The sequence below is a fragment of the Cupressus sempervirens genome, chromosome 10 (genome assembly GCF_028749045.1).
Source record: "Cupressus sempervirens isolate cs-2001-9-10 chromosome 10, ASM2874904v1, whole genome shotgun sequence".
Lineage (NCBI taxonomy): Eukaryota > Viridiplantae > Streptophyta > Pinopsida > Cupressales > Cupressaceae > Cupressus > Cupressus sempervirens.
The window spans coordinates 528,922,492-528,994,580 of NC_143127.1; the positions used below are offsets into that span (position 1 = coordinate 528,922,492).

Consider the following 72,089-nt stretch of genomic DNA (forward strand, 5'->3'; position numbering starts at 1 on the left):
TTTCTCAATAGGATATGTCAATCACCATACCATAACATAGCCCTTTCGGGGCCAACATTCAAGAACTTCCATTCTTCTACAAATGCCCTTTCGAGGCCAATATATCAAGGGTATTCATTCCTTCCCTTCTTCAAGAATTCAAATTTTCATACAAGGTATGGGATGACAAGTAGGGGCCCATACACCCTACCCTTTTTCTCTCCTCTCACCATGAGAGGAGACTCTACACTATTGAGGTCCAACTAAGTCCCTTCCCCCAAACATGGCCACTTCTTCTCTATCCAAGGGTGAGTGATGCCAAAACAATCCCCATGAAATCCCCTCAAAACACAAATCATCAAAGCAAGCATGAGAATGACATCAAAAGAAAAACAAGTTAAGATCCCTCTCAATCAACCCCCAAACATACAAGCAAGCAATACAAAGACAACACAATGCCTTATGCATGATTCAAGCAAGATTCAAGCATGAACACATGAAGAAACAATTTCAAGGAGTGAAGAACTCCTACCTTCACAAAAGAGTTATGGCAAAATGGTGGTTTGAGAAGAGCTTTTCTCTTTTCTTCCTTCAATCTTTAAACTTTCTCCAAAACTAGAGATTGGGTAACAACCCCAAAACTACTCCAAAATGCCTCTAAGTATGATCCTTAACTCAACTAGACTTCAAGTAAACTCAAGATGGAGTTTGAGTCACCAATTCATCAGGGAGACAATCAATTTTTGCAATCAACCAAAAATAGGGTTTTTGAGTGACCCTAAAAGTCAACCACAGAGACTAAGGGGTTGGAAAGTGCTCCCCACTCACATCCTTACCCCTAGGGTACTTAAATTTAATGTTTTAAAGCCTTAAAGACTTAATAGGAACAAATTAAAGCTAAGAGAATTTTAAGACCAATTAACAACCTTCCAAAGAAGACAATGCAAGATAGCACAAAATTAACAAGTGGTTTAGTTCCATCTTTCCATTGAGTTTTTTCTGGCTAAATTTTCTGCACACTCATTGCACACATCAGTAGATCAAAAAATCACATGCATTATGTAAATTACGTATCAAAAAAATCATATAAATTAAAGCATCCATTTTCTAATAATCAATTGTTTATCTAATTCTACTCATATTTCTAACCACAAAGTGTTAGTTTTGCATTCATTTACTTCATCATTATACATGTTCATAAAGCATTAAATGATGAAATCAAATAACTGAAGTAAAGCATCACACATCGTAAAATAGCATAATAATGTTCAGTGCATCAAATAATGTTCTGACATATCGAGTCATGAGTATCAAAATAATAATGTATCATTGATGCTAGGATGGGTCGGGGCGAGGCCTCACAGTTACATGCAATTATCATCGATATTTGGTCATTATGTTATAATTGCAATAAAAGACAATTATCCACGCAATTCATTTGTCAACACATGTAAATATAGTTTTATATTTAGAATTTAATAATTAACTTAATTAGAATTAGTTTAGTTAAGGTTAATTATTATTAACCGTTTATTGGGGGGATATTAATATAAGCAATTAGTTGATAAGCATCAATTAATTTAATTTAAAATTAGTTTAATTAAATTTAATTGATGATGTATTCGATTAAATAAAAATTGTAGATTCATTAATATGGTTAGTTAATATTAATTAATATGAATTAATTAAGATTAATTAATATGAGAAGTGGCTTAATTGAATCCTTAAAATTATTAAATTATTAATAAATGTTATTTCTTTGGTATATTCTGAGAAAGTTGATCCAACGTATGATGAGGATAGTTTTATTTGATAGGTAGTTAATTATACTTTAATTATTTTTGGAGAAATTGAATTAAATATTAAGGGGGTTGTATTCAATTATTAGTAACATTGATTTTAGTAAAATAGTGCAAATGATTTTATTAAAAGACAATAGGAACTAGTTCAATGATTGAAATAAGAAAACAAGTATCTTTTGATTATTTTAGAAATTTATTTTAAATAATGGAGGAATAATTCTATGTCTTGATCGAGGGAACAAGTGAGTTGACCACAGAATCTTAGACACTTAAAATACATTTGGGAAATGAAATTGAAACCCCGCATTTATCTCAACTAGGTGATTTTGATTAACCAACACATGTGCTTGCATTTTGTGGTTCTCTATGCTATATGTGATTGGGGTTTGGGTGGTCCTAGATGGTTGACCAATTATAGGACATCTACTAGAGGCTCGAGGGTTATGAGATGTGATGGCATGTTGATGTTATTTGGTCTCGATCTTTTCTAAAACCAACCATGGTAATGTGATGGCATGTTGATTGATATTGTCTTCAGTCTTCATTGTGTAAGCTATGTTATATGTAACCTTTTTATGAGTTATTGATCAGTTGTATTTGGATTACTTCTAGTCACCTTGATGGGATTGAATTGTTTATTTGATCTTGATGACATCATGTTGTGACATGTTTTGACTCAACCATTTTGGAGTCTTCGATCAGTATTATTTTGAGATACTTTTGGTTGCTTGTTTTTTTTTTTTTATTAGAGTTCAAGAATCGGGTGCAGCACGGCCCCCCCTATAAACTGCAGTGTGCCGGATAAACTTTTTAACGTGACTGGCAGAGCTGGTGTGACACGCCCACCGGTACCACAGGAATGGGGGAGACTAGAACCCGTGACCAACCCCCTGCAACAGGGAAGATTTAGCCAACCGAGCTAGGGCCCCCACCCTCTTTTGGTTGCTTGTTGAGAACCAATGGATATTGTGATTATCATTGACATTTTCAGTTGCCAATAAAGATCTGTTGTGATCATGATTATCTATGGATGCTTTTCAGTTGCTCATGGAGATTTGATGTTTATGTTGTGGATTATTCTTTGGTATTTTTCCAGTTGCTTGTATAGGACTGTGGTGATTTTGTGATTTATGACTCCATGAGCCTAGGGTAGGTTATCTCTTGTAGTGTCGAGAAGTGGCTTGCAATGGGGGCCGAGGTCCTAAGTGGCTGCCAGGGTAACTCATTGTAAGTTATTTTAATAAGTGAAAACATTTACACTAAATGGGGTTTAAATGAACCTAATAAGATAATTGTATGTTCTTGCCCATGCCTCAAGTGTTAGTATAGACTAGGATGGGAGTAGAGAGAACACTTGGTTGCAACCTTGCATTCTATAGTATGCCTTGTCTGTATGAAAGGATAATAGTGGCCGCATAGGGATCACTAGGGGGCCAGGGTCTATTGGGAGACTACTAGGGTAACTCTAGTGTGATTCGTGTGATGACACTTTCTCGCTTGCATAGTAGGTTTCCTACATGTCTTTGTGTGCCTCTGGGATTAGATGACGATTTGTGTTGGAACTTTTGAGTTAGTATACTTTTAGGATTCCTAGACTTAGAGAGTATTTATGCTATGTGATTTGATAACCTGTTTGGGACTTGAGATTATCTCCTCAGTGCGGTGGGAGTGGACCATATAGGTTCCACGTGGTTGGGTGGTAGTGCTTCTTCACTCTTACCATATGAGATCCGTCTAAGACACCGTGGCTGATGCACTCTTTGATTATGATGGTGGACGCATATCCTTATATTGATGTTTAGCATATGATAGATGATTTTATTTACTTGTCTTAAGCCTTATCTTGCATGTTAGATTCTTTCTACATATGATGTAGTACGATTTAGGAGTGACATTCCTACCATGTTAATACCGACGATCTCTTTGGTGATTTGGAATGTTACACACGAAGGGATGGTTAGGACTCACGATGGTCTAATGATGCTATTTACGGTTGGGAGGAACTGTGCACTTAGTCAATTATGTTTGATGATATATGGATAACTTTTATGATGGATGTTTATATCTTCTATGATGATGTATCATGTATGACATGTGGTTTCATTTACTTTATTGCATTATGTATCAGAATAGGATGATGATGTACTTTATTTTCACACATGTATATTCTTTTAAGCCTTTCATACCCTATGACATGTACAATGGATGATTGAGCTTTCTATGATGTAATTTATTAAAGGACGTTTGGAACCAAAGTATATTGTTTTAAAGAACATTGGACTTTTCATTATTATTTTATGTGGCTGTAGTATTAGATGGAATCATTAATAGTTTATTTAGATGTGATTCAACATTAAGGGATCCTTGAAGAATGTAACCAATTATGTATGTCATGTTTACTTCCACTTGAATTGTTGCTATTGCTTCCGCTATCATGTGAATGATGTAGATGGATTTAACTTTCATGTTTTAAAAAAAAATGCTACCAAACTTAGTGAAACTTTAGGTTAATTCTTTGGATCCCTTGGCGGGGCGTTACAATAGCAATTTCTTTTTTTGCTCATCAAGAATGTTTCATCTATGAATTTGGCAATTTTAGCCTCCATAGCCCTTACTTCTCTCTTTTTGTGATAGGTGTTTGCATGTAAGCGATTCTTGGGAGCTGTGGTGTTAAGATTTCATCAACTTTAACAACCAATTCTTTCTAGCATCTTGCTAGGGACCCATCTCAAGGCCTTGGTTGCTTTCGTAAGTGAAATGCTACATAGTGTTCGAATGGTTGCATCTTCTTTATTTTTTGCATCATCATCTTCTCTCACTTCATCATTAACTTGGTAGGTCTCTAGTTGGTTGTCATCATTCGTGGTTCTTATGTTAAAAAAATGGATTCCTTTTGTCATGCCCAAAAACTAAGGATAAACACACTAACATTTTTTTTTTGTTTTTTTTATAAAGATAACATTCAACTAAGTTAACACATAAAAATGGAAATCATCCCTTAGTACATTGCAGAAGGGTGAAGGGTGATAACATGGCATAGTAGTTTTGAGTTGCAAGGTCTAGGTTAGAATTGGATTGTATCTTGTACTTAAGGGATCACATTTTAAATTCACTCCAATGTGACTATACTTCAAACTTTGGTATTTTGAGATATTATGGCTATATATGAACTAGAAAATTGAGGAATCATGTAAAGGATACTTATATTTAGATACCCTAAGATTATTGAGATAAATTACAATTATATGATACTTGACCCATAAATATTCAAAGTGTCCAATCTTGAGAAAATATATCTATGCCATGAGTTATGGCTCAAGCTCCAATAGGCACAAACATTTAACAACCATAAAATTCATATTTAAATAAGTACATATGAGGAGGGGTCTTACAATTCTCCCAACCCAAGTAAACATAAATGCAACACAAAGAAAATCTCATAGATGCAACTTTCAATTTAAATAAAAAAGTTCATCAAACATCTAGAACAAACAAACATTAAAAAAGAAATTGCAAAAGCCTCTAATGCACATCCTAATTTGACCGACTATATGTGCCACATAAAATCATCACAAAACAAATATCATGAGACTTTAAACAAAACATAAGAAACACATAGTTTTCAATCATATGGTTTAATTTCATCATTTGCTATGTTTAGATTGAGCCACAAGAATGTGTTTAGCAATAAAGTAAGAATATATCGGTTTACATAAATTGTTAAGTTAGTATACTTATTGAAATGAATAAGTATTTAAATGTCAAATCACTTTGTGCATATAAATGTCATGCAATATTATCATGTTTGAATAATCTTAAATCATAAATGATTTGATTGGTGACATAAATTTATATTATTAGATTAAATATTAAAATCAATTTCATTTCTAAAATATTAATATGACCTCTATTTAAGTCTAATAATAATATTTACTTTTCTTTTAATTCATAATGCAACTAGAGATTATAATTATAGTTAAATTATTTATAATTTCTCTTGTAATAATAAATATTCTCAACTAGATGATTACATAGTGAACTCCACCATAACTTCTCTTAGAATATAACAAAATCACAAATATTTATTTATTAACTTCCCACTTTCATTAATAAATATAAAATTAGTCATATGCAACTAATAGTTTAACTAAACTTAAGAAATCATTAATTCTAACAACCACTTTACAAATAAATAAGTAATATTTATTTAATTTTTAAAATTAATAGATAATATTTTTTTCTATTTTTTCTTTAAAAAAATCAGAATTAATAAATAATATTTGAAAACATACTTAATATAAGTCCAAAACAATAATTATATTTTTATTTAAAAAAATTAAACATGCAATTAGTATTTTCACATGCCTTTGATCTGTCAAATTATGCAAGCATGATATACTTAGTTTTATATCTTTAGTATATTTGTTTTCACATGCATGTATAAGTTTAATTACAACATAATTTCCTCTCAATTAATCTTTTTTTTTCCAATATATTGTGTAAGTAAATTATTTTAGATATAAGAATAATGTCATCTTTATTTAGAAAATTCATGATAATCACATGGTTCTAATGACAATTTAAAGTTGAAACCCTATCTGTTTAATTTGTTATTTTCTTTCAATTTTTTATAATTGAATTTTTCCTATATTAGAAAGGGTTATAAAAGAATAAAGTCATAATAATTTTTTAAATTTTTTTACAGTTTTCTTCAGTCAAGTTTTCCTTTTCAAAATCTACAACATAATTCTTTATTCAAAAATCAATGCAATAAATTAATAAGCATTATCAAGCACCTAGAAAGACAAATCTTTCGATAAAATTATAGAATGGGTTTTCAAAACTTGTCTCAAAATAAAAGCTAAAATCTGAGACAAACTATGAATGCATGCAAATCCAAAACCCTCTAAAACTTTCAACAATTTTTCTAGTCCAACTCCAAATTTTTCTTTGCGATATTTGTGTGAAATAATGAACCAAAATCTTCTAATATAGAGCCCTAAATCTCTTTAGGGTTTCTGTCTCTAAAAGCCCTAAAATACATACATACATACATACATACACAAACATACATACATACATACATACATATATCAACCATACATATTGAACTCACTTATTTTATTAAATAGTTCTTTTATTTTATTTTCTCACTTTATTACTTAATGCAAGCATGTTAAAATAAATTATTTATTATTTTAATCAATGAATATAATTAGAGTTCTTCATTTAAATGCAACTGCAATTTTAATCAATATTAATTAAATATTTGCACTAAAATAATATTTAATACTTAATATTTAAATGTATTTTATTTTATTTTATAATTTAGAAATTTGAATTAAATCTTTTAAATTAAGCATATATTCAAATAATTCCAAAGAATTAAATATCATCTCTTATAATATTTTAATTTTTTTAAATCAAATAATATTTAATAACCCAAATATCAATTATTAATTCAAGAAGCATAAATAAGAATTCTACATCAAAGCCACATAAAATATATAAAGAAAAACCAACCAAAGTGAAAGTCAAACAACATATGCACATAAAGAGTCACAAATTATAAAAGGGTAGATAACCAGATAGGAGTCCTCCTTGCAGGACAAGTATTTAGGCTATGGTTGGGATTGGATCTGATAATTACCTTCTCATTCTTACCATTGAGTTATTATGACAGGGCACACTCATCCTAGAAATTTAGGAAAGTTGATGCTTGATACCTGCAACCTCCATAAAAGATGAGCATGTACATATGCATATATCTAAGCTAAACATGCAATGGCAGCAATTGGTACATTGCGTAGATCCTAACTAGTAGGTGACTATGGCTCCCTCCCTTAACCACATCAAATACGTTAGATAGAAAATTAAAACAGACACACACACCATACACATGTAAGTATGGGGTAAGTACTATAGTAAATCCTTAGTTCAAATCAACGCATATTCAAACATAACAACTCATCATCATAAATATAAAATAATCATCATTTAGAGACCTATCATATGACATTATCAAAAGAGAAATCACATTTACTAACTAGGAATAATTAAATCATCATTTATACGCAAGTAACCATAATCATGAAAACAACTCGTGAAATATAATCAACTAAGTAATTAGTACTAATATATATGTAATCCAAGTCATGAGACAGTACCATAAACTATAAATCAAATATCCCTAAAACTAACATAGGCATGAAATAGGACTAATAGGGTTTGGCAATCAAAACAAAAAAGAAAACTACAAGTGGGCATTACAAGTCTTTGTGATGATGTCAACATCTATACTCACTCAACATTTTTTACACAACTTTGACCAACCATATCTCACTCATACAGACATTATTTGATGTGATTTAAACAATGTTGGAATCATCTTGATGACCTCTTCAAATTTGTGGTATTTTTGTCTAATTTTGAGATGAACACATTTTTAAACTAAAATTTTCCTCTATAATCCTTAGTCCTTAAAATCTTTTATGAAGCATAACTTTGGCATATGACCATTTGATGTTATTTAAGCTATATCATAATTGTATTGGCAAGCTCTATGCATGACCAAGTAGATTTCCACAATCCATGAGATTATCTGCAAAGTTGTTTTTGGATGCAAATTTATTTATCAATCAAATCCATAAATAAATTTGTAGAATCTCTACGTAGTTACAATGGTTTCATTAGATTCTAGGACTATGAATTTTTTAGGTCTTCTTGATATCATCATCTATACCTAATCAACCTTTTTTGAAAAAAATTTAATTGACCATATGTCACTCATGTGGTCACCATTTTAAGTGAGTTAATTGTTATTAGAATGATCTTTATGATCTCTTTGACTTAATCTTGTTACCATCTAATTTCAAAATGACCAATTTCTTGGCTTAGAAAACTTCCTCTATAATTTGTGGTCTTGCAAAACTTTAATTGAGCATAACTTTGGCATACAATCTCATGTGCATGCAATTCAAGTAGTATTAGAATCATCTTGATGAGCTCTTCAACTTGGAATTGTTTCCTTTCAATTTTGAGATGACCATTTTTTGACTTAGAGTCTTCCTCTATAATCTTGGTCATGCAAAATTTTGACCAAGCATAACTTTGGCATATAGTCTTCTTTTGATGTGATTCAAGTTAAGGGTAATCCTTTGTTAGCTTAATCTAGACATATTATCCTATTATTTATTAATTAGGTCCTTCAATTGGTTTTCCACTTAAGCTAAACTTGGGTGCATTTTATTGAGCTAGAGTTTTTGTTTCTAGTTTTGGTTCAGGCCATAGAATAATAGTAGGGGCCCATGAACACTACCCTTGATTGTGATGAAGTGAAAAAATGTAGAGTGCCCTTGCATCTGAACAAGAGAATCTTTAGTTATTTCCACTGAGTCAGGGATGAAATCCTTCATGAAATACCTACCATTCTAGCCCTTACCCTAAAAAATTCTAGCCCCCCTCTACACACCCCTACCATTTTCTAGGCATATTAAATCATAATCCTTCATTCAAGGCCCTTACCCTAAAAAAAATAGACCCCCTACCCCTAACATTTCTATAGGAAGATTATACAAAATCCTTCATGAAATACCTACTATTCTGGCCCTACTATCTATAGGTCATAACCTTCACACCCTACCCCCTCCCCTTGAGATTTAGCTACTACTTTGTATTATTTTAGCTCTATTAAATTCAAGATTAGGGAATCTCTTGCTTTCTACAATGAAATCCATTCAATAATTGTAATTTTATCTCCAATATTATTTGTGCAATTAATTTAGAATTCTAGGGTTGATATAGAGTATGCTATCTTTGCTCAATCTCTTTTTATGTAATAGGTTTCTTCTTGTAGATGATTATTGGCTCTTGTCATTGTTCAATCAATTCCTGCATGTTATCAAAGTGTAATATTGCTCCTACATGGTATTAGAGCTCCATATTTATCAAGTTCCTAGTTGTGCACTTGAGGGATCTAATGTTGAGTAAAACAAAATTGTGTGTAATGAGCTCAAATGAAGGTTATCATTGTATTAGTAGCATCAAGAAACTCAAAGATCATCCATTTTTTCTCAAAATTCAAGCACTTGAGAATTTGGGTTGAATTGCTTGAAGACACACAAACTTATGCAAAATATGGGATCAAAAAATAAGCTAGGTATTTTTGGGGGAAAAACAAGCATTGTCCCATTAATTGCAAACTCTTTATTTCTCAAATTTCTTTTATTTTTTAAAATATTAATTTTCTCCAAAAATTTCTATTTTTCAAAAGTTTATATTCATGGAAAGCTATATTTTAAAATGTATATTCATGGAAAGTTATCTTGGAATGTTTATATTTATGGAAAGTTTCTATTATTGTTTTCGAAATGTTATCATTTAAAAAAAGTTATATTTTCGAAAGTTTCCATTTCTAGACAAATTCTACCTTGGGAATTTTTTTTCATTCTAAAAAAATTCCATTTTCAAAAACTTTATTTTTTTGAAAATTTATATTAATTTTTTTTAATTTTTTAAACATGATCCCCTTTTCAAACTCTAATATAACATCAAAAAGTTGATTGCAACATCAATTTACTTAGGGTAGTGGTTTGATTAGATTCTATGTCGCATTTCCTTACCAAGTCTCCAAATTCAACCTTTAGTTTTACCCTTCCAAGGCACATCTTTATAAGAAATCTAGACTATGTTTTCGAATTTCCACACTCATCAAAATGTTATTGAAGTTCCCTATCTATATCTATAGTATCTTGTTTTTAGATTGTGCTCTAGGTACATTTTATTCATATTTTTGTCAAATTACTATGTTCTCAATTACTTAGACATTTTAGCACTTGGATGTCATGTTTAGTGGAGACTTGAGTGCTCTAGATTTTAAGAATCTTGGGGTCTAATAATTTCATTTGAGGAGGTATCATGGGTATTTTCTTTCACCCTTCAACTTTCAAACTAGAAAGGGCAATTATGGCTCTTAAAATTGTAACATACTAACACATCCTTAAGTGTCTAGATATGTCACCATATTTGTATACACTTGCACCTTAACCAACAATTTCAAGAGGTAAGTCGCCTTGGGATAATCTTACAGATCTTGATGTAGGTGTGATTTGCTCTAGTGTTGATTATGACACAATGTGTGCTATATCAAACCTTGAGTGTCTTGGTTCACTTCAAATCCAACTTTAGGAGATGCACAAAGATCCTTATGTATATCCATTCCCAAAGGATCATATAGAAAACCTTCTTCTTCCCCTTGAACATACAAATTTCACACCCTTTGATGATAATACTATACAAGAGCTTGAGTATATTATAGGTCTTACTTGTTCCAATGGACTAGAGTCCTATCTTAATATTCCTAATCCTTACATTGAGATGTCATCTCAAACTTCATCCTTTATTATTCATGAACAAATTGGCATTAGCTCCTACTTATCCCCCACTATTGGAGGATAGTGTTTTTCCATATGCAACTATTTGGGATTTGTATCTTGCATACATACCATTGTTGTTTGTGGAGTCTCATGTTGTAGATCTTGAGGATTATTTTGAAGGCATTCATCTTCCCTTTTTTGATATTCCAATTAGTTTTTTCAACTTATCTTTATCACTGATGGATTAAAATTTTAACAAACTTTTGCAGAGTCTTAGTTTGTCACCTTTTGTATTGTTGGGCATATACCTTATTGGTTTGTGGCAACACCATCTATCATGGACATAGTAGCATTTGAGAATTTTCTAGTGGCACATAAATTTTGGATTTGGATTACTAGATATTCTAGTTTATGGAAGTGATTTATCCCATCTCTAGTGGTATGGTTTCTTCAAAGGGGAGAGACATGTAGTTTGTAAGAAATGTAACATGTTTTCTCTTTGGGCATTCATTATTGGCATGTGAGTTACTTCTTTATTGGGTGGATTCTTAACCTTATTTTCTCTCTTTTATAGAGGGATATTTATTGTACTATTCTAATAGATTCAAGACTTAGGGGGACATATTGAGGCCTTCATGCTTGTCACATGTACTCTTGCTTTTGGGGAGAATTTTTTTTCCATTTGGCTATTCTCCTTTTCTCCCTTCAAAGAAACCTCATTGATTTGAGTTGTCTTTTTTGCATTGGTTTGCAAATGAGTACCTAATTAGGCCTTCATTATTGGGACTCGTTCATGCTAGCTTATTAATTTAATCATTAGCTTTTAGTTTCTACCTAAGTTTATGTGTTGAATCAATTAGGAGATCTTATCTAATTATTTATTTATTATGTCATTTGATTTCTTCTTCACTTAAGCTAAACATAAGTTCCTTTTATTCAACCAAAGTTTTCTTTTTAAGGATTAGTTCAATTGTATTTAAGCTCAAATTAGCTCCTACTTTGCAGTTTTTTAATTCTTCTAAATTTAGGATTACGACATCTCTTGCTTTCTATAAAGTAAGCATTCATTCATAGTGATTGCACCTCCGATATTGTTTGTGCAATCAATAAAAAAAATTAGGGTTCATATAGAGGATATGTCTATGCTCAATATCTTTTGTGTGATAAGTATTTTCCTTGCATACTTTTCAGTGGTTTTTACTTATGGAAGTGGAATTTATTTGGTTTATATTTTGTCTTTTTCTAGTGCAACCTCAAATGGGATTAAAACATAAGCTTTAACATGTAAAAGTTTTACATGTGTGTGCATGTGTGTTGCTTATGCATCTATGGATTGGCACATTTTCAAGCTTTATTTAGATTATTATGGGAGTTTTATCATAGTTTTGGAGGTTGATTTTGAGTGTAGCACCAACTCTAATGTTAGATCTTTTTCATTTGCACTTGCTAAAGTATTGTAGAAGTTTAACATACATGACTCACGTGAAAAAAGCCAAGTGTCAAATGGAAGATGCTTAAATAATATAATATAGCATTTAAATATTTTCCATCTAACACCTTTCCACGTAAGTCATGCATTTTTGGTATGTTATCAAAATTTCACTATACATTTAAAAAAGTTAGAAACATGATTGTAAATGGAAATGAGAAAGTGTAGCAATAAAGCAAGGCCCACACTAAGTGAATCTATTTAAGTCAAGCCACTTTTCAGAGCCCAATTTCTCAAGTGGTTGTTTTGTCACCTTATGTGGTTGAAATAACCAATTACAATTAAACATCTCACAATTATAAACAATGACCAACTAGAAATTAACAACCACATAGTGCCTAAATTAGGTGAGTGAGTAAGATGAATACAACCTCAATTGTCTTATGTTATTAATGCTTGGTTTCTTCAAAGAGAGGTGTTAAGATATTATAACAACTTGGACACCTATTTAGAAGGTTAAAATGCTATTTGAGTAGGGCTTACATTAGAAGTAAGGCAATGCAATTAGCAAGTAAGAAATTTATGTTTGGATGTAATACAATGAAAGTTGAAGTTTAGATTTAGCACTATTTTTATTTATTTATTTTTGTGAGGAGGTTTCAAATTTAAATATTTATCAATGGTATGTTGAGTAGTATATATTGGTGTTACTTGAGATACATTTCTAACCTCTACTCTAGTTGTCTCATAAGATTTATTGATATAATGTTTAAGTTTTGATGACTTGTTTGGCTTCCACTGTCACGTGAACTCTCAATTCAAATTATTTAACAAAAAACATTATATTTTAAGGTTCTCTAATTTACATAAGGATTATTTATCCATGTTTTCATTTGAATATTTTAAACTTTCCTATAGACTTAAAACTACACCTATTTTCTACATAGTTGTGCCTACTACTATCCCATGTGATCTCCTCTAGAAAAATATCAAGAACTTGAGGTAACTTAGGTAGGGTAAGAGACCCTGTAACTAACAATGACTAATAGTTTTGTCATAGATATATCTCAATTATCACTCATAAAAGAGCCCCAAAAACTGAAAACTCATGTACTAATAGTTGACCACACATGTACCAATAGTTGATCATTTTTTAGCTTTTTTCATTGGTGATTGACCAATTTGTGCACCACTATTGGAACATTTCATAAAGACTACTAAGACATTTTACCACAAATACTAGGGTTTTTTGAGTGAGCGACCATTGGTGCATGAGCATAGCAGGTATCGAGTGAGCATTTTGAAGCGACATTTTTTTACCACTTTGCACTCCATGATCCCCATAGATAGATTTGTGAATTCCTAAAAAGATGAAAGTTTAGCTTTAAACTCTTCACTCACCTATGAAGATACACCAAAAAAATTAGCAAAATCTGACTTACACTTTAAGAGTCATAGGTGTATGAACTTACCTTGTACAACTACTAAGTCTTTTCCCCTTTTACATTTGTGTGGTGGTCATTATGTTTCTTATATGTTGCTTTCTTTTCTTAAAGAATGAATCATCTTCATGTTAGGTTGTGTTTAGTTTGACACTCTTAGATGGTTTTATGGGCTGGCTTGGGAGACTTGGAAAACAATGGTACAAATCTAAATTAATAAAACTATTAGTTTTCCCGTGTTTTTAAAAAAATTTGGTTAGTATATGATCAATTTTCAAATAGAACAAGAGTTACACTATTTTCCTTTCATTTCAATTTTGCTCATATTGAAAGTAGTTGAAGTATTTGTTTGTTCTATATGTTTTAATTTATATATTTTTTTTAAATAATCAAAAATGAATTTGTTAAAGATATATATTTTTATTTAATTTAGACTTCAGATCACCAATATTCTCTTATGAACCTTTCACATCATCTCATGTAACATGAAAAACCTTGCAATTAAGGTTGTGGTGGTTGTGCTAAGTGTTCCATTTATTCTTATGAGAGATGGATTCATGTGTAAATCACTACTTATGATACATGGGTAAATGAGTTTGACTCAAAAAATACACAGTTAAATCCTAATAGCAATATCACAATATTTAGAGATATTAATGCCTATGTATATTGATGTAACACCTATCAATAAGTTGATTACCTGAACTGGAATAAAAAGGTAATTAAGCCAGGCGTACCACAAAATCAGGGGTCTACTTGTTATTTCTACCACTACCACACAAACAAGGAAGAATAGCATTGAATTTATGATTCGAAACCATTGCAAAATCTTAAGTGGAAGTTGTTGTTTAATGAGATTGGTGAGACGCAGTATATAGATGAGCATACACTTAAGAGGCCCCCTTTCCAAAGGCAAATCAGATCAAATGGACTTTACACATGAAGAGATGCAATGCACATTAGCTTCATCTAGGCCTTTTTGGGGTATAACAATGGATGTTACCTTTGGACCAATTGCATGGAGTTGTTACAGAAACCCATATATTAACTGTGCTCGGATATTACAATAAGAAATAGCCTAGATTGGCCTACAGAAGTATTATTTTCTAGAATGAAGTTGATGCTGTTGAGGTCATGCGCTGGTTCTGCTTATTCCCCATGAGCCAAATGATTACGACGGTCACATCATCATGATACTTCCTCCGTCGCCCACAAGGGATGCTCGTCAACTGTTCTATACTCATACCTGCAACAAGAAGAATAGTCTCACACACTAGAGCAACTAAAGTGCATGACAAGTAAGAATGAATGAAAAATGAGGTTTCCTGAGCATCACCTGCATTTTCTGCAGCTCTAACTAAGAGTTGCTCTAATATGTACTTGGCGGGATCAGCCAGAGGGTTCGCCAGACTGAATGAATCAACAAGTTCGACAACCTCATCATTGCTGAAAAAATCGAACAAACCATCACTACCAATGACAACAAACCGATCATGTTCTGAGACCCTGTGAATATTCACAGATGGCTGAGTACGAATATATGGTGGGCTAGATAAGTTGCCAACTCTTAGTATACCCATCAGGACATTGTTCATTTTTTTCTGTCCCAAATTCAACCAAAGCATGTTGTGAGATCTTCCACCAGATAAAAGATTCCACAGCTATGAACACAGACAGAGCAACCTATGTTTGCATGAAGAAAATAAAATAATTAATTTATACATTATTCCAGAATCTTACCTTCTTTAGATAGCCAACTCCGAAAGCACGAGTTACCTTAAGTTTGCCTTTCACCTTTCCCCCAACAATTGTTAAGGGATCATCAGGGTGTTCTTCCAAAAGCTGCCTTTTTTCTGTCTCCTCATCAACGGTATGAGTTTCAGTAAGCTGTATTGCTTTTAAACATCGATCATCGTCATTTCTGCGTGTTGCTAAAACACATCTGCTGTCGCCCAGATTTAGCGTGTAAAGGTCCTGACAATGAAGAAGCACCACCAAAACACACGATCCAATTGTCACTAAATCAGGACGGTGATCCATCTCTTGCTCTACCATATACATGAAATCACTCTCAACTTGAGCCAGAGCAAGTTGTAGGCATTTACTAACCCCCTGCCTAAATGACTCAGATGAAATTTGCAAAGAAGAATTAGTATCCCCCTCACTAAATGATTTGCATGGAGCTTTTATATCCCAACTTTGGTTCATTTCTATTTGTGTTACTGTACTCTCAAATGATTTATCTTTCCCGACAGAATTTAAATTGGGTGATGGATGATTGCAAATATGGCCTTCAGACGATTGCCCTGGACCGCTCTCTACACCTGATATAGCTGCCTGGCAAGTTTCTTGTTGCTTCACACGCCACTCTAGTAAATGCAAATTAAACCCAACATTCTCATATAAGAATCCCGCCAAGAAATCAGCTGCATCTCGACCATTGAACCCATCATACACCCCACAGAAAAGCCATCCATTCTCCTCTGAGCATACAGCTTGAACTCGATCTTCCCCAGCAGCTCCACCAGCCATTTGGACATCAGTGGCATTAAGAAACCTTGAGGTCTCTAGTCTAGTAGGTGCACTCGTAGATCCTAGAAGAGATTTCCCATTATTGACGATCTCACTTTGGCTGGTAAAGCTACCATACATTGTGGAAATACAGCTCTGACAAGATGAGGAAGAGGAAGAAGAAGAATCTAACCATGAGAATGAAGGAGATGATTCAAGTCTCCTAAATGATCTAGGAGAATCTAAACCAGGTAAAATTTCAACCCCAATCAACCCATTACCTATCTTGGTATTTGCCAATGTAGTATTTGCACTCAGTGCAGCACCAGACAAACAAGAAAATGAACTACTCTTAGTGAAGCTCTGATTACTAACTTTTATATCACAGTGGGTTTCAACATCATGTGAAGGCTTGCTGGCAATAACGTTTTGGTCATTGCACTGATAACCAAAACTAATGCTAAGTTCTCCACTTGCAGTATTTTTATCCATTTCAATTCTATCCTCTAGCAGCACATCACTTGGGATTTTCTCTTCCCTGGGAGCAAATGCTTTTGGCTCATGAGATAAATTTGCTCCCATTTTAAAATCAACTCAGTCTGGCTGCGAGAAAAGAAGTCCAAGAATAAATTTTGAGAAAATGTGAAAAATACCGCAACTTAGAGGTAAACAAATATAGCATGTCTAATGGAAAAGCTGGTATGATGCTGAAAAACGGCAATCAAACCATTTATTGATGGCAAAAGAGGCCAGCAAAGTTTGCAAATAATTATTTGTCAAGTTCAGTATGGACATCATAGAAATGGTGAAATATATGAATTACAAGGCCAAAATAACATAAATTGAATTACTGTACAATGCTTTTAAACCACATTAAACAAAGTCAATGACATTTCATATAATGCTTTCAAATTTTCTTTGGGCTTTGTTGTCCTCAAATTTTGTATTCACAAAATTGGGGCAACCCTACAGAAATCTACATAGTTTAAACTCTCAGAGGCATTTTCTTAGTTGACGTGTTTGATTTTGGTTCTGTTTTTGCCCTAAGATTGTGACATTTTCAATCCCACTCATTCAAGCTATTTTAGGCCTCAATCAGAGTTGTCTATCAAAAGATATTAAAAAATTAAGCGTTCAGCAGGTGGGCTTTTTTGGCTTGACTGCATACATTATTCTTTAATTGAAATCGTGCCTAAGTGGGCTTTTCATCAGCCATTGCATAACACATTGGGAGTATTTACATGTGAAATGAAAATAAAACTCTATTTTTGTATGTTTGCATGAGGATATATGAACTTTAAATGAGTTTTCAATGTAATGATGGGGTTTTAAACTTTGATTGCACATCTTCTCTTTTAAATGGTTACTTGTAAATGCACATGAGAGTAACCATAAGTGTTTAATAGTGGTGATTTTTCAAATGATTGCATGTCTTAATTCAAATATGTTTTTCATCTTCTAAAAGTTCATATAGTGGTGATTTTTACAAACATTACATGTGTTTTTGAAAGAAAATTTAAAAATATGTAATACACTCCAAACAGCCCATCCATACTAAAGGTGGCAAATTTGAAGCCATTTGCATGTTTTTGAAAACAAAAAAAACACATGCATCTTCCTTTCAAAAGCACGTTATGACTTCAAGGGTATGTAGATGCTTTTATAAAATGCGTTTGTTAATCATTTTGAGTTGTCAAAGGGTTGCAATTTTCAATTCACTTGCATATTATTAAGACGTGTGTAATAACATGTGAGTGGAGTCTCGAAGCCTGTCATTAGTCTTCATAACTTCATTCCAAACTTTGGTGGCAATTTTTATATCTATTGCATGCTTACAATACATGCGTATGATCTAAGCCCGTCTTTAGCTTAGTTAAAATGATGCCAAGCACTATGTATTCACATTCAAAAGGCCTGTCAATAAGCTTTGAGTATCGTTTTTGATGTGGAATGGTAATATAAAATGTGTACACCATTTTAAAGAAAAATGACACAAGATAGCACTTGTATTCGCATTTAAGAAGCCCATATTGGGCATTTCATGTTGAGTCAACATCATTGAGGGTTGTGTTTTTAAGATTAAAGCCCATCTAGGGCATACAATTACAAAAAAACAGCTTTTGAAAGGGAGGATGCAAGTGTTTTGAACCTGCATGTTGTTTCAAACAGCCCAGCTAGGACATCATTCGCATAAAAATGTGATTTTGAGGAGTGTTTACAAGCAATTCAACTTGTAATTTCCAGCAAGTAATAAACCCGTCCAACATAATAATCACAAATTTGAAGCTTGTTTTCATGAATCAAAAAACATGCTTATCCTCTGTAGGCACTGTTTTTCACATTCATTACATTTTGGTTTGCAATGGTATCTTCAAATCACATTTTGCAAAGTTGAACCACTCTTTTGGAATGCTATTATCAAGCAAATCTTCTATCTTAATAAGCATTCATGAAGGACTCACAAAGGACTGAGAATCGCATTCATTCTTGTGAGGATTTGGTCAAGATTTTCATCTATATAGCTGCAAGAGTGGAGATTATTCCCTAAATTCGAAATCATCAAGCTTGGGAGGATTCCCTTCTCATTTCCAAGTCTTCGCCTTCTCTATTGCATTTGAGATTCTCAAGAAGAGTTCTTTCTAATGTTGCAATGCAAAGTTCTTTCCACCAAAGAGAAAAATCAAGTAATACAAGTTCTTCCCTTCATGAAAAATTTCCAAATACTCATTTTTCTTGCATATGCAGTCAAGAATAAAAACCTCATTATTAACATTGAATCCCTCCAAAAAGAGTAAGTCACTAACACATTATGCAGTGCCAGATAAAAAGCTCACCTTCAAGTGTTTGCATACACTTTTTCCCATATTTTCTTCAAGGCTGCAAATGGACATAAAAATCTCATTTCTATGCATCAAGTGCCTTCTTGATAACTTGTAGTGGGACATTAAAAACCCACCTGAGTAAATGAACTTCCTATTGGTATATATATGCATATGCACCTCAGTTTCTTTCTCTAAGCTTGTTGTCCGCTTTATATACAATGCCTACAAAAAATCCCGTTATTGAGTTTTTTCCTTCATTTGAAGATCTGGTTTTACTTAAAATCCTTCACCCTTTGTTGCTCAAAGGCCTTCCACTTATATCCTATACATGTAGTCTTCCAAGTCTGCAAAGTTCTAACTTGAAAGATCATGTCATGGCCTTTTTTTGTTAACTAAAGAACATCAACATGATGCAGCCATACAAAGGAAAAGGATGAAAGATGGGATGATTGCAGGTATAGAAGGCTTTCAAGCAAAGTAACGAGACTCGGACCCAGCTCAAACTCGGCAAGGGTAACTCAACTCGTGACTCGGCAAAGTGATAAAACCCTTGAAATATAGAGATTTTTTTGGATTTAAATTAATTTCATGCACCCATTATTGAATAAAGACTAAAGACACAATAACATTATAAAATAGAAGGTAATTTGATCACATGCATAACATACATCGATAACATAACTACAAAGGCAAAAATATTAAAAACTCAGCCAAGTCAAATGAGTCAGCCAAGTCACCTAGGCGAGTTAGCCGAGTCACCCAACCGAGTTAGCCGAGTCAGCCGAGTCAACTCAGTTGACTTGTTGAGCTAAGGTCACGGGCCATTTTGACTCGGCTTGGGTAACTTAACTCGTTGACTCGGACAACTCGCGACAAGTCTTGTTACTATGCTTTCAAGACATAAGTGGTCATGAAAAAATACTTTCCAAGAAACACCTTGATGATACAAGAAAACCAAGGATGCAAGTTCTTGTTCTAGATCAAGATGCTTTCAACAAACCAAAACATATCAACCATCGGACATCTTGTAGCAGCATGAGGACCAATAAAGGATGATGTAATAGAAGTCGTGTCTTGTTAAGCACTTGAATATTTTCATCATATATTTGTAATTTGTATTTCACAGGATACATGTAATTGGAAAAAAAGATGTAAATGCATGTGACAATATCACATGCAAAGTTGTTTCATGTAATCATATTGCAAGTGCTTTAAGCATTGAAGCATTAAATAAGTCAAAGTTAGTTAGTTAGCTAGCTAGAGAATAAGTCAAGGTGGTCAAGGGTTTTCCCCTTCTTTCTTCACCTTTCTCTCAACTCTTTTTGTATATAAAGGAGAAAGCTCATTGTAAATAATCATCTTTTAGCAATGCAAGAAAATTCTCGCAATTTGTTTATGCACTTTAAGACTTTGAGCTTAGATATAGATTTGAATTGCTTTCAATAAAAGAGGTAGGCTGTTTTGAGACTTTGTGCCAATCCAAACTATTGTGTGACAACATTCTCTTGAGTTGATTGCAAGTTTTTCTACTTAGTTCAAGAGGGATTTGAATTCAATTGTGCAAAGTTTGAGTTGCCTAATGCATTCTAAGGTATAATTCAATCTAGGTGTCTGAAGACTTTGTGCCTTACTGATTATTCTAATTGAATCCTAATTTTGGATGATCGAAAAAGACTTTTGATTCCTATACTTATTCCACAAAATATAAAAGTAGATTGTTGTCTTTGGAGTTGTTCTTACGTCAACCCCCAAGGCACCAATATTATTGTATCAATAGGACCTTTTTTTTTTAGTTTGAAAGTTGTTAGTGAATACTTCCTGAAAAAAGAGGAATTGATTAAGAGAACCACTCTTTTTGTAATTTCTAGTTAAGTTTCTATAAGAGCCACCCATGGTAAGAAGGGCCCGGCTGGAAACTCATGCTCTGACTTGTTCTGCTGAAAAGTTTGACACTACCTGATATGTTGGAAGACATCGTCCTTGAGGCCCTTCCATGAGAATCTTTCCCTAACCTGTCTATAGGTTTTGAAGAATCCTGGGTGTCCTGCTGATGGTGCATCATGTAGAGTTTCCATAATTTTACTTCTGAGTTTAGATCCTAGTACGAGGTAAATGCGATCCTTATAGAAAATCACATCATCTATTACCTTATACCTGTTGTCCTGAAGCTGTCCATCCATAATCTAACAAACTTGAGTATTCTTAGAATACTCAACCAACAACTAAGACTTCCAATCTGCTAAAATCTCAAATATAGCACAACATTCTGCTACTAAGGGTCTCTTGGAAAGTGCATCAGCAACTACGTTGTTCTTACCTTTGACGTACTCAATGTCAAAACCATAGGCCTGAATCTTGCTAACCCACTTTTGTTGTCTCTCATTAAGATCCTTCTGTTCTAGGAAGTAGCACAAACTATTGTGATCCATCCTAATCATGAATTTGCCCCCCACTAGGTATTGTTTGAACTTGGCTAGAGCATGCATAATAGCCAACATCTCCTTATCATAAGTGGAGTACAGTCTCTCGCCATCCTTGAGCTTCTTGCTCTCATAAGCAATCGAATGTCTATCCTGCATGAACACCGCACTAATACCACTCCCTGAAGCATCACACTGAAGAACAAAAGATCGAGAGAAATCCGGTAGTGCCAAGACTGGGCATGTGCTCATCACCTATTTGAGCATATCAAAGGTCTCCTCTGCCTTAGTTGTCCATCTGAAGGCCCCTCACCAACCTCCATCTGAGGTCAATGAGGGGAGCCGCTATCTAAGAGAAACCTCTAGCGAAACTCCTGTAGTAAGAGAAAAGACCCATGAAACCTCTCAAGTCTAATACATTCCTTGGTGGTGTCCAATCTAGGATTGCCTGAATCTTTTCTTGATGTACCTTCACCCCATCTACACCAATCACGTGACCAAGGTAAAGAATTCCGGTAAACTCGAACTCACACTTGGACTCCTTAGCAAACAATGAGTGCTCCTCCATGATACTGAGTACCTCATCAAGATGCTGCAAGTGCTCCTCCCAAGTCCTACTGAAAATCAATATGTCATCAAAAAATACTAATACGCTCTTCCGCAGCTGCTTATGAAAAATGTGGTTCATATAGGACTGAAATGTAGTTGGTGCATTAGTGAGTCCAAATGGCATAATCAAGCACTCGTAGTGACCATAATGACATCAGAAGGCTATCTTATGCACATCCTCCTCGCGAACCCATATCTGACAATACCCCGATCTGAGATCTATCTTTGAAAAGTAAACTGCCCCATGTAACTCATCCAGTAGTTCATCAATGTGAGGGATTGGGTACTTGTTCTTGATGGTCCTCTTGTTGAGAGCACAGTAATCATTACAGATGCGTAGAGTGTCATCCTTCTTCTTCACCAATACAATTGAAGAAGCAAAAGGACTGGAGCTAGGCCTAATGTGTCCCATGTCTAGAAGCTCCTTAATCGTCTTTTTTATCTCCTCCTTATGATGCATGGGATGATGATATGGTGTCGTGATGACAGGTTTGGCACCCTCCAACTCTATGATATGGTCAAACCCTCTGTCTGGGGGAATACTTGGAGGAATGTCCTTAAAAAACCTCTTGTGCTTCTTAAGCACTAGCTGAATGTCAATGTGAAACTGCTGTCATGAGTCTAAGGTAGCCTTACAAGAAATGAAATAGTGTGTTGTCCACTCCATGTCGTCATGCCTCATAATGGCCTCCATCCCGTGGGCTGAAATCAATCTAGGCTCCCCTTCTGGCATAGCCTTGAGGATCACCTGTCGGCCATCCTGTAAGAACTCCAACTACATATTCTTGTGATCAACTGTATATCTGCCTATGGTCTGTAACCACTGTCTCCCCAACATGGCATCTAGTCCATCTAAATCCACCACATAAAAATCTGCCTCAAGAAGGAAATCATCAAAATGAATTGGAAGTCATGACACCTTTCTTGCGCATTTCAATCTCTCACCTCCTGCCACCCTAACCTCAAACTCAGGTATGTCATCAATCTATAACCTCCTCTTGGTAACCCATCGTGAGCTTATGAAGTTATGCAAGGCACCTGTATCCAAGAGACAAATAATACACTATCCTCTAACAATTCCTTTTAAACGAAAGGGGTGTCCCGTGGGATCGCTGGGAAGTGATGCTATGATAGGAGGCTGCCCCTAGGTACCATCCTTCTTCCTCCCTCTAGGTGGTCGATCCTCGTTCTCCTCCTGATCACTGTCATCAACATCAATGCCCTTCTGCTGCTCATCCTCCTCCTCTAAAAGCACCTCTACATAAAGTATCTTCTCTTTGCCAAGTCATCTATGATCTAGTGTCCATGGCTCTCTACAAGTGAAGCATAGCTTCTTCCTCCTGAGTTCATTTCATGTCTCAAAATCCATCCCAGGAGGTGTAGCCTTATGCTGGTTTTTGTTCTTTTGGAAAGAAGTGGTCCCCTTATATGTCTTCTTAGGAGGTTGTAATATCAAAGAGGGTGACTTTAGATCGTGTGCGATCTTAATAGCATCATCCAGAGTGTTTGGTTTAAGTACCTTAACCATACCTCTATATCTATCCTATAAACCTTCGATGAACAGCATTACCTTACATTAAACTATCATGTCAGGAACCATCACCGAGATCCACATTGTCGTAGCTATGCTAAATTCCTATAATAGGCCTCTATATTCTTCCTGTCAAAGCGAGTAATCAGCTTAGGGCTGAAAGTCTCATAGGATGTGATGAGACCATGATCTTGGGTAACCAACCCATGGTGTTGCCAATCATATGCCGCTCTCTAAGTGCATCATAGCAAATCTGATGGCTTCCATCTCTGACATAGGTTTAAGTGTTAAGTACGTGTCTAGCTTGTGAATCCAAGCTCTCGCAAATGTCTTACTACCGCCATCAAAAGTATGGGGAGATAATTTGTTCATAGCATGCTTTAGGTCTCTGTTTCATGCTCTAGGCCTCCTATCCTACTGCTATCTATATGACTCCCTTTTCTAATTTAGATATTGGACAAAGGACATATTTTGTTTAATAGGATCAGGAAACAAATCTCATTCATCATACATTGCCATAACATTGTCCGGTAGTAAATTTGGTGTTGTTGGTGGTGTTGCCTCTTCTTCTGCATTAAAAACTGGCATTAAAGGTATGTCAGTGTTTCGTGTGGGGCTCTAACAACTCGAGGTGATCTCGCTACACTACTACCACCATTGTGATGGCTCGAAGCTCACCTGTTGACAGGGGCTAATTGTTTTAGATTAACTGCAAGTTCCTGAAAAGCATCAACTATGTTATTCTAACAATCTCTAATAGCCCATAATGTTTCCTTTACTTCCCTGTCTAGTTTAGTTTCATTACGTGCCATTTGAATGTTGTTTACCTATTCAAAATGATCAACCTGTTTAGTCTGTTCGGCTTGTTCACCTATTCCAAAAATCAATTCCTCATCCACTGAATAACTATCCGCAATATCAATTTGTTTAGAAGACCCTGCTTGCTCTGGTTGGAGGTAACTAAAATTATAGAGTTTTCTCCTCATACCCTTTTGTCATTTTATTCCTTGTTTAACCCACAAGATGGCAGGACTTGTAGCTCTAATACCACTATAATATTCCAACCCTTGGAACCATAGAAAATTTAGAAATCATCTAGTGGCATTTTTACAAACAGTTTGTATACAACCCCAAAGTTGGAAGTTCTGATATCCATGTGATACTCTAGCTAGCACTATTATTAAATCGATGATATCTTAACCCAAACAATTGATACACAAATGGTCCAAGGTAGTTATACCATTGGCGGTCAATAGGGACAATGCTACTTTTTTTATATATATTTATTTCTAATACAAGAACTGGCAGATATAATCACTGAAATGCGAGCTTAAAGAAATACTACTTGGGCTACAACAGATTACAGTCTTAATATGCCAGAATGAAATACAATAGATGGCACCTGGAATGATGTATGTAGATCCGAAAGGTACTAGGACTGCAAATTGGGATTAATCCTCGCTAGTTGTATTGATCTAGCCTGTTGATAACTCTTCAGACCCAAGCTCTCTCACACGCCAATCTTGGTATTTGTTTACCATTGTGAATGCTATCTAAATGGTGAGCAAACTACCTGTCTGTTGGAGGATGGTTGCCTGCACTACAGTCGCGGTATAGCCTATTACTGCTGACAGATTCATGTACACCTCCCTCTCTGTTACATTCAACTCCTACTTCCCCCAGGACTTATTACAGTCGCCTCAGCACTATCAGTAGATGCTATGTAATCTATTACTGAACTGGGGTAATATATGAGCCTCCAACTCCAAGATGGTTATGAGGAAATTGTTCGTTCTACCGCCCAGCCTTCTCCATATTTCTTATGCAAAGTGCCACCATTTCCTCCTTGGCTGTGAGTAACTATTCCTACTGGTATCGTCCAAACATGAACTATCTACTGAAGATTGTTCTATAACTAGTTCTCTTCTGCTATACTCAGCGGTGAGTCCCTGCTCCTATCGTGTTATCACTAAACAAGGGTCAATATTATCTGGGCCACTTGACACCTGTAGATGGGTTACCACAGGGTGTTCTTGTTGCTTCCTCAGCTACGGGTTCTTACAGATTTCTACTTCAACTGACCAAAACATAAAATGCCCATACTGATCCTTATATGCCATCTCCTGGAAAAGACTTCAAATACCTTTACTTTCTCTCATGCCGCTATGTAAGTTAGATTGTCTCCAAATCTTTGACTATCCAGTACTCTACCAATCTGATGTAAGTTTTCACAAGAAGATTGGGGCTACATCTAGCTTCTGATTTCTCAAGGGGTTTTGTCCTTAAGAAGAACACAGTCGCATTTAAGCAACCATTCAAGATTTTTTAACAATATCATATATTCGTTGTTTAATCCCAATGTAAAACCTTTCCTTTATCACCTCGGAGTGTGGGAAGAACAAATCTCTTAGCAATGTGGGGTGAAGACTGTTTTGTCTTCTAGTCACTTAAGCCATTTTGTCCTAAAGTGACTTTCATCGATAAAGTACTTTATACTTTACTTAATTAAATAAAGTGACTTTAACCTTAGGATTTCTCATTTAAAATATCTTCAACTGAAACCAAATACCTGTGGCTGTCTGGCATCCTAAATTACATGTCGTTAGCCTATCGAGATGGGAAGATAGACCAACCAGGTGCCAATAATGCTAGCGCGGAGAAGGGAACATTACAACTATACATTTGGGAGCTGCGAACATGATTTGGGGATTGTAAACATTGTTCTTGCATTCATATATCAATAAATATAACAGGTTCCTTTGTATGCAAATTCGAATTTCAGAATAAATACTTTTCAATTGTTTCCATCAGTTTTGATTTACGGAAATTAAAGTGGTTATTGTTACTATTTCTCATCATTGCTATAGATTATATTGGTACTCATGTTTTCAGTATTTATTATTTAATTAAAATCTATAAGTTTGCAAATCTTAGAAACAACACCTTGGAACTACTAGAATATATAACTACCAAGTGTTTAACGAAATGTCAAACAATCTAATTGTGAAGGAAATTGATGTTTGAGGGGACTACAACTAGTCAAGGTTATTACAGCAGCGGATTGCGCTCCCTAGAGATTGAAGTGGGTAGCAAGGTGCTCATGATGATTATGTTAGTTCACACCGATCCTAAGTAGATGACATATACACAAATGGCAACAGGGCCAGAGTCGAGGATCGGGACAAGTTAGTTGACAGTGTTGACAGAACTAGACATACTGGCACATATGATAGGCCATAGAGGCCCACGTTGTTGAGGCTCGAGGCGGATGCAGTTAGTATTGAGCTTGAGGTTGCACCTTTTGCATATAATGTGTTGGAACACTTTGTGGAGTGAGATGCTCTATCGTAGGTAATAAAGAAACATTTGAATTTTGATAGGTTCCTAACACAGAAGCGAAAGCATTCTGCAAGTAGGCCTGTACCTGACAGACAAAGGCATCGACAGACTGATTTATGAGAGGTGGTCAGTAAGACAACATTAGAGCACTTTGATGGTAGTGGTAGAGTGACAACTCAAGCTTGGGTCCATAAGCTCAACACATATTTGGCATTGTGTTTGATGATTGAGGGGGGTGCTATCAAGTTTGGTGTGTCACATCTTATGGAGTTCCTCACAATTGGTGGTATCATGGATTGGTTTCACTTCATCATGAGCAGATCACTTCCTATCAAGAGTTTGTGGATCGATTGATCGAGAGGTTTGATAGGAAGGATCCAGAGGTGTTCTTCAAAATGTTAGCCAAGATGAGGCAGTCTGGTAGCTTAGAGGGTTACATCAGTGAGTTTCAGAGGCTTTCAATTATGGTCTATGATATATTAGTGCGGACGATTGATGTTGATCCTGGAGGGATTGGTTGAGCCACTCTAAGGATGGGTTAAGTCATTGGACCCATCTTCCTTACAAGAGGTGATGAGGAAAGCAAGAGATTCAGAGTCATCCTCTCGAGGCTAGGTTGCTTCGAAGTCTTTTGTTCCTCCTGTTGATGTGGAGTCCTCGCCAGTTGCCAAGGACAAGGGGAAGTTAGCTAGGAGGATTAATGATGTTTCTCGTGAGGAGTTGAGGAGACAGTTGTTCTTTTGGCGTAAGGGGCTTTTCTCTAAAGTTCATACTTGTGCATTGAGGTAGAAAGGGGAAGCAAACCGTGCGATGTGGATTTATATTCATGTGGTTGGGGCAGACTCATCACAGTAGCCTGAGAATGAGGATGGGGATGATCATAGTGGTAGTAGTGTGTATAGTGATGAGTGTCTACAGTCTCATATTCAACCCACATACGTAGGACTTGCATTAGGTGCAGAGTTTGTTTGCGCCTGAGTTGGATTGTTGGCATGATAGTTGGGTAGCTATAGTAAAGGAGAGTAGTTGAGATCACCAGTGGAGTTGTCTTCTAGTGATGTCCTGACTTCTACATCATCAGTGAAGGTACTGGGTGTTATGTTGCAGGTTATGATGATGGTCTGATGATTTTATTAGCATTCAATTGGTTTAGTGATGAAAGGGATGTCACGTGCTTCTACATATGGGATCTTGGTGGAGGTTTCAATGTGTTGTCAAATTGCTTGTCCTTGCTTGAGGACAAGCAATCTCAGCGAGGGAGGACTACAATGCCCCCATTTTTGGCGAGTCAATGCAATTGATTGAGTCAATTCCTCATAGCCACCCTCATGAGCAAATAGTGAGATTTGAGGATCTCAATTGTGGATTTACTATTTAATAAGAGTATTTTGGGCAATTGCCATATTTGGCACAACAATTAATCATCACCTGCATTGGATGGGGCTATTTAATAAATGGGTTCGTATTTATTAATTAATTATTAGGTTTACATTGTTATAATGGCACTTTATTTTATTTGATGTTATAAAATAGTGTTGTGTTGATGAAGCTTCTTAAGTGAAAGATGTGATGAAGAAGCTAAGTGCCATTTGGGGTTATAAATATGAGCCCATGGTGAGAGAAAAAGACATCCAATTGTCTAATTTGCTTTTATTTCTTGTGTGAGGGTTTCTAAGTTGCCTGATTTCAATTCTGTTTTTGAGGTATAAGAGTTTGATTCTGAGTGTGCATTTAATCCATAGCTGAAGTACTGTGGATTAAAAATCTAAGATTTGGCTTTTTGAAATTGGGATTCTTCCTATCGTATCTACTATTGCTGGGAGACGTTATTTTATAGAGACTTTATTGCATTGCCTCTTGCAAACTGAAAGGAATTGATGTGCATATATGTAAGGGCAGAATTGTGAGTGCTTGCATTTGATGCACCTGCATTTACTAATTGGAGAGTTTGACCTGGGTTGTAGAGAGTTGTTGTCCCTGTGTGAATTGATGAAGCTTCTTAAGTGAAAGATGTGATGAAGAAGCTAAGTACTATTTGGGGTTATAAATATGAGCCCATGGTGAGAGAAAGAGGCATTCAATTGTCTATTTTCTTTTGTTGCTTGTGTGAGGGTTTCTAAATTTTCTGATTTCAATTCCCTTGCTGAGGTATAAGGGTTTGATTCTGAGTATGTATGTAATCCATAGCTGAAATTGTGGATTAAAAATATAAGATTTGGCTTTCTGAAATTGGGAGTCTTTCCTACTATATCTACTGTTGCTGGGAGACATTATTTTGTAGAGACTTAATTGCATTGTCTCTTGCAAACTGAAACGAATCGATCTGCATATGTAAGGGCAGAATTATGAGTGCTTGCTTTTGATGCACCTATGTTTACTAATTGGAGAGTTCAACCTGGATTGTGGAGAGTTGTCCTCCCTGTGTGAGGCAGCATTTGAGTTTGTACAAGCAGCGGCTTAAATTAGATGCCTGCGTTTTACCTGAGGAAGGTTGGCGTTAGCATTTGGAAGGCTGCACATCTCTATTTCCAGCCTGCAACCACAAATCCGGAGGCGTGACTGCAGCAGCAGGGTTGTGTGATTGTTTTTTGGGTTTTGTGGTTTTCTTTTTCCAGCCTGGGGTTTGGCATTTGGGACCTGCACTTACATTTGCGGGTGGCGCCAATGCTTGAAGTAAATTGTCCTCGCAATTTCTAGGCCATTTGAGGTTCTTTAATTTGTAATTCCAATCTAAGTTTCCTAGTTCGAATAACATGGCTGGTTTCAAATTTTTGAATTTTACTCTATTGAGCAATTCAATTAGAAGTACGGGTTCATGGGTGATGGTCCTTGAAAGCAATCAATAGTATACAATTAAATTCCAATCCTTTCATATTGCACTTTAGTGTGTTAATGAATGAATTCAGAATTTGGCGTGAATCATTTCAGAACTATAAAACGGTGTTTGATAGTTATTTATGTAGAACTTATAAATCCAAATTAACTAAACATTGTGAGCAATTTGCTGCGTCTCCTAGTATTGTGTTCAAGATTTAATCTTCATATATGCAGTAATAGCAAAGTTGCCTGCCAAGTGTTTGAGGAAATGTCAAACAACTAAATGATAAAGAAAATTAGTAGCTAGAGCCAGCAACGGTTATTACATAGAGAAAGATGCTAGGTTTTAGGAAACATGATTTGATTAATGCTTATGGGATTTATGTGGAAGCCAAATGTATAGTATCACATTCAACAACCACCCCTCACCTCTCAGCAAAGGATGATCCAAGAGACTTTTCTTATAACCTTGTTTGTTTGTTCAAGTGATAAAAAAATGTTTTCAAAAATATCTTATCTCTATAGAGCCCCTACTTTTAAAAAGAGACTTTGTAAGTTAGATTGAGTTAACTCCTTTGTCTAACCAGATAACATAAGATATATTTCTCTCACTCAATGAGTCATGGGAGCCACTAAACATCACATCCAGAAACTACATAATAGAATTGGTACACTATCGTTGCACACTCTTCTCAATAGATGTCAGCTGGTCATGTTAATTAATCATGCTCATGAGAGATGGATTCTTGTAAAGCACTTCTCATGAAATATGGGTCAACAAAAATCAACTCAAAAACTATGCATTGAACCTTGCTACATCTCATAAAACTAAAGCCACAAGATGTTTAGATGTGTACCTTGGAGCCTCTTAAACATCTCATAAAACTAAAGCCACAAGATGTTTAGATGTGTGCCTTGGAGCCTCTTAACTGAGGTAGATAGGGATCACTGGCTTTTTGTGACTAGAAAATCTCCTCCTTTGTTTAATTTTTCATGAGTCAAACCCATTTAGCAGCTAACTTACAACGACAACTAGTTTCCTAACTTTTATTTTGGGCATAAATGCATAGAAGTCATCCTTGATTTGAAAAAGTTCCACACAATGATTTAAAAAAATTCTAAATTAATTATGATGTAAAAACCCTTTGCAAAGGTCTATGTTAGTCCAATATTAAACCAATATCTCCAGCAAGAAATATTTTCATCCCATGGCAATTTACAACTTCATTGACTTTGTAACTACTAAAGCTTTAACATAAGAGCCAGTCCTCCAATGGATAAATTGAAACCTTCTAAACACTAGTGACACATACACCATTGTTAAGTTCATATAAATTTTAGAAACCTAAGAAAAAACCTATCATAATTTTCTGCTGAGAAAATTTTTAGGTGAGGATTTAAGATCAGCATAAAAGTCCACCACAATTGCTAATGACATACCATCATTTCAAACCCCTCTCAACAGCTGGTAGTTGATCATTTTATATTATTTAGTCATGACAAAACCACGGCTAGATGATACTAACCTATGTGCCTTAGAGCCTCTTACCCAAAAGGGTAGGTACTATTAGGTTTTCACAGCTATTCAGTCTCCTTCCTTCCAGAAGTGTTTCCTTAGTAGTCAAACAGATGTAGTTGCTAACATAGGGAGACAAAAAGTCTTCCTAAACAAAGTTTGAGCATCAATGTATAACAATCATCCTTGATGTTTAATGAAAGTTTAAGAGAATTATTTGAAAAACTTGTAATCACATAAGCAAAGAAAAACCTCTGAAAAAAATGTGAGTTTAATACTAAATTAATATCAAGCAATACAAAGGGTCTTCGTTTCATAGGAAGTCCACAATATATTTAACCTTGTAGCTTTACAAGCTAAATTTATCATTAGAGCCATGTTTATGTAAATCAAAACCTACTAAACCAGGATTTAGTTTTCACTGCTCGTAGTGATGGCAATAATAGAAACATTTTGTGTGGCAACATACGCAAACGTCTCTTGCCATCGAACTTGTTTTATCTTATGAAAGTATAATATAGCTTCCACACAAAACATGTCTTTAATTCTTTGTAGCTAGAGGCATGTTTTGCTCAGAATTTTTTTTCAGAATTTAAGAATTATAGATCAAAAATAGTGCACACAATTAGTGATTAATTTGTCCCTTTTAGACAACACAAAATGGAATAGAATTGAAGGTAGATCCTTTCCTCGAATTGAAAGAGAATACAACCCCCCCTCCACCCCACTCCACCCTACCCACCCACCCACCCACACACACTCAATAGTATAAGAACTTGAATGAAACCCCTATAATACCTAATTATGGAGAGATAGATTTGACCTTGTGATATTGCTATCAATATTCAACTGTGTAGGTTTTTTATCAAACTCATTGACTCGTGTAGATTTAAGCTTTACATACTATGCACAAGGTTTTCTTTGAGGTTTATATAATGCAAACAAAATTAAACTACCCTATCATTTTTTTGAGTTAATTTAATCGTTCTATATAAACAAAAGATGGCATTTTCATAAGCCAAAAATTTGTGTCACATATAAAGCTATGAACACTTAAATTAATAATAACCACAATACAACGTTTACAGTTATTAATAATTTGTACTACATACACCATTCAATGAATATAATGAAATTGTGGAAGGTACAAAATTTCTCTCTTTCTCTCTCACTCTCTCACACAAAGGGAGAGCTTGAACAATAGCTTCAATAGAAACCCTAGTACAAAATTTCTATTAGAAATCCTTGACAGTAACACTTAATGTCTACAAAACCGTTATGCCCATGCAATCAATTGGTTCCCTTATCCTGCATTGCAATGCAATTTATTGAAGATAAATACAAAATCAAATTAGCTAAAGTTATTTACAAAATACAAGCCAGAAAACCAAGCAATCTCAAAATACAAAACTATTAAAAAAATTGTCTCAAAATAAGAATATTCTCAAAGATCAATAAAGACCTTTGATGATTTTGGCTTAGCGATTGGCTCTTATCGCTACATGTTTAGGCGTGTGAACATGGAAAAATAATAATTCCACTAACTGAAAGATGTTAATCTCAAAAATCTTCTATAGACATTTATGGGTTAACAAAATGCTTTAATAACTTAGTAGGCAAGTGGTTTGGCTCTCCCATTCAAGGGGCTCCAGTAGAGTACCAAAGGACATCTAAAAAGTCACAAATCATTTGATTGAAAGAACATCCACATGCTGTCCAAGTGTTCATTTCATGTCACTAAACCGATTTTACAGCTCAACAAAATAGCAGATTGCAAATCTCACATGTATTCTCAGAAATTATTTGTTATTACCAAACCTTCTTTAAATCTCTGACAAAATCAACTTTGGGAAATGTAAGACAGCAGGTAACTCACAAAAACTCGCTAACAATTTGTAAATTCATATACAACTATTTATCATTCAGTCTTGAATAATCCACCGTTGACATTTAAGAAATAAACACCAAAGTATTCCTGACTAGTCTTAATCTAATCACATAATAAAATTTGATATCATTCTTCTTCTCAACCCAAAGAACTGCAGTCAACACATAAGAAGGTGCAATATTCAAAGGAAAGAAGACAATTAAAGAAAATGAGCAGCACCCAACCTATTACAGGCTCAAATTGAAGACACAAAATAAGCTGAAATGGGTTAACCTGGCTAAACTTATAGAGACAGAGAATGCTTAATAGCACTTGGATAACACCTGAGTGAGGTAAATGCATATTAAAACAGATCCAAAAGCACAGTTTTTTAATCTTTTCTCTTCCAATGGGTATGGTTGAATGGACACAAGGAAGATTCCAGCTCTGACTTTTCATCATGGAAGGCATATGTGTGAACAAATTTTGCCAGTCAGTAATGATTCTCAACTGTGAAATTCAGTTTGGAATTTTTTCATAGATTTTCACGAGTGGACATTTATGCAACTCATTTTTTTCTTATTTTACCTATATTTGAATAATTTGCTAAAAAGTATCTTGGCCCACTGCTCTGAGCTATGCTACAGGGACACAGTCCTGAAGTTTCATTCTTCCAGAAGATTTCAAGATGGAAATGAGTGTGCTGAAGTTTGACATTCATGGCTAGGTAGTTAGAAGAAACAACCTATTAGCCACCCAGGCTAACTTCACGCACCTACACCTGATCCAGATATCAAAATTTGCTGATTTTTTCAGTGAACCTCTAGAGTTGAGTGAAGAGCTTAAAGCTAACCTTTCAGCTTTCCTGCAATTACGGAGCTCTTTGTAGAACTCGTAGAGTGTGAGGTGGTCTAAAAGTGTCATTTTAAAACATTCCTCCGATACCTGCCACTAAGACACCCCAATAGCCGCTCCCCCAAAAAATAGTACATTTTGCACAAATGGACCAATCAGCAACCAAGAAAACTAAAAAATGATTAACTATGACTACATGTATGATTAGTTGTTAGTACATGTGTGATCATATTTTAGGGCTTTTTATGGCGGTAATTTGGGGGGGAAAGGTAGTGGTAATTGGGGGTTTGGACGTGGAGGAATGCATGCATGGGCGGCAACTGGCTCCTTTCCCCTAATGTTTCACTCCATCCTACAAAACCTCTTTGTTGTCATCTTCTGCAATGGAGATGGAAATTTCAGCTCCTATTTTTTCATAGGGTGATTCTCCCCACTTTAATGCACAACTTTAGCATGCAAAGTAAGGAATTAGTGTTTGTGTATCATCAATTAGAGGAGGTTCAATATTTTTCTTCAACCTTAGAATGGTGTTTAAGCATTTATAGTTCAACAATTACAAGGGTAATTTTGAGGTTACAGCTCTTCAGTCCTTCCTTCTCTAATGAATGGTATTCTGGATAGGTCTACTAAGAGCATAGAAATTATCCATGAGGTCACTTCATTCATCAAGAGGATTGTATACTCTATCCTAACTCCTGCTCTAAAGGGAAAGCAGTGGCACTGTGATAGGGTAGGTCTGTCACTGAATGGGGAGCCACTAGATAAATTTAGGTTTGGTGGATGTCCTTTGTTTCTTTTCTCTTTGGTTTCTTTCTTGTCTCTGTCTAGTTTTTCTATGAGTTAGAGCTCCCAGAGCAGAAATAAAAAGAATTTAGCCATTACTACGAGGAAAATAAGATTATGTATTGCTTGTTTTTGAAATTAAAAAGAATTACTTCAGATAGTTTCCAAAGTTTAATATCTCGAATAGACCATAGTTCAAAATATCACAGATATATCTGCAATAAGTATACTTATCGCAATATTTTCTGCATCGCAATAAACTATGTCAATTTATCGCCGAGAAAACAGGTAAATATCGGTGATATTTCAGTAATTTATTGTGTAATCAGGCATACTTATCTCCCACAAGCCGGTTATAGGCAGCAATGGGCCAGAAAAGGGTAAAACACTTTTTTATTTATTGGAAAAACAGATTTGGAGAGGAGAGAAAGGGCAAAAAGGACAAAGAAAGTTCCATCAGGATTGCGAAAACAGATTTTAAGTTCTCCATATTTTCCCAAGAAGTTTCCAACTTATCTCCAATACTTCCCGATACCTATTTTTATTTTTTTGCCCTTGGTGATAAGTTGCCGATAACGATATTTTGAACTATGGAATAGACAACCTCCTATATTAAGGTCAGCAGCATTTTCATGAAGAAATAGCTAATATGCAGTGTCCCTAGAAAATTATTAGTTGAAGTTCATGCACTTTTAATAAATTATTATATTTTTATTGATTGTTCTAAGGGCAAAGGTGAGAGCAAGCCTACACAACCTGTCTCAGGGAATATTATGTCCCGCCTTTGAAGGACTGGGAGAAGGTTTATTTGGAACTCCTGACTACTATTAAATCAAAGGCGAACCTAAAGAAGAAATTGTAAAAGGCATAAAGGTGCAAAGCACTAATCGTAATCGTATTGACCTGCACGTAGCCTACAGTGATATATATGGGTCACCAATGCAATTGTCCTCCCAGTTTTACTTCTACTAAACGTTTCAATGCAGGATTCAACAATTGTTAAAAACAACTCAGAGATGAATAAGAAATAAAAATTGGCAGTTACACCAGCTGAGTTAGCCAGATGTCATACTTTCTGAATAAAAACAATCCACCTGCCAAAAGAGAAACCATATAGCAGGCAACCCAGCAGTAGAATCTACTTTCAACTCAATCTTCAGACAAGAAAAATGATTTGGCTCCACATCAGTTTTCACAAGCTTTATGCACTATATCCTAATAGCATAGCTTCCAGAAAATAATACTCCAGTATTACCATACCATACCTTGTTACTGGCATTAAGAGATGGTGGCTGTGTTCTGACAAAATGCCCATATCAAGATCAATTCGATTCAATCCAATCCAATCCGGTACTACTTCTACCCAATCCAATCCCGGCATTAGCAAACTTCATAGCATGAGCACGATTGGTTTCATTTCTACACTGGACGGATCTCTGCACGGAAACTGGTAATCCCAACTGAATGAGATATGATGATGTGTAGAAATGAGGCGGAGGGTGATTGACAAGACAAGATTTGACCTTTGTACAAAGAAATTATATTAAATGTGATGACGACTTTGTGGCGAGTCGAACATTGCAAAAGGTTCTGCCTTGGTAGTTGTTTAGATGCTAAAGAAGACAATGATGTTGCCATATGCATACAAAATGCTGACGGCCCTCCCTGCCTTTTCATTCATCTGGTCGCTACGTTTACCATTTTCACAATGTCTTTTCGAAACACCCAACTCTTTTCCAAAACGAGGAGCGTCTTTTTCAAATATTGAAAAGCCAAGACTATCTATGGAGAGGAGCAATATGCCTAACTGACCATTTTTTTAAAATTTAAAAATTTAGATTAAAACATCATTTTAATGTATTATTAGCACTTGCACTAAAATGAAGAGCAATAGTTATCTTTATGGTGGAATATTATTTATGTAATATGTTGAGGTTGAAGAATCAAAACAAATGAATCCTACTACTAGGAAAAGTTAATTCTAACAATAAGAGTATGTCAAAAGAAAATCAAAATATTGATTTAATGTATATATGCAATTTGCAACTATAAGTTGTACTATAAATGCAATTGTAAGTTCAAAGATATGTATAGTCATTTAGCCATTCTTGTGTCCAAAAAAATATTTGTGGTATTTTTTATTATTTCTATGTTTCAAGGAGAGTTGTTATTTCTAACTCTATAGGATGCTTAAAATAGGTGTGCAAGTAGCTAGAATGGGTTAGGTAGTGTTGGTGAACAGTGTTTCCCTTCTCTTGAAATGACTAATTTGAAAACTAGAAAGATAAATTCACAACAATTGAGTTCCTCGAAAGTGAACTCTCTGCATTTAAAGGTGTAGCTCCCTTCTTAAATGATTGTTCAATTAAAACCTTTATTAATAAAGAATAGCTATGCACATGCTTTTAACCGGAAAGTATCAAAAGCATTTGAACATTCTCCCACAAATACAAAAGAAAATTGTAGATTTTCAAAAATATCAATACCAACACAAGCCTTAAGACTTAAATTCAACATAGATATAGGGATTTGACCAACAACCTCGAATAAAGAAAATGTTATATCAATTGTTTCTCTTCACAACAAATCAAGATCATTGCAAGTATAAGATTGGATTCCACAAGAAATTCATCTCACACCAAATAGAACCATAAGATTCATGCAAAATAACCAACTAGAAAACCTTAAGATCTTTATGTATTTACTATGAAAATATGACAATAAAATATAACAGATGTTTTTGAAAGGAATTTCAAAACAAAAATAGAGTGTTTATATCGCAAAAGCCAACCCTATCAAAGTAACATAAATAGCCACACAGGGCTCCAAAAGTAGTTTTGAATACCAACTTCCCTAGGAAGTTATTTGAACCGAATATAGTCTTTTTTTGAAAAAACATTAACTACAGAAAAACAAAAATAGCAAGACTATTGACTCAAGGCCCTTAAGCCTATCTAATTGTCAACTGAGTTGGCGGCATCTTGGTTCTGTATTTGGCTTGTAGGAAGCCCTCCTTAGACTCTTTCCATTGCTTATGAACAACCAAGAACTCGATCAATTCTTTATGTCATGGCATGCCAAGTTGATCTATTCACAACTTCCACATAGTCATGATCATGCAAACATGTTAATCAACCTTCCTCTCCAATGCCTCCAAGTGGTCTCTACATATTATCATCATGGAGTATGCATGAGCAATGGTAGTAAAGTCTTTAACCAAGATTTCTCTAATTTCCTTCATCGTCTTCATCTTATCTAGGAAGGCTAAAACTACATCCTTCAGTTTCCTATCTGGTTGGTCCTTGTTTTCCATGATTTGGATATCAATGCATTAAATTTCATTGTCGAGGATTTGAATGTGGCACTCTAACTCCTTCATGAGTTCAGAGCATTCCTCCAAAAAATTCTCAAATACTACATTCCTCCATTCAAGGTTTTACCTGGTAATGAATAGGAGCTTAGCATTAACAATAACATTGGGTTACTCAGTCAAGAACTTCTCTACTCCATATGTTTGCACTTCGATGATGCAGATGATATATTCATCCCATTTTGTCTTTTTGACATCCCAAGCATTCAATTCTGACTCAATCTTTTGCAGTAATTTTGTCTACCTTTTGCTTTGTTTCAAAGAGGTTGGAGACATAATTGACTCCATTTGTAGCTACATAATCAACCCAATAATAAAAAAACATGGGTAACTTCTCTATCTCTCTTCATTTGGTCTAAGAACTTCTGGTTCTCAAGAGAAGTCACATCTACTACAGAGGTGGTCTCGAGCGACATTAAGGCATCTAGTTTCTACAAAGTATGAATGTATTATGCCATTAACCGCAAGGATTATTTCATATCTATCTTGTCTTGGTAATCCTTCCATATCCTATTTGCAATTCTGGTGTTACCTACCTAAAAGATCTTCATATTCACTTCTCTAGAAACTGGGCCAAGATCAATCTTGTCCACAATGAAATCATGTAGCATAATTTCATCACAACTTTTCTTTATTGTGGGCTTGTATGTATCAACAATCCAACATATTGTCTTTTCATCTAACTCCAACATGGTTTCAGTCTTTGGCTTCTTACTTTTAGGCATTTTACCTAGGCATTTTCTCACCATAGCCTGTATAGGCATGTTAGTAGGAACTATACTTGGTGTAGGAGCACCTTGGGGAAAGGTAAATCCCTAATGCAATTTTGGCTTGTAAATGGTCTAGCCAACCATATGGTGAATAAGGACTAAGCATGTAATCCCATGGTATGTTTAGGAGGTGTGGTTAAGTAGGAGTTAGTGTTGAGTCATGATTTTAGCAATTAAGTTGTAATAAGCCTAGAAATGCTCAAAATTGCTCTAAAGGGAAAAATATGGCAAAATACTTTAAAATGGGGTAAGGAGTGTTTTGAAGTAGTATTTAGGTGTTCTTGGAACATTTTAGGAGGTTTACAATCAAATTGGGTCAATTTAGAAGGCCAAGAAGCCATATTGCAAAAAGTTGTCAAATTGCTTATTGACAACTTTGCAATTTTTTGCAAAGTTGCAATGACAATTTTTGCATTTTTCTAGGAAAAGGCAAGGTGGGAGTTTGTAACTTGACCCAAGGGTCTGAGTAGTTAGACGAGTTCTATATAAGCATCATCCAACTCATTGATAGGGGTTGGTTATGTGGATGTACGAATAGTTCATGAAATAACAAGTAGTAGCTAACAAGAAACAAGATTTTGGATTGAAGGCTTGTTTTCTTGCATTGATTTGCTCACTATTTTGGATGGAATAGTTTCTTGAACATAATTAGAAACTTTGTATCATTTTGTGTGAGCGTTTGATTTTATTTTGGCAAATTTTAAAAATTACTTAGTTTTTGGGCTTCCTGTTGGTTGGTTTTGAGAAGACAACACTAAAATGGGCAAAGCTTGACATCCCAGAGTTCAAATCTAATGGCCTTTAGGATTCAAGTTCTATCCTTCATATGCTATGTACATATGGTTTTCTTTAGTTGTAGGAGTTAGTTTTCTATTTTTGCAAGCGAGCCCTGGGCAAGCTAGTAGAAGCTTTGCAAGGCACAGAGAGGCTTGCAAGTGAGTTCTATTATGAACAAAGGATTGGTATGTGCCAATCATGGTTTGGAAATGGTGGATTAGTGTCTCTAGTGTCCATGAACCAGAGGAGGGATTCTAGAGTGAAGATTTTCTTATGTTAGAATTGTAATTTTTGTCATTGCCATAGAAACCCATAAAAGTAGGGTTTTCTGAAAAGGTATTGTATGGACACTTTGAGGACTTGAGACCAATAAAATCCTCAAGCTCTAGTCAATATGAGATAATTTCTAGTAGACATCTATAGGCCTTGTTAAGATTTTTTTACAAGTTATAAAGGAATCCTTGTTTCTAGGAGGGCTAGTAAGGGCTCTTTGGGCTACTAGGTCAAAACAAGGCAATAATGGGTTTTGGTTGTGATAAACATGTCAAGAAGGTGCATAATGGCTTGAAATGTGCCAAGAACCTCAGGAGGAAGGTCTAAGCTTGGTTTTTCCTTATTGTGAGAATTTGGTGGAGTTTTGACTTGATAAGCCAAAAGATGCTAATTTAGGGTTTTGGTAGTTAGAGGAGTGAAACTTGAATTGATTGGTGAATTTCATGGGAGAAGGGGATTAGGAGAGAATCCTCTAGGTTAGGGTTAGAGTACAAACCCTAAGAAGGTTAAGGGATATCCTTGGTAGAGAAAAGAGGCTCTAAAAAGAAGAAGCTCCCCCATCAACACTCTTTTTCTTGCTCATGGATAAGTCAAACCATTTATTCATTAATGGGCTACCTTTGACTTGAGGGGTTTGTGGATTGTTGATAGCCAATGAACTAAGAGTGTTGGCACCATCAACCACCTACTGCCTATTATTTTCCATGTCTCCAGCAGGGATTTTTGTGGTGGATTCTATTGTTAGCTCAATATCACACAGTTCTTGGTCGAGATCAACCATAATCACCTATTGAGTTTTATTTCTCTGAGTGTAAGTGAGTGACTTTTAATGAAGATTGAACTTGAACCCTTTTGGGAATAGAAGGTTCACCTTGAACCTTAGGTACAACAACACTCGTAGGGGACAAGGAACCAACATTATCAATATGAAAAACAAGTAAGGTGGAATTAGAACTAGCTAGATCTTTTTGTGTGATAGGTTGTCCTTGTTCCAACTTCAATTTCATTTTTCCCTCTAGACATCTTTTAGTTCTATCAAAAATAGGGGTAGTCTTAGCTTGAAGATCATCTTCTTCTTGCTTTTCCCAATCCAAGTTGAGTATAGGGAGCACTTCAACTATCTCTATAAATGAAGAATCAATCACCTCCTCTTTGTCCTTTTCATCCACACCTATAGTATTAAATTTCAGTTAAAATTCTTGTATTTGTTGGAGGGTGAACATGTACCATATCCTTCTCCTTACTTCAAAGTCATCTTCAGAGTTTACCCAAAAATCTTCTGAATGAGGCACATGATTGAAAGGAGTTTGTAAGTCAAACTAGGATTGTGCAAACCCTTTACTATCAAAATTTGATCTTGCAATGTGGGAAGTCAGGTTCATTTCTTTCAATTCTACTTCTAGACCTAAAGAATCTTGAATACGCTTACATTTCTAATGACCTAATTCAATGGGAAATACAAAACCTATCCCTCTCTGTTCTCTACGACTTTTGTCAACTTATGCTACTTGCCTAAAAAATTAATTAGCACATAACAATCTATGCAATACCTATGCAATTTCAAGGGCTTGCATTTGTAACCACCCACTCTTAGATAAGTGAGCTTAGAGAATTGTGTGAAGAAACTACCATAAATGTTGATGATCTTGGCTACCTCTTCAAACACTCTTCTATTTTCCTTGCCTTACAATTCAAAGACCAACCTTGCCAAGAATGTGTCTTGAACTTGTTTGAAACCCTTAGAATTCTTCTCCTTTTTAAGTAAGGGATAGTAATAAAAAATGGTCATGTGATTAGTCCACACTTGGTGAGGTAGTCCTTTCCACTGTCTACAACAAGCCAAGACATAAAACATGTATGAAGACATATAGAATCCATTGGTTCTCAACACTTGGGACAAATCATCATGTCATTAGTCAGTAATGATCTTGCCTAGTCTATAAGCTTATTCTCATCCAAGAATTTTTGGATGAAGAAATGCATCTAGTTTTCCATAAGAAAGTATGATAGTTTCCTTTGACCTAGTTCAACAAAATGATGGTATCACAGATTTCGTAAATCATATGCTCATGCATCAAAGGATGCAATAGGTGAGAACCACCCTTTTCTAGCTTTACTAATCATTCTTTACCTATGACATTGTTGAAGTCCTTAGCATTAGTGGTAAATTGGGAGTATGATAAACTAATTTTCCAATCCTCATATACCTCTTGTGGTGGAATACTTAGGGCTCCCATTACAGTAACCCTATTAACATATACCAAGACCTCTCCATTATATGTTGTGACATGTCTCTCTATGGCATTGTATTTGTCTTGGCATTCCAACACCAATTTGAGGAAAAGAATAGCCTCAAGAAATCCTCTAGCTTGAACCAACCCACTTATGGATATTTTTTCTACAATTGAAATTGGCTTAGCTTTTTCGAACTAGGACACCACCCTATCAATTTCTTCATTTCTCAAAACAATATCTCTTAGCTCAAAAAAAAATATAGTGAGGGGGGAAGGCTTCTTGTCCTTAGATAATTTGGGGTGAAATGTAACCATGAGAAGGTAAGGGATTTTAAGTTCACATGCAATTTCAAAAGGAAAGAAAGAAAGTAGACCAGACTTATTCACCATTAAAGGAAATAAAATAGTATTACTAGAGGGAAAGAAGGACTTATCATTTAAAAGGTACAAAAATTCCTCTACTAGAAACACTAGGTTTCTATTCTCCTTTTATCTTCAGAAAGACAAAGCACTAACCTCAAATAATCATGGAAAAATAAACAAAAAGGCTTTTATGGAAGTTTTAATTTTAGGAGGCACAATGCAAAAAGCTAGGTAAGTACTGATGTGATAGGGGGTGTCATTCTTATTAATGATTACTTTATTCTGGCACATACCAAATTTTTCCTTGCCATCATTCAGACCAATCATCCATAAATGCATGTCCTCATTTCTCTTTTTGGAAAAAGCCGACATGATCTGGACATCCACATGTCTTTGGCAAGCAGCATTGGGCTCACAAACATTAAACTCTTGAACCATAGGAAGTTGGTTCAAAGTTCAAGTTCACTCAACTATAAAATATCAGGATTTGATGCTTGTATCTTGACTAACTGACTAAAAAATGATTGGAACATACTTGAACTTTGAACTTGAACCAACACAAATTATGGTTCAAGTTCAACTTCGATGAGCATTGAAATCCACTAACCATGATAGACCTTATTGGACATAAATGGGTTGAACCATGGAACCTTGAACCTTTGAACCTATCAATCTTAGGTTCAAGATCAACATTCAAGTTTGGCACAAGGTAAAGTTAACCAAAGTGACTACATATACAAAGCGCTTTGAAATTTTTAACCTTAAACCTTTGGAAAGTACAAGTTCAAGGTTCAAGACCACCAGGGAGACTTAAAGAATTTTGAGACCAAGTTTAAGATGTGGGTAACAATTAGCTTTGACTGGGATTCAGATTGTAAAGGCATGAAAGGGGACCCATACTCTCTAGTTTCACAACTAACTAACAACAAGGAAATGACATAAACAAGAAAGACAATCTAAACTATGATGCAACCAAAATTTTATATACAATATGTACATAGAGAGAGAAATTCATTTAAGAACATATAATATCAAATCCTATCTATTATCTAGGTCAAGGGTATAGATTTCCATCCCATCCAAATAGCATAGTCTAAAAGAATTAGGCCCCAACACCTCACTATTCTCAAAAGGACCTTTTTAGAGGGATTCAAATTATTCATGAGCTCCCTTAAATTCCTTTCTCTTATCTCATAATAGTACCTTGTCATTCTACATGAATTTCTTAGGCTTGGATTCTTCTATCAAAAATCCTTTTCACACGAGCTTGGTGACTAGTGATATGGTCTATTAAATTTTCTCTTTCCTCCTCTCTCTTCATGAAGTAGTAGACCCTCTTTTCTAGAGCATCCTAAAAGACTTCACCTTCAAGTACATACTAAAGTTTTACTGCTGCTAGTTTAAGTGGTAATGATAATTGGGCTTCCATAACATATACCAATTCAAAGGGTGTCATTTTGATGGCTCTTTTTGGTGAAGTTCTATCAACCCACAAGGCTTCATATAATCTCTTATGTCAATCCTTTGCATTATCACTAACAAGCTTCCTCATGATAAAGATGAGGTTCTTGTTTGTTGACTCAGCTTGACCATTTCCCTTGGGAAAATAATTAGATGAATGTGACAGATGAATACTATAGTCATACCAAAAAATTTGCAATTTGTTGGAAGAAGAAATTTGTGCATTATATGTCACTATTTTAGTAGGGACTCCAAATCTGACAAGGATGTTCTGCTTCAAAAAATTGTACACTACCTCTGAGGTCATTTTCTTCACCAAGATGGCTTCAACCTACTTGGTTAAATAATCAGTGGCCGTTAATATGTGAGTGTGTCCTACACTTATATCTGGGTTCAATGGATCTATGAGGTCTAGACCCCATTGCTTGAAAGAATCTTCAATGACTACAATTCTTAAGGGTAGAGCTGCCAACCACATTTTTCCTATCAAGAGTTTGTATTTTTCACACTTACCAACCCATTTATATATATCAGATGTTGTGATAGTTGAGGAGTAGTTCCCTCCACATGCTTCAATGTGAAAATTTTGTTACAATTTACTTTGTTGATCTATGTCAATGCATCTTAAGAACATCCCATCTAGAACCTTTTTTTACATAAGACATCATCAACTATTGCAAATTTAGTAGATTTCAATATTATAGCTCTCTTTTCTTTTCTAAAAAGGTGGTTAGGACACTTACCATAGGTGAGAAAATAAGAAATGTTTGTGTACTATGGATCCTTGAGTCCTACCAACAATGTGGATGGTTTCTCTTGGCTTTCTTCTTCCTGACATTCCACCAAAAATTTGCACAAGCCTTGTCCCCACATGAGTTTAGTTGGTTTAATGTCTAGATCAAATTCTTGTACTCACACTACCCATGTTGTTCTATTGTTAACAACTACTTCTTGTTGAGTTAAGATGCTCTTAACTATGGTACTAGGTACAAACAAAATTGAATGTGAATGCAAGATGTAGTAGAAAAATTTCTTTACTGCTTTAACCACTAAAAATGCCTATTTTATCTGAGGGATTACCTCAACTCATGATTTTTCAATGGAATACTCATTAAATAAATAGGGACTTCTTCCTCTTAATCATTCTCTCAGAGGAGGAAAACACACATGGTGTGTGCTCACTTGCATAACTATAAATTATGAAATCTTTTCTGTAATCAGAATGAGAAAGGTTGACAGCTTGAGTGATAGCATATTTTACCTCTTTAAAAGAATTCTTAGCTTCTTCACTCCATTTAAAAGTTGACTTTTCACTAAGAAGTGCAACTATTGGTCTAGAGGTTTCTGAGAAGTCAAGGATGAATCTCCTTAGAAAATTAATTTGACCAAAGAAAGATTGAACTCCACTGTGATTTACAAGTAGGCATAAGTGTTGCATCGCACTGACTCTCTTTGGGTCAATTTTAATGCCTTCTCTAAATACAAAATGACCCAATAATTGTCATTCAGTTACATAGAAAATGGACTTCTTAGGATTTAAAGTTGGAGAACAAGCTTTAAGTCCCAAAGATGTTTCTTTCTTCTCCTAGAGAAAATAGTCATATCATCATATAAATAACAATCACTTTTCTTAGAAAATGGATGAAAGAGGAGTTCATTTCCTGTTGGAAGGTTGTGCATGCATTTATTATCCCAAATGGTATTTTTTTATAAGTAAATGTACCACAAGGGGTAGTGAATGTTATCTTATGATGAACATAAGGGGCTAGATTGGTTTGATTGTATCTAGAGAAACCATCCAACATCAACATCATCTTTGAGCTTCCCAATGTCTATAACCTATTTACCATGTTGGGCAATGCAAAATTGTCTTTTAAACTAGCTTGGTTCAAGGCTCTAAAATCAACATAAATCCAAATTTCTCTGTTCTTCCTCCTAACGGGCACTATATTAGCTACCCAAGTTTAGTGCTGGATAGGGTAAATGATATCTACCTTCAACATCTTATCAACTTCTTTAAAAATTGCATGTACCACCCTGGGATTGTAATTCCCCAACTTTTTTCTGAAAGGAGTTTCTCCTAGTTTAAATGGGATTTGATGCTTGAATTGTCCTTGCCTAAAATCTTTAAGGTCTTCATACAACCAGGAAAAGATATTGCCAAACTCATTCAACAATCTAGAAAATCTTATTTTCTCAATATCAATACAACACTTACTAAGGTTAACCAACTTTGGATTATCATCGATTCTAATCTTTATTTGCTCATATTCTCCTGACTGATTATCTTTTCTTTTCTTAGCTTTTCCAATAAAGACATAATTTCTATTGAACAATGTTTCTAGTACTATTTCCCTTAAGTTGAACAATCCCAACACCATTTTCTTCTTCCTCCACTAGACAAAGCTCACAACATTTTGAATTTGAACCTTCAAAAATTAGGACTCAAACTTATCTGTACCTTATATAAAAGAATTAATATATGCATCATCATGAAATACTTGCCATGAATATGAATTTATTGGAATGTTGGGCTAATAAACTAACTCTATTCTATAAAGACCTTCAACAAAGTCTAGATGCAGTGTCACTAGAGATGTTGAACTAGCTAAGGCATCTTCTCTAGAGTTGTGGTGCCTAGACATTACTTCAATAGAGAAAGCATCAAACCATTCCAACTTGTCCCAAACCTAGTTTCTATGATACTTGAGTCTATCATTCTTAACTGCAAAAACATTCTTGACCTGCTTGACAACCAGCTCAACATCACCTTTGGCCTTCAATAATTTTATACCTCTTTTCTTGGTCTCTTCAATACCCAACAACAATGCTTAATATTCTTCTGTGTTGTTATTATAAAACTTTAACTTGAACACTTGAGGAATCATTTATCTAGAAGGAGATATTAGCACTACATCTGCCCCTGAGCTAACTAAAGAATGTCCACCATCAAATTCCAAGATCCATATCCCTTTGTCTACTAGTTCCTCTATACCTGCCACATCTTCTTTAGGAAGGATCACATAATTAAAGAATTTAGATTCATGATATGATATATGAGACATAGGGTCATCCAAAGAAAACATTGTGTACTTTGATTTGGTTTCAAGTTTCAGGATGACCTTTTTGTTCTCAATAGTGGCAGTGGCTTGGGAGTAGTCTAATTTTATTTCACCCCCTAGATCTTTGGAGATAGTTCTACTTAAGAACATCCCATAACTATCTCAGATGTATGCAACTTAAAATGTTAACTTAACCCTATTTTTGGGAAATTCTGATGCAGGAGCATCTTGCATCCAAAATAAAGAGGAGACATGTTGAATGTAAAAAAAATTTTTAAAAAAAAAAAAAATTGTGGAGGAGAGAGAAAGTGACGAAAATAGGAAGAAAAATAATTAAAAATAGAAAATAGAAAAAAAGGGAAAAGAGAAATTTCTATTTTCAAGGTGCATAGGTGGCGTAAATAGAAAAATAAGAAAAATAGTTGTCATTCCATTAATCAAGGTGTGTAGGTGGAAATTCTAGAAGGTTTTGGATAAATCATGTATTTAGTATTTGTTGGGTGCTTAGTTGTATTTGGGTGGGAATTTAATATTTATTTAAAGGTAGTTCTATTTACCTTTTATTCCACATTGGTTGTGTTTGTAATGTCTTGGGTGAGAAGTGCCTATTTAAGCAAGGCTTATTATCATTTGTAATCAAGTTCAAGAAATAGAAGCTTGAGAAGTAGAAGATAGAAGGCGTGAAGACTTAAAGGTGTGAAAGCTCTAAAGGTGTAGCTCTTCAAGTAGAAGTTCTTGGTGAAGCTCTTGGTGTGAAAACTCTTATTTGGGATTTCTCTTATTTTGAAGAATTTGTAAACTTCTTTTTGAAGAAGTCATATCTATGATATCATCTTGTGGGTGTTGTAAGGATTTTAACGTATAATAAAATTGCTTGGGAAGTATTTTGTCATCTCTTTGTTTCCTTATTTTTGCATTCTTGGTTGTGAGTTGGTAAGGGTGGTGTACCTTCATCAGTGGTATCAGAGCCTACCTCTATCAAATTCAGCCAAGGAAACCTATGCATCTTTTATTTGATCAACTAAGGGAACTTGTTTGGAATCCATAGAAGAGAATTTACCAAAGGTTTTAGTCATAGGTATGTCCAAGGCTTTAGTCAATGAGGATATGATATTATTAGAGAATCTTGAGTCTATAATACAATTACTAAGTTTGTGCTCATGAATAAATAAGGAAACATAGAATGGGTTAGGTTTATCAACAACATGTGGGACTTGTGAAGGCTCTACATGAATGACTTCAACTCCTTGTGACCTCCCTAGGTTTAATAGGGAGTGTGGAGGTAGACACTAAGTTAATTTTTTTAGAAAGATAGGAGATGATAGATTTTTTATACATTCAATTAATCTTTCTAACTTACTAGAGTTAGATCTTTAAAAATTTGCTAGAAAAAATTGAATTCTAGAAGACTTACAAAATTCAACAATGTCAAATGTAGGTCTAAGTTCCACCTTTTCTATGACCTTTACTTCCAATATAAAATTCTTCTAAACTTTATCATTATTTTTCATTTGGCTAATTGGATCCTTTCCCTTGCTTGGTGATATGGGGGATGTATGATGGATGGGAGATTTGCTAATGCACTAGTTGCAAGTAAGCACATAACAAGTTGGGTCCTCCAAAGTAAGAATATCACCAATGCAGTCAAAGTTAGATTCATGCTCAAGGTAGAGCTTATAAATTTGCCAGGTACTTTGGAGGTTCTTTCATGAGTAGGGACTTCCTCAATGATTTCCTTATTTGCCTACATTTCTCTATAGAAAACTATCTTTGGACAGGAAGCACCATCATGATCATCTGTCAGGTAGAAAGTGCACTTATTTAGTTTACTAATAGAGGGGCCTTCAATCATTAGATTTTCATACTAGGTAATATGTTTGGTTGTCTTCTTGATACTCTCACTCCTTGACTTGGATACCTTCTAGGGATGTCTTAATAAAGTGCAACAACCTTAGGCATTTTCCTTTTAATTGCTACTACATAATTCATTAGCATTTGAATCAATGTTTCTATTGAACCTAAGGTAGTTTCTTGTGCATTAGGTACCTACACATCTCTTCTCCATTTTCCTATTGAGATCATATCATCCTCTAATTGTATACCTAGTCTCTAGGTGACATCAACATCAGCTACTCTATTGCACCTTAGATGGAAATTGGTGTTAGGAGATATAGCATTAACAAAGAAAACTTTTCTATTTTATGCATTAGGCCTTTGGGTAGTATGAATCTTATGGAGGATCTTATTGTACTTGACCAAAAAATCTCTCATAGGCTCATGAGATTCTTTTTTAAGTGGTGTTAATTGTAGGAGAAGAGAATGCTCATCATCTATTACTTTGAAGTGAGGTTCAAATGCAATTTTTATAGAATTTCAATTAGTGATAGAGTCATTGGATAAATTATGGAACCAATCAATCACTACCTTAGTGAGGGTTTGAACAAAAAACTTAACTACCACATATTCTTGGATGGTATTGCCAACACATCATAGGTTGTATTGAAAGTATTCAGGTGTTTCTATGTGGATCTTGTTCCATCTCCATTGAATTTAGGAAGGAAATCCCTTTCTCCTTTTGGTAATGGGTCAGGATTATTTCCCAAGTTCAAGGGGCCTACTTGTGCACCCATGGTTGGTTGATAGTCATAGGTAATATGTTATTCAGTGGTTGAGTGTTGAATAATGATGGGATCATGGTCCCTAGTAATACTAAAGCTTGTAGGCTAGGAGGAATAGGGAATGCATTTTTAGGTGAGGGTGGCCTACTTCTACACTTAGTTGGCCTTTTCCTTCTATTAGTGAGATAAGGAGAAAATTTGCAGCTTTTCACAAACTCATACTGGTCATCAATCAATCCTTTGTGTTTATCACTCCCAGTGTAATTACTTTTGGCTAGTATAATTGGTTAGGGTTTTAATATTTAACCTATTGAACTAGGTTAGAGGATTCTCCCTTAATGGTTGGGCTAATCTATACACTACTATTACTTCTTGAACCACAAGTAATCCCCTAATCAACTCACCACACTCATCTTCATCTTCTAGGAGTTGACTAACTTTTAGATATTGCTCTAGGCTTGTCCTAGAGTTCTAGGCCAAAGTGTTTAAGTCAAATATGATATCCTCTTGGGTATTATTGAATGCCAATCCTGGTTGAAGAACCATAAATATGTCTTGGTGAGGCAAGAAAATTCTAGATTATACTATGTTTCACCCTTGTCTTCAAACACTAGAGACCTTCCCCAGTAGAGTCACACAAAATTATTGGTGAACACTTTTTCCCTTTTCTTGAGATGACTAATTTGAAAACTAGAAAGATAAATTCAACAATTGAGTTCCTAGAAAGAGAAATCTCTTCATTTAAAGGTGTAGCTCCCTTCTTAAATGATTATGAAATTAAAACCTTTATTAATAAAGAATAGCTATGCACATACTTTTAACTAGTAAGTATCAAAGGAATTTAAAAATTCTCCCATAAATACAAAAGAACATTGGAGATTTTTCAAAAATGTCAATACCAACACAATCCTTAAGACTTGTATTCAACATAGATACAGGGGTTTGATTGGAAAAGTCAAATTAAAAAAAGGTTATATCAATTGTTTCTCTTCACAACAAATCATGATTATTGCAAGTACAAGATTGGATTCCACAATAAATTCATCTCACACCAAATAGAACCATAAGCTTCACGTGCAAAATAACCAACCAGAAAACCTTAAGCTCTTTCTATATTCACTATGAAAATATGATATTAAAATATAGCAGATGTTTTTGAAGGTAAGTTCAAAATAAAAACAGCGTGTATGTATCGTGAAAGCCAACCACCCTATCAATTTTTTTCAAATAGAACTAGCCACGTAGGGCTTCAAAAGTAGTTTTGAAAACTAACTTCCCTAGGAAGTAATCCGAATTGAATATAGTCTTTTTTAAAAAAAAAATTAACTACAGAAAAAAAAAAGAGCATGAATATTGGCTTGAGGCCCCTAAGTGTATCTATTTTTCAACTGAGTTGGTGATAGGTTGGTTCTGCATGTGGCTTGTAGGAAGCCCTCCTCTAGCCTCTTTACATTGCTTAAATAATTTCTTTTTGTTGAGGTGCATTGATCTAATCTATTCACAACTTCCACATAGTCATGATCTCGCAAACATGTTCAACCTTTCTATCCAATGCCGCCAAATGATTTCTACAAATTTTCATCATGGAGTCTACACAGGAAATCGTAGTGAAGTATTTGAGGATATTTCTCTAATTTAATTCATCATCTTCATCTTATCCTTCAATGTTAATACTACATCCTTTAGTTCCCTATTTGGTCGGTCCTCATTTTCCATGATCTGAATATCAATGCATTTAATGTCATTGTCAAGGATTTGAATGTGGAACTCTAACTCCTTCATGAGTTTAAAGTATTCCTTCAAAATTTTCTTGAATACTACATTCCTCATTCAAGGTTTACCCTAGTTATGAATAGGAGGTCAGCACTAATAGTAATATTGAATTTCCCAGTCAAAAACTTCTCTACTCTACATGTTTGCACCTCACTTATGCAAATGATATATTCATCCCATTTAATATATTTTTCAATCCTTGCCATTCAATTTTGACTTGAGTTCTATAGTTATTTTTTCTTCTTTTAACTTTTTTTCAAAGAGCTTGGAGAAATAATTGACTCCATTTGTAGCTACAAAATCAACCCAATCATTAAAAACACAAGAAATATCTCTATCTCTCTTCATTTTTTCTAATACCTCGTGGTTTACAGGAAAAGTCACATCCACTACAAAGGTGGCATTAGGTAGTATTAATGCATTTTGATTTTTCAAAGTATGAATGTATTCTACAATTAACCATAAGGATTATTTCAAATCTCTCTTGTCTTGGTAATTCTTCCATATCCTATTTGAAATTTTGGTGTTACCTGCCTAGAAGATCTTCATATCTACTGCCCTATAAGTTGGGCCAAGATCAATCTTGTCAGTGATGAAATCTTGTGGCATAATTTCATCACAACTTTTGTCTCTTGTGGGCTTGTATGTATCAGTAACCCAATGTCTTGTCTTTTTATCTAACTCCAACATGGCTTCAATCTTTGATTTAGTGAAACTAAATCCCTTAAGTTAGAGGTATCCCATCAATGCCTAATTCATTTGACTTATCCATAAGAAAGAAAAGGAGTATAGTTCTTGCTACCATGCCTATACCTAAATCATCTTGAATACTCTTACATCTGTATTGACCTAATTCAATAAGAAATACAAAACCTAACCTTCTCCTTTCTCTACAACTTTTTTCAATTTTTTCTACTTGCCTACATATTTTAATTAGCACATAATAATCTAGAAAATACCTAGGCAATTTTTAAGGGCTTGCCTTTGTAACCACCCACTCTTAGATAAGTGAACTTAAGGAATTTAGTGAAGAAACTACCATAAATGTCAATGGGCTAGGATACCTCTTCAAAAACTCTTCTATTTTCCTCACGTTACAATTCAAAAACCAACCTTTCTAAGAATGTGTCTTAAGCTTGTATGAAACCCTTAGAATTCTTCTTCTTTTGAAGTAGGGGATAGTAATAAAAAAGGGTCATGTGACCAGTCCACACTTGGTGAGGTAGGCCTTCCCACTACGTACAACAAGCCACGACATAAAACATGTAACAAGACATATAGAATCCACCAATTCTTGATACTTGTGATAACTCATCATGTAGACGGTCAACAATGATCTCTGCCCAGTCTCTAAACTTATTCTCATCCAAGATTGTCTAGATTAAGAAATACATCTAGTTTTCCCATAAGAAATCATGATGGTTTCCTTTGACTTGGTTCAATTGAATGATGGTATCATAGAATTTGGGAATCATATGCTCACATGTCAGAGGATATAGTAGGCAAGAACCACTATTTTCAGGCTTTACTAAGCAATTTTCAGCTATAACATAGTCAATGTCCTTAACATTAGTGATAAATTGTGAGTATGATAAACTAATTGTCCAATCCTCATATACCCCTTATGGTGGAATCCTTAGGGCTCCCATTATGGTAACCCTATTAGCATATACGAAGACCTCTCCATTATATGTCCTGACACACCTCTTCGTGGCATCATATTTGTCTTAGCATTTTTGAATGAGTACACCACCCTATCAATTTCTTCATTTACTAGTGCATTATCTCCTAGCTCAGGCAAAAAGCTAGTGAGTAGGTAGGCTTCTTGTCTGTAGGTAATTTGACACAAAATGCAGCCATGAGAATCTAATGGCTTTCAAGTTTGCATGTAATTTGAAAAGGAAAGAAATAAACTCGACCAAAATTCTTCTCCAGTAAAGGAAATAAAACAATATTACAAGTGGGAAAGAATGACTCACCAATTGAAAGGTACAAAAATTCCTCTAATGGACACACTAGATTGCTATTCTCCTTTTATCTCCAGAAAGATAGAGCACTTACCTTAGATAATCATGGAAGAATAAAAATAAAGACTTTTACAAAAGTCTTAACTTTAGGAGGCATGATGTGAAAAGCTAGGTAAGTACTAATGTAATAGGGCATGTCATACTTATTAATGAGTACTTTATTCTGGCACATACCAAATCTTTCCATTCCATCATTTGAACCAATCATCCCTAAATGCATGTCCTCATTTTTATTTTTGGGAAAAGTGGGCATGATTCGTACAACATGTGTCCTTGGCAAGAAGTAGTGGGCTAACAAACATTGAACTCTTGAACCATGGTAAGTTGGTTCAAAGCTCAAGTTTTCTGTATTATAAAATATCAAGATCTAACACTCATATCTTGGTTGTCTAACTAAAAAATAACCAGTACATAGTTGATTTTTGAACTTTAACCTACACAAATGATAGTTCGAGTTCAACTTTGATAAGCATCAAAATCCACTAACCATGACAGGACTTACTGGACCTAAATGGGTTGAACTGTTGAACTATTGAACCTATTATTCTTAGGTTCATGTTTAGTGTTTAATTTTGGCACAAGATAAAATTGATTGAAGTGACTAGATACACAAAGTGCTTTGAACTTTTGAACTTTGAACCTTTGAAAAGTTCAATTTCAAGGTTTAATACTACCCAAGAGACTTGAAGAATTTTGAGACTAAGTTTAAAATATGGGTAACAGGTAGCATATGTTGTTAGGGTTGGGTCATTTATTTTTGGCTTGCAAATAATCTTGTTACATATTAGATGTCTCAAATGTGCTCTTTACTATTATTTCTTATTTTCTAATTTTTTTTAAAACAAAGTGCTCATGAGATGACATGCTAATTGTCTATGTTGGCTCTTGATATTTTAATCATATTTTGATCATGTATGTTTAACACATCATCATTTCTTTTGGACCAATATTTTTTTTGTCAAAACCATCACACGAAATAATAGAGATAATCTATTCTTTCCATGGATCTTTCTTTCTACACTACTTCTTTCCTCTCTTTTGTAAGCATGCTCCCTCTTTGCATTTTGTGGACCTTTGAACACCAATGATTAACTCTTCATAGTCATGTGAGTGGCCTTTGTCCACTTACCTAATTTGTGAAAGGTCTATTAAAAATTACAAGGGGCAATTTTTACAAAATGTGATATATTACTAGTGCTTTACTTCACATTCTACAACAATCTACTATTCTAAAATGTTATTTATCCTTGTTTGTTTTGGTGTTGGTGTATTTTATTTTGGTTTACCTAGCCTCCTAGATTTGTTATATATTTGTAGGCATTTTTTTCCTTACTAGGTGGGCAACTATGTCATCGTAATGATGGAAATAGTAGGTTCAATAGCTTTTTTTAGTTGCACAATTTTCCAAGTTCTTTTTAGTAGGGATTGGCTTAAATTTTCTTGCTATAATGATGCATGTCCAACATCATAAAATGTCAACTTGAATTATTAAATTTTTGTAATATTAAAAAAAAAATTCTTAAAGCCAATTTATTGTAAGTTCAAAATGCAATATTGTGAAAAGTCAATTTTTACAGATATTTTTGACATTATTAATTACCTAACTCAATTTATATTATTATAAAATAATAATAATTTAATAAATTCTTTATGCTAAAATCTTTAAGGAAATTCCAAAATCAAGAGGACAATGTATTTTGGGCCTCAACGCATGATGGAAAATATTCAGTCAAGGCAGGGTTATTGCACTTAGCAGTGTGGTGGATATTAGGATGAAAAGGAGAGCTTTTTTGTTTTGATAAAATGATTGCACATTGCCTAAAGCTAGTTGTTTCTCATAGCTTTCCCTTAGAAAGAGATCGTTGACTAGTGACAGGCTAAAGAAATTTAATATTGCTAAAAGATTTAAGTGCTTGCTTTGTTAGTAATTTATTGAGGATGCTGATCATTTGTTCCTTCAATGTGATTTTGCACAACTGTGTTGGAAGTTTGTTTTGAGAAAGTTAAACTTTGTTATGCTTCTTCCTAACTCATTGTGGGAACTCTTTGAGTCCTGGCCAATTTTGTACTCAAATTCCCTCTTGGCCTCTATATAGAAATGCTCTCCATCTATTATTGTTTGGGCAATATGGTAGGAAAGAAATAAGTCCATTTTTAGAAAATCCTCCTCTTCAGTGGATGTTGTTGTAAACATTGAAAAGTCAATTCCAAAATTGGTTTTAGTTAATATTAAGAAGAACTCTTTGCGTATCTTTTTTTCCTATTGGGATGATTCTATGCTTAAGGAGTGGAAATTTATTTCTCTCCCAACTTTCTTGCATCTTAATGGTAATGTGTGAGGTATGAACAAGACTAAGATCAAATGGATACCCCTTGAGCATGGAGTTATAAAAATTAATTTTGATGGAGCTTCGAGAGGAAACCTAAGGAAATCAAGTATAGGTATTTGTCTAAGAAATCACTTTGGGATTCCAATTGGTTTGAAATCCTCAACTATTCCACTAGGCACAAATAATATTGTTGAATCCACAACTTTATTGCATGGGCTAGTGCTAGCCAACTCATTATTGGTTATTATTCAAGAATGTATTAAGAGGACAACTTTTAATCATAAGTTGACATATATTTTGGTCCAAATATGGAAACTCTTGGATACTTTTGACATCTGTATGATATCTCATACATATTGCATAAGAAATTGTGTTGTAGATTTCCTTTCAAATTTGGGGTGTGATTGTATTAATTTGGAAGCCCATTCTACAACAATTTTTTTTAGTTTGAATAAGGGGCTTGTTGATCTTCTAAAAAGTGAGCAATGTTTAGGTAAGGAAAAGTGATCTAGCTGATGGATAATGATGATTATTTGGATTCATCTTTTTTGTATTTGGGCAGTGAAACAAGGTTTTCTTCCTAGTTCTTTCCCTGTGGAGCCCTTGAACTTGGTTTTTATTTTATATATTTATATATGGTAGCTCTGGCTACATTTTACCAAAACAAAATCTATATTAATAATGTTGAATGGAAGAATCTTTTTAATAATCTAATAATTAATATTTAAAAAAGCCTAAATCATTGTACACATTATTTTCAATTAAGAATATCTTAAATAATCTAAATTAAAAAGGTCCCTATATTATAATTAATTAGTGACTAATTCACTAGTCTTTAAATTTCCGCATAGCTCTTTCATCCCCTAGTTTATTGTGGCCCTTCAACTTGTCTAAGGACTTAAGTGCACAATTGGATGCCCTAAAGAATGTATTTTGTGCCCTAGTTTCAATCGCCACCCCCTAAGCATATGACTCTTAATGCTTAATTGATTGTCCCCAATAAGATCAAGAACAAGATTCCCCGCCACAAGTTTCATAATTGAGAATCTACTTTATTAGTCTTTCCACACATGGAAGAAGTGGAAGATATTCTCATAGACACCTCCAAAACTACTATGCTATCTAGCTCAAATTTGGAGAAAGACCTCATGAGTCCCCATTGAATAGTGACCAAACTATCCATTAGTCCTCATAATCCACAACTTGTAATGAAGGGCTAGAGGTTATTAAGAAATTGTATGAACCATATGATAATCTTAATAACTTTGAGGTTGTAGTTATTTCTACCTCCAACCAACTAGCCCCTAGTGTTTTCACTCTCTATAGAAGGTTGGCTTCCATTATTATAATTGTAAACCAAGAAGTTAAGGAGAATGACCCCACGCTAGAAGAGGGTGATAAAGAAAATGAAGGTATTATAAATTGTAGAAAAGGTAGCAGTAATGACAGTTTCATGTTTAAGGCTCAAAATAAATCATGGAAACTAAGGAATAATATTGAGGTGGATAGAATTAAATCCTCTACTAAGAAACAAACACAAATTAAAGGTGAAAAATCTCCCAAGAGAAAGAGGGGAAGGCCCCCCAACTGAATAAGTTCTATTAAACCTATGTAAAGAACCAAGAGGATCCCCCCTCAATGTTTTAATAGCTTTAAGAACTCAAAGGTGTTGATTGCATAACCTTCTTAATGTTATCCAAATTCATATATTGGAATGTTAGAGGACTTGAATCTCTAGACAAGAAGTATGTGATCAAAATATTTCTAAGAAACCATAGAGTCCTAGATGTTTTACTCCTATAGGAAATCAAATCTATTGGGTTTCATCTTGATGTAGCCCTTAAATGTGTTCAAAAATATGCCAAAGTTGTTTCCACTAATCATACCAAAGGTAAAGGGAGATCAAAAATCCTTATTAGCCCTAAGTGGAAGAATGCACTGGTGGATTAAGGATCCTCTCTGTGCAATAAAGATATTTGGATTATCCTTAACGTAAAAATACAGAGATAGTATATTCACCTACTGACCATTGTAGCATAATCCCTTAGTGGAATTAGATGTGCCACTTGAAATACATCCCATTGATAGTGGCTGGAGACTTCAATGTAATAGAGAGACAACAAGATAATTTTGAAGAAACAAAAATTTAATGGAAAGGGGAGGGGAGGTTCTACTAGTACAAATTTGTCACCAAACTTAACCCGCAAGATCCACTAGCATGAGGTAAGAGTGAGCATAATGAAATATGGTTTGCATGGTACAACCATTAGAAAGGAACCAAGATAATTTATAGGAGGTTGGATCAGTTCTATGTTAATAAAGAAGCCACATTTATATTCAAGTGCATCCCTTTACTTTCTCAAACCACCATGAAATAGTTGCTAGTAGCTTCATGATCAAGCGAGATAAGCAATCAAGGCTAGTGTCAGTTGATTTCTCCCTGAACATTTCTCTCCTCAAGGATACAAATATCAACAATTCTATAATTATTTTTAGATGGTACAACCGTAAAATTTTCAAACACCAAAAATTTATTAGAAGATGGGAAACCATGATCGAAATATGGAAGAAACTATTCCAAACTATAGGGAAGAAAAAGGGAAAACATTCTAGAAAGAAGGAATGTGATTTGCATAATATATTGGTAGAAGGAGTCCTACAAGAGGACCCAACCAATCATTAGGCCCTTGATGTAGTGACCCTAGTTAGAGAATCTCTTAGGAAACTTCACAATACCAAGATTCAAGGTGCCTAGGTAAGAGCTAGACTTAACCTTCTTGACCAAGGAGATCAAGTTTCTAAATACTTTTTTTAATTACTTAAGATAAAAGAAGCCAAGGAAAGAATATAAGAGATTTTTGAAGATGATAGACTACTAAAGGAACAAGGTGATATATTAGAATCATTTGCCTCATTCTAATCCAAGTTATATACTTGAAAAGGCAAGGGGACAAATATGGAAGAAGGGAGAAGCAAGATCAAGAAACTTATCCTAGCTAAACTAGCATAATAAGACAAAAGAAAATTGGACCTACCTATAACCAAAGAAGATATTATCTATACCATTGGAGACATGAACAATGATAGAGCCCCAGGGCCGGATGTTATCACAATAGAGTTCTAGAAAACTCTTATAGAATGGATTTGACAAGACAAATTGGAACTCTATTAGTAAGTTGACATGTTTGGATCCTTGTGACTAGTCATCAATTCAAAATTGATCAAACTTATCCCAAAAGAGGGTGAAAAAAATTGATTAAAAATTGGAGACCTATCACCCTAATAAATGTCACTTACAAGATACTAGCCAATGTCCATGCCCGTAGATCATAGGACATACTTCCTAAGGTTATTTATCACACACAAACTTTATTTGTAAAAGGAAGATACATACTAGAAAACCTAGTCACTTATTGGGAGGCTATGGAATGAGAAAGATACTCAAGACAATAGGATTCTATGTTTCTTATTGACTATGAAAAAGCTTATGACAAGGGGGAGAATGCACCAAGTTGTGGTGCCAAAAAGATGACACACAACTAAAATTTCTAAATTTCTAAAAGTGCATATGCGCTTTGGGTTGGGCTCCATAGGCCTTAGGCTTGTGGAGCCCAATCCAAAGCACATGCACACTTTTTAAAAACTCTATAAATGGGCTACAAAGCCATGGACCATTCCATTTCCCTTATTTCTTTGTGTTGGTTTCTTCTTTCACCTCAACAGTGTGAACATGATTTATGAAATTTGAAGAATTTTCTTACTCCTCAAAATGCCTCCTTGTTGCTGAAGGTCAAGATTGAGATTGTGAAGTATGTTTTCTACTCTTCTTTTTGCATTGTTTTGAATATTTTTTAGTTTTGCTTCAAATTTGTTTATTTATTTAAAATGTGATTGGTTTCTTATTAGGAAATCTGAATAATCAACCACCAAATCTCCAACCTAATCAATAAAATCAAAATGAAAATCCTCCACAAGATCAAAATCAAAACCCTCCACAAGAAGAAAAAGAAATTTCACAACCTCCACCCATTCAAAGACCTCCTCTTGGCACCCAAGAAAATATAATGAATGAAATAGAAAGAGGTAAAATTGAATTAGAAGCAATCACTGGTAGGTTGAAAGCTTGTGGGAAAACCAATCCTATGAGAGCACAATTGGCATCCTCCCTTGAGTCCATTATGAGCCATGTAACTTCTATTAGTGGTCATTTGGATATTTGGTGTGTTAAGTGAGAAGAACAAAGAAGATATTATGAAAATAAATTATCCTATAAAGATGTAAGAAAAAATGAAATAGAAAAAGGTAGCATATGTGCACTGTTTAAAAAGCTTGGAGAACAAGACATTGTTAAACATACAACTAAAAGGTTTCCCATCAATTGGTGCATACATGATGATATTAGACATAACTTTTGGGATATATAGTGGATGGTCTTTAATGCCCCTTTTAGCAATAATCATGAGGTTCCAATGCATTTCTTAAATAAATTGTATTGTGATTTTTTCCTTAGGGGGATTTTCAATTATTTTGATATGTTAGATTCTCAAGGTAGAGGTGGGGGTTGTCATTTGAGAGGCCAGGGGCACATCATGACCCTAATGCAATTAGGGTGCCTATTGTCAAGCCACAGGATGAGTATGTAATTATTCCTTTAGTTGTAAAGGAATATGTAGAGACGAGTACTCTAGGGACTATCTGTGATTTTATATAGACCCTCATTCATTGCGCTAGTCCATTAGTTGAGGAGGAGCTTTCTTTGTGTCACGGTCACATGTGCACATCATGTAGATCCTTATGCATGTTTGACAATCATGTTGGAGGCACTATGGATAATGGACTAGTCACTAATGAGTTTCTGAGTGACACATTTGGCATTGACACACAAGTAAATTACAATTATAATAAACTAATTTGATCACATTTCGTATGTACAGTGAATGATTAAATAATTAACATGTCTTGACATTGTTCAAAATTTAGGGTAAGAGTGTTGATGGCCCTTGTACAGATTCCCTATCTCCATTTTATGTCCCTTTAATGAGTCAAGAGGTATGTATCAATTTAATCATTTAAATTAATACATATATTTATTAAGTAATCATATGAAGGACTGACAAAATATTTTTATCCATGTGCATTAGTTCTCTAGTGGACAATTGACATTCAGAAGGGACTCTAAGACTAGGCATGATATGAGCTTCATAGAGGTACATTTGTTTCATGTTAATTTAATTCATTTGATTATATTTGTTTCATGTTTCATGTTACATGTACATTGTATTATATGATTTGAAGTTGTTGACATTCGAGACTCCTTCTCATCTTCACTAGTCCATCGATCATAAAGTTGATGTCACGATGGCTAGTTTAGAGTTGTGGACTGAGGTATGAATGAGTTTTCATAGTTTTAGTTGTTATTTATAATAGTTAGTATTAAAATTTCAAATGGTATTTATAAGTATGATCGAGTGATTATATTGATTGAATTATTTGTGTTCCTCTTCAAAAGACAATTCTTCATTATTGCATTGCAATTTTCTTTATTCACGTAGTAGTTTCATTTAATCTCTTAAATTGCCAAATCTTTCTACCTCTCTTCTATTGTTTGAGTTTTTGGTTTCTTCCTTGGCATGATGATGATTTCTATATGTCAAATTATTAAAACATCTAAATTACTTACAATTTGTAGATTATAAATCATTCAAATACATATACAAATTATAAATTTTTCAATGAATACACAATATATATTTAAAAAATTGTCAAATTTCTAACCATTTCCAAGTAACAATTCATTCAAACATACAAATTTCAATGAATTCACTATATGTTAAACAACTTGTCAAATTATAATGAAATTTGTCTCTAGAGTAAAAAAGAATATTTAAAAAAGAACTACACTAGCCTTTTCTATAGAAAGAATGTTGAAAAAGCCTTCAAATAGTGTATCCAATGATTGAATTTGGTGTTTATAGCTTCCAATAACATGAAAGAATGTTCAAAAAGTCTTCAAATAGTGTATGCCATGATTGAATTTGGTGTTTGCTAACTTCCAATAACATGAAACTTGTATTTTATGTTAGAACAACAAAAAAAACAACAAACAAGAAAGAAAATATGGGTCAATATGGACCCAAACTTTCTTGATAACCATTTTTTGGTGTTTTCATATGATGTGTATGAACTATAGTGCATACACACTATGAAGCATGCACACACTATAGTGCATACACACTATGAAGCGTGCACACACTATAGTGCATACACGTTATGTAAAAAATCTATCTCACCCTCTCCCATCCCCTACTCTATTTCTCTCTATCCCTCCCTATCCCACCCTCTCTCACTCTCTCTCTATCACACACTCTCCAATCCTCTACTCTCTCTCTCTCTATCTCTCTCTTCTATCCCGCTTCTCTCTCTATCCCACCCTATTCTATCCCTTACTCTTTCTCTATCTCCATGTCTCCCTTTCTCTCCCTCTCTCTCTATATATATTTTCATGTATGTATCTTGATCTTCATCTCCATATTTCACTAGCTAAATCTCTCTCCCACTCCTCTCTTTCACTATATATTTCTCACACACACATCCATCTCTCTCTCTCTCTCTCTCTCTCTCTCTCTCTCTCTCTCTCTCTCTCTCTCTCTCTCCCTCCCTCCCTCCCTATCTGACCCTCTCCCATCTCCTACTCTCTCCCCATCCTCTACTCTCTCTCATTTTCTACCCTCTCTCCCTCTCTCCTCCCTTCTCTATTGAAATTCAGGGTTACAAAGTGTGTATGCACTATTTAAGCTTGAATTTAAAAATGCTTTAATAGCTCATTTGCGTTGTGGCATGCACACGCTATTTAAAGCTTTGAATTCTACCAAGCCTAAGGTTTGAATTTTCCTTGGGGATCTAACCCAAAGATTTGGGGTCTCTAAACTAGTTTGATACATGTTTTGTAGCAAACATACAAAAAATAATTGATTTTTCTTGTGTGCTCTCCTTCAAGTTTCCTCAGGGTTGGGCATCGATTAAATCAGGTTACATGACATTGTAGATCTCTATGTTAGCTATATAACCATATAATTTATTTAGAATTTGAACTATTTTAAGCCTTTTAAATATAATTTCTTTTGAATGTATGTCCATTATCTATAAAAACCAATGTGTACTAATTGGGGTGTAGATTTTAGCTCATTCATTGAATTTCACAACAACTTAGTTTTTTAGAAACTAGACTCCATTCTACACACTTTGAAAAAAATAAGTTTTGATTTTAGATTAGTTTTCAATCATTTCTAGGGGGAGCACACATATATTTCACATTTTTGGGATGTCCCCAATTACAAAATTCATTAAAAAATACACATTATAAAATTACCCATAAAATCTAGGATAAACTACATGGTGTTAGGTAAATTTTGACTAGAGCAATTAAAGAATTTAAAAAAAGTTAAAATTTTAGGGGGCCATACTTTGCACTATGTGATGTTTTTTTGAAAAAATAGTACCACTTTCTATGGCCCCCTTTTTTGAGGACCTACAACTAAACCATTTTGAAAAAAATTAGTAGTTTAGAAACTAGATTCAAAGAACTACCACTTTTGATTTTTTCATATCTTAAAACTTTAAGCGTAACTATCTTCAAATTCTTGTCATAGTGCAAAAATTATTGATTTCAAAAAAAGTGACACTTATACCCCCCTTTTGGCACCACAACTTGGTGCACTTACCTAGGCTTTCCCAACTATTTCAACAAGATAGTGTGTTCCTTAATGGTAGATGCCACAACATTAATAAAAATCAATGGATTTAGATTCAAGTCATTCTCCCTATCAAGACATATTACACAAGGATTCCCATTAGTGCCCTCTCTCTTTTTCATTGTAGTAGAATACTCACACTATATTTTGAGGGATAATTCTCTTACCCCAAGAGTCAAAGGGATCTCCTTACCAAATAGTGTTGACATCTCCAATGTACAATTTGCAAATAATACATCACTCCTTATAGAACTTTCAAAAAATAACATGGGTAACCTTAACAATAAGTTATAACTATTTTGTAGAGCTCTGAGAAGAAAAATCTCAATGACCAAGTCTATTATGTTGGGTTGGGAAGATCAACCACCAAATTGATTTAATAGATTTAACATTACTTAGGGTGGTCCTAATCACTTAGTTAGGTATCTTAGAATCCCATTTTCTATTGCACCTAATATTAATTCTATGTAGCTATGGGTCAAAGGTAAAATAGATAAGAAATTTTCAAAATGGAACGCCATATATTTGTCTTTGGTAGGGAGAATACAAGTTTTCTAGAAAATCTTATCATCTTACACCGTCTACTATTGATTTTCTTGGCTCTTGAACCAATCAAAAATAAAATTTTTATAGAAGATTATCAGGGAACTCCTATGGTCTAATGGAAAAGGGAATAGGGAAAGACATGCAGTAAAATGGGAATGATGTATGAGGAGGAAAGAAATCAAAGGATCTCAAGTGGCTAGGCATAATTTTTTTTTAAAATGGGTTTCAAAGGCCACCCAAGGAGATGAGCCTTAAAAAATACTCATTCAGAGAAACATTGCTAAGGGAGTTCATCATTCATTACATATTTTACGATAAATGGAAAATTAAGCTGGAGAGATCAACAGTCTTTAAAACTACATGGAAAGGTTGGGAGAAAGTAAGGCTCTGGGTGTCAAGTTATGAACTCATAGATAAATAGTTCAATCTATGAAGGGAGAAATATCCTTGGTAGAATTTGGAAAGAAACAATAAGCATTTAGCCATGTTACAAGGGTGCTACACCAAGTCATTCTTTAGAGCAAGAATCACCTATTTTAAAGATATTCTTCTTAATGGACATTTTATGGATTAGAGTGAATTAGCTTGTGTTAAACATTCCCCCTCTCATAAAGGACCTACTCCATGTTGATTGATTCCTGGAAGACTCTTAAAATTCGCTTAAGTTGTGGGGTTTCCATAGATAGACTCACATCATTAAAGTGGCTAGATGACTCTCCTCTGTATTCTACATATTGTATACAACATGCTATCAAACTGAAATGACATCCTAGGACATTTTAATAATCAATGGTCTATTAACCTTGATTCCCAAGCTTTGACCAATAGTCTTAGTTCCATTTAGCAATGCCTAGTGGAACCCAAAATCCAATATTTTCTATGGCAATCCCTCCTTCACAGGGTCCCACTATATGATTTGATAAGGTTCCCTACCCTTGTTTAGTTTGCTAGTAACCCAAGTCCATTTTCCATCTCTTTTTGGATTTCTTCTTTTCCAAGGAGGACTAGATGGTTTTTGTCTCTAGATGATAAAATTTCCTTGTTCCATGCCTTTATTGGTTGTGTTCCTTACCTTTCCAAGTTCCTTAAACCATTCCAATTTTCTTTCTCCTCTATTTTACTTTGACATATTTGGATCCTTAGAAATGAGGACATTTTCAAAGGTAGGAAAAGGTTTCTTACTAAGTCTTTGTGGAGATCCATTTGTAATCATATTTGTCTCTAGGCTAGTTTGAGTTTTTTAGCTCAGAGACTAGGATATTCTCATAGTGAACAAAAAATACACCAAGATAGTCAATGAAGAAATCATAACATGTGATATCAAATCAAAAGATATGAATGTGTTTAACTTTGGTTGCACTCTTAAGGATCTCCTAGATCACACAAATATGATGGCAAAAGCATACGAAGGACATGCTACCTCAAGGATATTAACTCCAAGTGCCTTAGGGGTAAATAACCTATTAGGTCCAAACACATACCCAATGCATGAGATTGCTAATGTAGTGCCTTAGAATGTAGAGCCTAAAGCTACTAGCCCTAGACAGGAGAATGTAGGTGCAGGGAATAAGATTTTGAGTAGTACAACCATTAGAGAAACTTTGGACTTGTTGGTGCCAAACAATAGTGCCAAAAAGTCAATTATAGTTATGCAGAACATGACAAAGATTAGAGCTAGTAGACCTCCTTTCATTACTATTAGCCCTTTCCATAGACTCCTAATTATTCCTAATGTAGTCTTCCTTAGTAAGCCACAAAACATGATAAAAAAATGGAATGAGGTTCAAATGGACTGAAGGGAAAATGCCATGGACAACATGGATGAAAGAGTAGTTGTTTGATAAATGACCATTTTTGAGTTTCATGGCCTGATATTTTAAAATGCTAGATCTGTATGGGCCATAGATCCCTTGCCTATTCTTTTTTGGGTTCTTTCTTAGTAAAACTATGATGCTAGTATAAACAATCTCCTATTGTATTAGACTACTTATATTATAATTAATAGAAATACTTCTTTATGTAATACATATGTATTAATAATATTGAATAGAAGAATATTTTTAATAGTTTAATAACTATTATTTAAAAAAGCCTAAATCATTATACACATTAATATTAATCAAGACCATCTTAAGGGTATGTGCAGGATCATGGTGTGCCAAAAAGTAGCAACATGAAAAATTTATAGTTTTAAAATGTCTAAAAGTATTTCAAAATATATTATAACTTTTTCCCACCCATCCTTATACCAAAGAAAAAAGATAATACCTTACTTGATTGGGTACTTGATCTCATATCAGGAATCCAATATTATAGGGTGCCTGATATGATATCAAATACATGAAACCTGTGTATAGAAAATAAAAAATAAAAAAACTAGAACGTCATTCTTCATTGTTTGTTCATTGTTGTTTTAATTTTTTGGACCCCCATTTCATCCATATGATCACAAATTGGGTATAGGATCAATGTTTACCTCAATCCATCAAACGAATTTTTTTTATTGTTTTCTATTTAAAATTAGGTTTTTAAAATAGAAATTGTCTATTTTTTCATTTTCATTATAAAGTATGAATACAATCAGTAATTTTGAGTTCTTTGTACTTTAATAGGTATGCATGACTCGAATGGTGTTGAATAGACTAAGCCACGAAATTATGTTCCTCGAAATCGTCAGCCAAATGTTCCACAACCCTATCAAAATCCTCAACCTCTACCAAAAAATCCACTACCCCTCAAAACCCTCCTCAAATTGAATATTTTATACAAGATAATCTTATCAACTTAAGGGGTTTTCAAGCCACATATAAAAATATACCTACATTGTCTCACATGCTATCCACATTAAACACCATAATGGATAATATTCAGATACTTACCGAACAACAAAATGTTTCTCTTAATTCACTAGCATGAGAAAATGCATGCCATATTTGATGAGGGGTTGGACCATGGTGAGGTTGCACCCCTAAAAATAACCAAAGATGATATACTTAACCATTTTGTGTACCCAAAAATTGGTAAAAAGGTGGAATGCATAAAACCCAAATCATCAATTAAATGATGCACAAATGAGGCTATGTACTTGAATGTTTGGGATCACTGGTTGATGGTTTTTGACAAACTACCACACAATAATTTAGAGATCCCATTCTAATTCATTAAAAAAATGTATGTTAAATTTGTGTTGGGCCTCAAAGTGAAATACTAGATCAGGAGGCCTAACATAGGCATATGAGGAGTTCCCTAGGATAGACCCTTTGCCCAACTGAAGAAAGTTGGCACTTTTGTCCCCCCTTATTGATGTATCCCCCCTCCTCTAGTACAAAATTGTGATATCATTACAGAGGCTAGATCTTAGACTATTAGATCCATCCATACATTGAGTAGCCTATTGATCTCACAAACTAGGTTAGTGTTACCTACCTATGTTGATGATGTTGGCACGAGTTCATCATCGATGAGCACATCACATGTTTGTGTGCCCCATACTTTCATAATGTGCAAGAATATTTTTCTAGACCACATTGGAAATCATTCTAAGTATCAATTTATATTTGAGGAGGAGGATAGAACACATGTAGCTACAAAGACTATAGACCCTGAAGCGAGAGAGGAGTAGGGGCATACAGAGCCATGGGCTCCTTCTGTGTTGATAAGTGTAGACATATTTTTGATATGAAATAGTTAATTTAAAGTTAATATTTATAGTTGAATAATTATAGCCACTAAAAACTTATACATGTATATGATCTTCATTCATGTTCAGCTGATGACTGAGGAGGAGCTTAGATAGGTCAATGATGTCATGCTCTCGGCTATTTAATTTGGCCTTGAGACATCTATGGTATATTATTTTGTATTGTCATTTCTTTTTATTTGATACTGGAACATACATGGTCTCTCATCTTGCTTTTCTCTATTAGGTATCACCTATTAGTGGGAGGCTGAGTGTGGGGGGTGAGCCAGATTACATTAATAAGGGAAAGGTAATTAGATTTTTTGAAAGTATTTAAATATAAATGCATACTTGTAGTGTGCTTGTGCCAATAAAATTTAAGTACATTCTTTATTGTATAGAGCATAGCCACTAGTAATGAACTCGAGCATATTCAACATTGCAGATCCTTTGGCATTTCTATTTGTAGTGAGAGACCCACCATATGTATATATATTATTTATTATTTATTTTCCTTATTTTCAAAAATATTTTCAAAACTGATTTCCATGATAGTAACAACTATGCTTTTGTATCTCATAAGAAACACCTAGTGCCTAGGAGGTTGGATGTGAGAGCTATGTATCTTTGCTGACACAATTGATGTTTCTAGAGGAGGGGTTGAAAAAGGTACATTTTAGTTTGAATTCTTGATTATATACTATAAATTTACTATGCTATCAATTATAATGTTATAGTTTAAGTCATAGATCCATCTCACAATCATACTTCAATATATACAGGAAAGAATCAACAAGGTTCATGCATTGTTGAGGACATATGAGAGGAATCCTAACCGTTGTAGGAGATCGATGAGAGAGGTAAATTATGAAAGTTTGAAACTATAAATATTCATTAAAAAATGTTCATTATGCATTTGAATACATTAATGTTAGATATGTAAAATCATATAAATTCAGTAGACTAACTTTTGATTTTCCTTTTTTGTTTATGTAGGAGGTATCCTATCCACATAGTATAACAAAGAGGTTATATTTTGATGATCTACCAACAACATACGATAGTATAGTTTTTTAGAGATGTATCATGAGACATTTTGAGACAACATATGCTACATTGTATACATAAAATTTTATATTGTACAAATTTTGATGACATGATCAACCACATTTTGTATATAGATCTATGTATTTTGATATATATATATTTGGGTCATTTATCTATGGATTCATATATTCTGATATATATTTTTGTCATTTATTTGCACATGGATATACATTTTAATTTATTATAGTTGTTCAGTTTATTGTGCATCATGTTTATTGTTAATGTTTATGTAATATCACTTATTTTGATGATGTTTGTTATATTCGATTCAATTGTACTAATTTGTTAAGAACATTTTATCAACCTTTAGTATAAAACATTAATCCAATGTTTAATTTGAAATGATGTTTAACTTGTTGTCCACACTAGGACCCTTATGTTTAATTAAAAATGAGTTCCTTTTTAAATTAAGTTTCTGAAATGCTATCTCCCTAGTCTTGAAACCTCAAAATGGTCCCTTAAGATGTTTATAATTAACCAAATCCACAACCAATTTAGTCTTAGGAGCCCATTGTGATCAACTAAAAATGGTCATCTAGACTATGAGCCCCCTTTCTAAAAAAATTCCATAATTTATCTAATGGTTATTTTTGATCAAATCCTCAAAAATCTATTTATTCGATTATAACCTATGGTATGACCACTTTATCCCAAGTTCATATTTAATTAAAAGAACATGTCCCCCTTTTAATTAAATAAAATTCCCCACTCATCTCTTATCCTAAGTGTGCACACATAAAGCATTATTCCTATTTTAGAAATAAAAGAGAAGGCATATTTGTCTACACATGAATGCACATTTTTCTATGTGAGAGGAATCTTCTACTTTTAAAATAACTTTAATTCTCTTCCACACATTTCAAACCCTCTTAAAAGTCAACCATTAATTGTGATTGGTTGAGATGCTTCTTCACATGGATCACTCCCACTTTCAAACTCCACCATTGATTACATTCATCTTGCATCATAATCTCTATCATCTATTTTTATTTAAAAGGGAGGGCTCTCTTCTCATTAAAAAAATCTTAGTCTCTCATTCTATTGTTATGCTAGAGGTTTTCTTGGTGATTTTGGAGACATGGAGCATTCTTGCATTTTTGCATTTTAGCTTAGCTCTCATTCTACTTACATTATGACATACTTTTTTAGCTTAGCTTCCTTTATGCTTTAGCTTAGTTCTCTTTTTTATCTTGCATTTCATTTAGAATAGCTTTCATTCTAGATTCTTGGATATTAGCACTCTTGCCTCTAATATTTGAATCTCTTATTTTATGGTGCACCTTGCAAGGGTTGCATAGTTTGGTTCATTTGAGAGCCACCATCTCATAGCCTTTGCACATCATAGATAGAGAGCTATAAGCTAGCTCTTGAGACTCCCTCTTTCATGGGTTCTCTCAAGAATAATGGTTTATAGAAGTGTGACACTTTTATGCACACATTTTTGGCACCCACCATGGGGTTTGAATCAAGTTTCTACCTCCATTTTCTTTTATCTCTAATTTCTAATTTTTTACAGTAGCATATTCGATCTAATCAAGTGGTTTTTTAGAAGTTCTCCCTTTGGTTTTAAGGCTAACCCATATGCAGATTGGTTTGAAGGCCAACACCCTAGGTTTTTAAAGATTTGATCATATCTCCTAAACCACTACGAGTTTGGTTTTGAATTTTTTTTTGCAGGTTGATGATGTATCTAAGATGTCTCAGTCCAATTTTTAGATCAAAAACTCAATTTTATAAATCTAGTTTGTTTTGATAAAATGGGTCCCTAGGGCACAAATGAAGAGATTTTTTTGAGTTTCTTGCATTTTTGGAAAGCTCTCTAATTTTTAGTAGGGGTCTCTTCTTTTCATTTTTGTTTTTGGATCCAAAATCATAGGAAAAAATTCCAATCTTGTTGACTAGGTCAAAAGCAAAGAGTAGAAATGAGAATATTTGTGATTAACTTGCACTTTCTTTACATGCACTTGGTTGGAAGATAAATTAAATTTTTGGGGCAACTAAAAACTTTTTTTTTTTGTAGGTCTTACTTGGTTATCATGCCCTAACCTTTGTTTCTTTGCAAGGAGTTTCTCATTTTCATTGCTAAAAAGAATGCATGTCAAAGTTTCAAATGCACAAGGGCTACTAACAATTGTTTGCAGGGCTGCCCAATGCATTAAAACACAACTTGATTTATTTTTTTTCATGTGCAACATCTACTAGTTGTTCATTTTTTTAAGCACATTAAACTTGCAATTGGGATTCCTTTGTGATAGGAGAGTATGCTCTTCACCCTCGCGATGAATCAAAAATCTTGACCCACCTTGGATTTTGAAAGAAAGAGGATAATTAAAGCCTCTTGGCATGTTTGAGGGAAGCAATCAAGGTAGGAAAGTATGCTTTTCACCCTTGAGGTGAACTAGTAATTTTGACCCTTGAGAGTGGATCCATTTTGTGATAGGATCCTTTAGAGGGCCTGCTCTTGGACAACCTGAGAGGAACAACCCAAGTGGGGACAAGAAAATTACCTAGCTCTTCCAACCCACTATAAAATCAAGGCTATCAAGGACACAAACCCTTGGTAAACATAGTGTTTGTGTTTGCTTAGTGTGATCGCTTATGGAATTTTGACCATAAGGAGATCACTAGGAAAGAATGCTTAAGGTGCTCTTGTGACTGTGAGGTCTATTACCCACCATAAGGTGAGGTGTACCTTAATTGGGTGCAAGAGGAACATTATGAATGGAAGCTCTTTCTAAACACCTTAGGTTAGTATCTACCCTAGTTTGCTGCTCAACTTCTTGATGCAAGGATCTATCCTAGTGGACTACCTGGATCACCCCAAGATTTACACTCACCATATGTGTTCCCTT

At 34.4% G+C, this 72,089-nt stretch overlaps 1 protein-coding gene across 3 annotated transcripts; it reads right to left on the reverse strand.

Moving 5' to 3' along the window:
- Nucleotides 1-14,811: 14,811 nt before the first annotated feature.
- On the reverse strand, nucleotides 14,812-36,687 carry LOC149534974 (Protein phosphatase 2C family protein). Of its 3 annotated transcripts, none has more exons than XM_089804013.1 (4): nucleotides 36,362-36,687; nucleotides 15,767-17,136; nucleotides 15,363-15,627; nucleotides 14,812-15,272 (listed from the first exon to the last, which is right to left on the reverse strand). In XM_089804013.1, the coding sequence occupies exons 2-4, from the start codon at nucleotides 17,117-17,119 to the stop codon at nucleotides 15,133-15,135; spliced, it is 1,758 nt and encodes a 585-aa protein (XP_089660139.1). In that variant the 5' UTR covers nucleotides 17,120-17,136; nucleotides 36,362-36,687; the 3' UTR covers nucleotides 14,812-15,132. The 3 variants fall into 3 exon arrangements, with proteins under 3 accessions (XP_089660139.1, XP_089660138.1, XP_089660140.1); XM_089804012.1 differs by having other exon boundaries at nucleotides 15,767-17,140; nucleotides 36,362-36,686; XM_089804014.1 differs by lacking the exon at nucleotides 36,362-36,687 and adding an exon at nucleotides 36,169-36,316 and having other exon boundaries at nucleotides 15,767-17,140.
- Nucleotides 36,688-72,089: the final 35,402 nt, after the last annotated feature.

Bases quoted from the DNA above. Each gene is read 5' to 3' on its own strand.
- LOC149534974 (XM_089804013.1), bottom strand. From the start codon at position 17,119: ATGGGAGCAAATTTATCTCATGAGCCAAAAGCATTTGCTCCCAGGGAA. The intron at 15,628-15,766 runs GTAAGATTCTGG...AATTTGGGACAG, and splicing joins GAGTTGGCTATCTAAAGAAG to AAAAAAATGAACAATGTCCT. The intron at 15,273-15,362 runs GTGATGCTCAGG...TTCTTGTTGCAG, and splicing joins TAGAGCTGCAGAAAATGCAG to GTATGAGTATAGAACAGTTG.